General features: G+C 58.5%; 1 protein-coding gene across 17 annotated transcripts; it reads left to right on the top strand.

Moving 5' to 3' along the window:
- Positions 1-20,342: 20,342 nt before the first annotated feature.
- JAKMIP3 (Janus kinase and microtubule interacting protein 3) lies at positions 20,343-64,726 on the top strand (the record flags this gene model as incomplete). Of its 17 annotated transcripts, XM_082853970.1 has the most annotated exons (22): positions 20,343-20,477; positions 34,535-35,032; positions 40,558-40,773; positions 42,226-42,345; positions 42,877-43,023; positions 43,256-43,387; positions 44,583-44,618; positions 45,437-45,496; positions 46,612-46,740; positions 47,770-47,898; positions 48,815-48,898; positions 50,397-50,459; positions 52,310-52,408; positions 53,191-53,289; positions 53,377-53,436; positions 56,308-56,373; positions 57,140-57,208; positions 57,296-57,373; positions 60,466-60,669; positions 62,084-62,149; positions 63,884-63,925; positions 64,568-64,726. In XM_082853970.1, the coding sequence occupies 22 exons, from the start codon at positions 20,343-20,345 to the stop codon at positions 64,724-64,726; spliced, it is 2,691 nt and encodes an 896-aa protein (XP_082710096.1). The 17 variants fall into 17 exon arrangements, with proteins under 17 accessions (XP_082710096.1, XP_082710111.1, XP_082710110.1 ...); XM_082853985.1 differs by lacking the exon at positions 64,568-64,726 and having other exon boundaries at positions 42,235-42,345; positions 53,377-53,430; positions 63,853-63,903; XM_082853984.1 differs by lacking the exon at positions 64,568-64,726 and having other exon boundaries at positions 42,232-42,345; positions 47,770-47,892; positions 63,853-63,903.
- Between the last annotated feature and the right edge of the window lie 4,655 nt (positions 64,727-69,381).

The following is a 69,381-nucleotide window of genomic DNA, read 5'->3' as shown; positions in this document are numbered from 1 at the left end:
TTCCAAAAGAACCGTACCAGTTAACCTGCCTCATCAGTGATACCAAAACCTCCACTTAGCATATTATCTATGGCTTTGAAACTTCTTTTTTTAATGGTTAAATAGGGTAAGTTTTGACATGTATACGCCTGCCAAGCCGTCTCCACAGTCAAGATGGTGAACATGACCATCACAGCTGAAGTTTTCTTTCGTCTTTGCATCCCTTCCTTCCTATTCCCCCTGACAACGCACCATGTCGCCAGGCAACCACTGATCTGTTTCTGTCATTATAGGCTAGTTTATAATTTCTAGAATTGCATTTAAATGCAATTATATATAGTATGTTTCTATTTAGATCTGACCTTTTCCACTCCGCATAATTGTTTAGAGATTTATTGTTGCATGTATCAATAGTTTATTATTATTATTTTTTTTGCTGAGCAGTATTCCATTGTATGGATGTACCCTAGTTTGGCGCCTGGATTTTGGGTTGCTTCCACATTTTTCTATTACAAAGGAAGCTACTAGGAGCATTCCTGTGCAAATCTCTGTACAGACACATGCTTCCAGTCCCCTTGGGCAGACACCCAGGCTGGATGATATTGTAGGTATGTGTTTAACTTTTTAAGAAACTACCAAAGTGTTTTCCAAAGTGGTTGAACCATTTGCATTCCCACCAGCATGTCTGAGAGGTCCCAGTCTCCCTCACCCTCGCCAACGCTTGGTGTGGGCAGGCTCCTTGTTTTAGCCATTCCAATAGGTGTGCAGTGGTCTTCTCTCTGTCTCTCTTTTTCTCCTGATCAGTCTTTGCAGAGATTGGTCAGTATTATCATTTTCAAAAACCCTTTCATTAATTTTTTCTCTTGTGTATCTGTCTTCAAATTTATTGATTCCTACTAACATCCTTATTATTTCTATTCTGCTTACTTTGCATTTACTTTATTGTAATTTTTCTGTGTTTTTAAAATGGAAGTTTACACTAGGATTAGATTATGATTGGAGATAGTTATTATTTTCTAATACAAGCATTTACTGTCATAATTTTTCACTCTTACCACTTTAGTTGTGTCCAAAATGTTTTGATGTATCATGTTTTTATTTTCATTCAGTTCAAAATACTTTTCTAGTTTCTTCTTTCACCTATGGGTTATTTAGAAGTGTGTTTTTAAAATTTCCAAGTATTTCCATTTTTCCTTGGTGTCTTTGTGTTATATATTCTAGTTCAATTTCTTTGGGGCTGGAGAACCTGCTTTGAATCGTTTCAGTCATTTTAGCTTTGTTGCGATTTGTTTTATTGCCGCGTATAGAGATTGTCTGGATGGGTGCTTTGTGTGCACTTGAAAGCACTACACGTTCTGCTGTTGGTGGGTAGTGCATCCTACTGTGTGCGGAACTGCCAGACTGTTGGCCAAAGCAGCTGGACCGTTTTACATTCCCACCAACAGTACACAGGGGCTCCGATTTATCCGCCTCTTCACCAGGACTTATTATTTTCTGTTTTGTGTTGTTTGCTTCTGGGGCTTTAAAAAAATTTATTTATTTTATTTTTGACTGCACTGGGTCTTCGTTGCTGCGCGCAGGCTTTCTCTAGTTGTGGCGAGCGGGGGCTACTCTTCGTTGCGGTATGTCGGCTTCTCATTGTGGTGGCTTCTCTTGTTGTGAAGCATGGGCCCTAGGCGCTCGGGCTCAGTAGTTGTGGCTCACGGGCTCAGTAGTTGTGGCTCGTGGGCTCTAGAGCACAGGCTCTGTAGTTGTGGCACACAGGCTTAGTTGCACCGTGGCACATGGGATCTTCCTGGACCAGGGCTCGAACCCGTGTCCCCTGCATTGGCAGGCAGATTCTTAACCAACGCTCCACCAGGGAAGTCCCATGTTTTATTAATTTTGAACAGTCCTCTGTCATTTGTTTCTTTATACATTTTTTCACCTGTTCTCTGCCCCTGTTTACTCTGTGACCCCACCTGTCTATATGTTAGGCTGCTTGCTATTGCCTGACGGTTTTAGAGACTGTTTTGTTTTATTTTTTCTTTCTGTGTTTCATACTGGATACTTTCCATTGGCCTATCTTCCTGTTCACTGAGTTTTTTCCTCAGTGCTGTCAATTCCACTGATGAGCCAGTCAAAGAATCTGTCACCTCCGAAAGCATGTTTATTGTTACTTATGTGTCCATTTGAGCCTTTCTTATAGCTTCCATTTCTCTGCTGTAATTCTCCATCTTTTCATCCACGTTGTCCACCTTTTCCACTAGAGGCTTCAACATAAGAATTGGAGTTAGTTACTTAAATTTTCTGTCCGGCAGTTGCAACAACTTAGCATCTCTGGATCTAGTTCTCTTGGGTGCTTTATTTGTTGACAGTGGGTTGTTTTCCTTGCTTTTTTCTGAGTCTCATAATTTTTGATTAAATGTCAGACATTGTCTGTGGAAGAACAGTGGGGGCTGAGGGAAAAAATATCCTGCCCAGAAATGGGCGTGTCTCTTCTTGGGTTAGGGTGTGGGTTTGAGGCAACCCAGGCAGGAGCAGTGTGGGTCAGGGTGTGTTGTTTCTGTTGGTACCCTCCAGCGGTGGTGGCCTCGTGCTGTGTGCAGTGTGGTGCCCGGGGGTTGGAAGGGTTATTCTGTGTTCCCACTCCACGCTTAGCTTTTGGCGCTCTGCACACCTACACCGCAGAAGGGTCTCTTTCTGCACCCTGGCCCCTCACCCAGCACTGGACTGCTGTTGCTTGTACCCAGTGCAAGCTTGTTTGGGGGAAGGGGTTCTTCATTCTTCTGGTCCAGCCTTAGAGGAATCAAGGCCCATGTGCCTGAACTTCAGGGGGGTCTTCTCAGCCTTCCCACCCCTTCCCCCAGCCGCCGGGCTCTGCTTTGTGTCACTGCAGGATCCCGAACCCCAGGGCCTCCCTCTCCTTCCCCAGGAGCAGGTGTTTTTGGCTTCCACTCTTACCCTAGAGGCAGGGGTCTTCTCCTAGTTCCCGGGCAGAAGGGAAAGAGGGCCTTTCCTCTCCCCCTCTCCCCGTGACCCTGAGGACAAGCGGGTTTGCTGCTCTCCTCCTAGTGGCTTAAGGCTTCTGCTCTGCCTGGAAGAGGGGCCTGGGGTTGGGGAGTGTCTGGTTCCCTCGCAGCGGCAGCCACCTGCTCCCGCATCCTGCACCACGGGGTCAGGGTGCGGGGGGAGCGGAAGCCCTCCAGCCTCTGTCCTGCCCTCAGCCTTCCTCAGATCGGGGCTCCAGCAATTCCAGGCCCCCTGGAGTGCGCCGACCCGCACTCAGCCCTTGGAAACACGTTGAAGTTGGAGCTCATTTCTCCCCCCCCCCCCCCCCCCCCGATCTCTGCCGGAGGTGAAGCGGCTCAGGTGCCTCTGCTCCCTTGGGTGGGCTGCTCACCGCCTGGTTCTCTTGGGACCTGAATTTTTCTGGCCCCAAAGAAAGATACGATTTGGTAGATTATTCTCAGCATGGGAGGAACGTTCTCTCGTGATTTTCTACATCTTAAGCGGAGGAAGTTTTCTCATATGCTTTTAAAATCACTTTTCTTTCCTTTTTGCAAATTATCTCTTTTGATAGTTACCTGTTTATCTTGTGACTTAGTGTTGCCATTGAGTTTCACCATCTCCTAATATAGTAAAGACACTTTTTTGTTGTGTTCACTGCAAATATCGTTTCAGCTTGTTTTTAGCTTCTTAATTGCATCACACTGGTAATAAAGAGGTGTGAAATTTTAATGCAGTGGAATCTATTGATCTTTCCTTGTGTGAATTCCTTTTATCTTCTTTAAGGCTAGGAAATCCTCTCTCCAGAGCTTTGAGAAATGCTCCTCTCTACTCTCCCCACCAGTATTAATGACTTGGTTTCTCACCCTTAATTCTCTTAATCCATTTAGAATTTTATGTTAGGAAGTCAGTATTCCGTAGATTTATTTCCTTTCAGCTAATCTCCCGGTACTTATGAGTCATACCCTTCCCCTTGTCGTTGAATATAATCTATTATACGCTTGCATGTAACATAGGGCCTATTTCTGAACCACGAAATCTTTTTCAGTCACCTGGCTATTCATGAGATCGGGTTTTCTTCTTCTTAGTAAAGTTACATGTTTAGACTAAAGAAATTATTTTTCTGTTAGAAAAACATTTGCCACGTTTCTCCCAGGCCCATGTCAAGCTGCTCTCAGGGCAGCTCGGTCAGAAGCCTCGGAGTGTGGTGGAGAGGACTCGGTCCTCTCGCTGCTGGAACTGTGCAGCCCGCTGCCGGGCCTCTGTGGAGACTGACGTGTAACATGGCCACCGAGTTGCCGTGTGGCCCGAGCTGCCCATTGTGACCTCGGTGTCGTCCAGCCCTCCAGGCCGTCAGATTAGGTGTGCACAGTGGTGCTCAGTCCTCACGGGGACATCGGCCCGAGGGGCCGGGGATGCAGGGCAGCTGCAGGAGGACGTGGCCCGAATGCCCGCAGTCTCACCCGGCCACACCGCCTGCTCCCTCGCCGCTCACATGGTGGCCTCTGGGACGGGGCGGGGGGTGGGGGGACACTTCCTTGTGACCAGAGGACCGAGGAAGAGAGGGCGCGGGCCTGGTGCACCGGTGGTTCTGCCGAAAGTGGACACCCTTCAGCCCCTTGGGGACTAGTGTGTGTTGATTCTCTGTTGCCCCCCAAGCAGACGCCACAACCAGCCGCGGAAAGCAGCGTAAGTGTCATCTGGGTCAGAGGCCTTGGCGGGGGGGTGGGGGGGGGGTGGAGGGGGCGGCAGGCGTCAAGCCAGAGTGCAGCTGCTGGCTCCCCTGCGTCCTGGGCCGCTTCCCTGCTCACTCGGTTTGTTGGTAGAATTCACTTCCTTGTTGTCCTGGGACCCACGTCCCTGTCCTCTTGTGCCGTGTGACCTGAGGCCACTCTGAGCCCCTGGAGGCCGTGTCCGCCCTGGCTAGGGCTGCCTTCTCTACCTCAGGGCCAGCAACGTGGCCTAGTCTTCCTCAGGTCGGTGTCCTGACCTCAGCTGGGAAAGGCTCTCTGCCTTTAGGACTCATGTGCTTAGCTGCGGCCGCAGGGATGATCGGACAATCTCCTCTTCTCAGAGTCCTTAACCTTCACCACGCTGGCAGAACCCCTTCTGCCGTGGAAGGTGATGTGTTCACGGGATCCGGGATTATGACGTGGACAGTGTCGGGACGTTATCTGCCTCTCACGCTGGGTGCCCACAGCTTAACCACGACCCTCTTCCCCAAGTGAATACAGTCTGTTTTGCTGGGACGAATAGTCATGTTTCTAAGAAATCTTATATTTAAGAAACAAAAATAAGCAAATAAATAGTTTTCATGGATAAAATGTCAGGGAGCTGAAACTTTCGGGTTTACAATAACAATGTCAGTTTTCTACAAAAATCTCACTAATGACTGTACTTTGTAACTGTAAGTGTATTTTTTTTACTGATAAACAGTGTGTACTCGTTAATCAAGAGAAACAAAACCAAACCTGAATTTCTGGAGCAGATTCTAAGCAGGGGAGTTTGTGTCCGTAGCACAAGGTGCCAGGACCTTCTGGGTGTATCGCAGTTGGCTCGACAGCTGCTGGAGTGAACGAAGCAACAGCACCTCCTGAGAGCTGGGGGGGGCGTGGAACGCCCGGTCTGTGTGCAATGCTGGTTCCCAGGCAGCCTGCCCACCGCACACACCTCAGCTTCCTGTTCTCAAACTCCTGCTGTCGGAGAGAGCGCATCATTAATTGGGTGTTTTAGATGCTATTCTGAGCACGTTTCCTTTTTTTCCCCTGAAGAGCTATTTTAGGAGTAAAACGCCTCTGGTTCGGGGCAGAGCTGTCCTCTCTCTGCCTGCACTGACGCAGCGGGTCCCCCTGGGCTGCCGTCAGGACCACCCTGGCCCATTGCTCAGTGTCGTACCCACCCCCCACGCATCTACGGACACACGTACATCTTTCTCATACCTCTGACAGAGAACACTCCTTACCAACCAGCATAGCATTTCCCCTAAACTATGTTGCAGAACGCTAGTTCTGAGCCGTGTTCCGTGGACAAAGGGTTTCCTGAATTCCTCTAATGGCAGCTATAGAGTGACTGGTAGTCAACTTGTTCTACTACCAGAAAATACCTCTAAACCGTACGGGAGAGTGAGCCAGGCGTTAACCTGTGGCCAGAGCAGAACTTGGGGGCCTGAAGAGGGGAAGACACGGGGTGCCCCGGGCGACGCCCCGGCCTCTGACTGGCGCTTTCCCATGGAGGGAACGGGAGTCTGGGTGAGGGAGAGGACTCACCGTGTGGCCATCTCACTGTGACCGCGAGGCCAAGCCCGTCGTCCTGTCCACGGCCTCTGGGCATCCGCGGTGTGAGGTGCTTGTTCACATCTCTGCCCGCTTCCCCCCGGGTGGTCCGTCTGTATCTGGTTGGTTGTCAGAGCTCTTCCCGTGCTCTGGACAGTCCTCGGCGAGTGGGTGTTTAGACGTCTTCTCTGAGCCGGTGGTTTGCCTTTTCCGTCTCCTTTGTCCTTGATACAGTCCCAGCTACCCAGGTTTCCTTTATGGGCAGTGCTGTTTGCGTCCTGATGAGAAATCTGTGCGTTTCCGAGGTCATGAAGCCCCACTAGGTTTTCCCCTAGAGGATGACTGTCACCTCTCATGTTTATTTCTGCAGCCCGTGGGAAAGTGTATTTTGTCTGCAGTGTGAGGTAGGGGCTGCGTAGACCCCCTGTGGGCTCCCAGGCAGCAGAAGGGCCATCCTCCCCCGGCCATCGTGGTGTCCCTTCATCACACGGGTGACGGTACCCGTGTTGGCCCGCCCAGCCTGCCCCTTTGACCACAGCCTGTTCTTGTCCCACTGCCACCTCCCCATCTTTATTCAGACCCTCAGAAGGTCCAGTCCTGGTAGAGTGTGCATCCTCTAGGTCTGCCTCCATCTCCAGCTGCCTCAGTGGCCCTCGACCCTGCCGTTCCACACAGCATAGGACCAGCTGGGGCAGGGCACGTGGGTCAGCAAGGCCTTCTGTGCGACTCACAGCCCTGGGAGCTGGCCGCTAGCTTGTGAAGGCATCTCAGTGGTGATGAGACCCTTCCCTTCCGGGCAGGGGGACCACGTGTCTCTCAGGCAGATACACGGCAGGCCGTACCCCGGTCGTGCGCGAAACAGCATGCCTGATGTTGATTCGTCAGTAATAAGACATTTCTTTTAGAACAGATAGACCCTCAGCCAGACCTTGTTGAACTTCAGATGTAGGAAGAGTGTCTTCAGGAAGGAGGACAAAGGAGGCTGCTTTGGTCCATCATTCTGTCTGTCTGTCTGCTCACTCACTCTATCTATCCATCTCTCATCTATCTATCTATCTATCTGTCTATCTATCTATCTATCTATCACTTATTTAGATTAGCTGTTTTCCATTCATCTCAGCCACGCATGTGAGCAGAAACGACGCTGTATGTCAGCAGTCCCAGGGCTGTGTCTGTGAGTGAGGCTCTGCCCTGCCTGGGTCGTTCCAGTCCTGGTCTCAAGCCGGGACGCAGGCTCGGAGGCCGGGTCCCATCCTCAGCCCAGGCTTCCTGGGGGGTCCCGAGCTGAGCGGCAGCCCCAGACCCAGCCACTCTTCTCAGCTGGGCCCAGGCATTAACACGCTTGCGGAAACACACCGCAGATACCACACGTTGAACCCTGCGTCTCGGTTCAGTGGCTGGCAGGTTTCAGAGCCAAAGAAGCTGTACGTGAGTACAAAGATGGAAAAAATGAAAGTGTTTCATTTAAACCCTTTCTGTATTTGAGGCAACGAGTGCAGTGAGCCAGTGCGGTGAGAACCAGATGGCACTGTGCCAGTGGGAGGTGACGTCCCCCGGCCCGAGTTTCCGGGTGAGCCGGACTTGGGGGGGAAATGCGAGGTTCAGGCCGCGAGGTGCAGCGAGAGGCTCTGGGGTGCCTTCTGTCTCGCCGGCTGCCCCCCAGGCCCACCAGGCCCTCCAGGAGTGGACATCATTCACCAGTGTGCCCCCGCCCTCTCCAAGGCCAGTTCTCCCATCCGTCGTGTGCACTCCCGGTGCCAGGAGGGATTCTGCAGAGGCTTCCCGAGAACCTCCTTTGCTTCCTTGCAGCCCTGACACCCCTTGCGGGGACCTGGCCTTCCCCTCGTGTGCAGCCCATCCTGGGCTTTCAGAAACTCCTGGGACCCTTTCTGGGACTGTCCAGGATCAGCCCCCAGGGCGGTGTGAGAACGTGAGGCACCAGGCAGGCCCCGAGCGCCTGCATCCTGGGCCTTTTGTGCAGCACCTGGGAAGCACAAAGGCCCGTTGGTTTGGTTGTGCAGTGGTGGGGACAGTGGTCTTCAAGCAGCAAGATGCGCACCCACTGTGCACACTTAGAGGGCTTTCCGAGGGGGAGTGTGGGCTGCCCGCAGCTCCCTCTTCATCTCCCCCCGTCCCCCACTGGCTCTACAAAGCCAGGCAGACCCTCCCCTCCCCAGGTGGACAGCTCTTGGGCACCAAACACAGGGAGAAAGGAAAGCTTTAACTAAAGTACTGAGACCACCAGCCCCCTCCAGCTTACTCAGAGATGCGTTTCTAATACAATTTTACTTCTTACATTTAATAATCTATCAGAATTTGTAATTGTGCTATTTGAACCAGTTATACAGCCATAATAATTGCAGTGACAACTCAACCTGAAAGATAAGTTTGTATAACCTCAGTGCTGACGGTCACAGTAAAAAATCTAAATTTCCATTTATATGCATTTTCTCGTGCTGTAAAGATGTGATAGGGTGATCAATGAAAGTCCTTCAATCAAAAAAAGGTATCCCATTGGGGGCCATATATAACCTTACTCTGTGTGGTTGGTAGAATTTCAAAAAGAAGAAGAATGATGTAAAGATTCTACTAAAGAAGAGGCCGTTGGCATATTTTTTAAATCGATGACCGTAGGTTTCCAATCACTGTTCTGGTTTAGACAACTTCCATTGCTCTCTTTCAAGTTCACGAGCCCTTTCTTCTGCGATGTGTAATTCTGATGTTAACACCATCCGGCGTATTTCTCGTCTCAGACAGGGTGTTTTATCTCCGTGTTATTGACTTGGATCCTTCAGAATTTACTCCATGTCTCTTCTTCACCTGCTGCTGTTTCCTCTACCTTCTGGAGCTGTGGTTTTATCAGTACTGGCTGTTTTAACATCCTGGTCTACTATCTCACGTCTGCATTTCTTTCTATTAGTTGTTTTTTCTCCCCCCTCTCATTAGGTCCCATTTCCCTCCTTCTTTGCATGCCTGGTCATTTTTGATTGAATGCCGGACATTGTGGTTTTATATTGTCGGGGCTGAATTCTCTGTGTTCCTTTAAATATCTGAGCATTGTTCTGGGTGCAGGTGAGCCACTTGGGAAGAGTGTGTTGCTTTTGAGGCTTTTCCTTTCAGCTTTTCTGAGTCAGAAGCGGAGCAGCCTTCAGCCTCGGCTCATGTGGCTCACTCTTGAGGTCACCCTGCTGGGCTCTGTCTCCGCTGCCTCAGGACCACAAGCCTTGAGGGGAATCCACCAGGCCACGCTGTGCCATGTGTTGTGGGGACAGCAGGCCTGGACCAGGCGCTCCTTGGGGGACGTGCTCCCTCTGAACCCCAGTTTCCTCATCTGAAGAACCAGGTTTTGGCCGGTGATCCTGAGAGTCTTTCCTGGACATCTGGTGGTTACACGTCTCCATTTTTATTTTATTTTTTTAATTTAATTTTAAAAATTTATTTTATTTATTTATTATTTTTGGCTGTGTTGGGTCCTCGTTGCTGCACACAGGCTTTCTCTAGTTGCGGTGAGCGGGGGCTACTCTTCGTTGCGGTGCGCAGGCTTCTCATTGTGGTGGTTTCTCTTATTGCGGAGCACGGGCTCTAGGCGCGCGGGCTCAGTAGTTGTGGCTCGCAGGCTCTAGAGCACAAGCTCAGTAGTTGCAGCACACTGGCTCAGTAGTTGTGGCTCGTGGGCTCTAGAGCGCAGGCTCAGTAGTTGTGGCGCACGGGCTTAGTTGCTCTGCAGCATGTGGGATCTTCCCGGACCAGGGCTCAAACCCGTGTCCCCTGCACTGGCAGGAGGATTCTTAACCACTGCGCCACCAGGGAAGCCCACACGCCTCCATTTTTAAACGTGACTGGGCAGGTGATGGGTAGAAGCAAAGCTGTGTGTAAACCCGGTTCTGTTGTTTTCAAAACTCTTGCGCTGCCACCTGGAAGACGTTTACAGCGCTCAGTGGTTCACTTTATAAAGTCATAGCTGCTGCCAGTTCTTGTGTCTCAGGAGGGACATCCAGGGGTTAATGTCAGGTAAGCCTTCCTCCCTGGACCAAATTAAAGCGCCTTATACAGCACGTGTTTTCCCCCAAGAGCCGTTCACTCAAGTGCGGGGGTGATGACCCTTTCCTCAAACAGGTGGGTGGTTTCTACAGTCATTTAATGTCATGTCTGTCTTCGATCCTGAGACTTGAGCTGGAAAATTTCAAATCGTGCTTGTGATTTAAATTATAACTGAAATAGTCATAAATACAAGTCCAAGATTTCCTTCTTTGCTCACAAAGTTGTGGCAGGCCTTCTGCCTCCAGGAAGACGGAGCAGACATGCTTCTCCTGTTCCTCCTGTCAAGACAAGAAAAACTCTGCACATGGGGTCTAAAGCAAACATAAGGAGACTCTGAAAGGGGGCATGAAGGAGGCATCCGGCTAGGGTCCTCGAGACCCAAGCAGATACAGCGCAGAGGGCTCCCTGGGTTTCCCTGGCCTCGTACATTCCGGCGTTGGGAGTTGAAGAAGCCAAGTCAGACATACCAACAGGCACAGACAGAAACAGCCCCAAGAAAAGCCTGCTCTCTCTGGCCAAAGGGCCAGCAGCAGAACAGCCGAGAACAGCCTAGCAACAGACGTCTTACTGAAGAGGATGTACAGATGGCGGATGAGAACATGGAAAGACGTTACCAATAGTGGTTAGGGAAATGCCAGCTAAAACCACCGTAAGACATAAATCGTACCAATGTTTTCTTAGGTCAATCTCCCAAGGCAGTAGAAATAAAAACAAAAATAAGCAAATGGGACCTGATCAAACTTACAGACTTGTGCACAGGAAGGGAAACCATAAGCAAAAGGAAAAGACAACCTATGGAATGGGAGAAAATGTTTGCAAATGACGCGAGCGACAAGGGCTTAGTTTCCAGAATATACAAACGGCACATACAACTCAATAGCAAAAGAACAAACAACCCAATTGGAAAATGGGCAAAACACATCTCCCCATACCCGGCAAACACATGCAGTATTGCCTCACGAACTGATTGCTTCTCTGAGGTACCCACCCGTGTATCTGGGGAGAGGCTTTGAGAACACGTTGAGGAGCGGCCGTCCTTCTGTGAGACTGGGGGGAGTCCACGAAGAATCTGCATGCCATGGAGGAGGAGTTCAGGCAGAGGAAGCGGCTGCCGGATTACTGGCAAGCTGGAGAAACAGGAGAAGAAACGCCTGAAGAAGGAAATAAAAGGCTGGCTGCGATGGCCCCGGCGTCTTCAGAAAACAGCAGTAGGACCCCGAATGTAAGGGGACAGTGAAAGACCCAAAAGGAAGCAAAAGCCCCAGGAGGCGCCTCAGGAGAACGGACTGGAAGAGCCTCCGCCTCCTCCAAGCCCAGAAAAGAGCAATCTTTTCCCAAGGAGCAGCTGGTTCGTAGTGATCCTGAAGAGACAGCTGGAGTGGAGTCCCACCAAGAGGAAGAAATCTTTCCCCAAAGAGGAACCAGAGAGGGACCCTGAAGAGTCGGGACACCAGAGGGTCCCCGAGAAAAAGAGGAAATTCTCTCCCAAGGAGAAGCCCCTCAGCAGTGAACCCGAGGAGGCTGCTGCCAGCAAGAGCCGCAGCTCCAGGACAAAGAGGAAAGCTCCGGAAGCTCCTCCAGGGAGAGGAGATGGACGCTTCCCTAGTGGGGCACAGCTTGCAGGGACATTTCCCAGCCCACCCCCTGTAGCCCAATAAAAATAAAAACAACAACAACAAAATGGGCAAAAGACCTGAATAGACATTCCTCCAAAGAAGACATGCAGGTGGCCGACAGGCACATGAAAAGATGCTCAACGTCGCTAATTATTAGAGAAATGCAGATCAAAACCACAATGAGGTACCACCTCACACGGGTCAGAATGGCCGTAATTAAGAAGTCTACAAATGACAAATGCTGGAGAGGGTGTGCAGAAAAAAGGAACCCTCCCACACTGTTGGTGGGAATGTAAATTAGTGTAGCCACTATGGAAAACAGTACGGAGGTTCCTCAGAAAACTAAAAACAGAACTACCATATGATCCAGCAATCCCACTCCTGGGCATATATCTGGATAAAACTATAATTCAAAAAGATACCTGCACCCCTGTGTTCATAGCAGCACTATTCACAATAGCCAAGACATGGAAACAACCTAAATGTCCATCAACAGATGAATGGACAAAGAAGATGGGGTACATATATATATATATATACAGTGGAATACTACTCAGCCATAAAAAAGAATGAAATAATGCCATTTGTAGCAACATGGATGCAACTAGAGATTATCATACTAAGTGAAGTAAGTCAGAAAGAGAAAGACAAATACCATATGATATTACTTATATGTGGAATCTAAAATATGACACAAGTGAACCTATCTACAAAACAGAAACAGACTCACAGACATAGAAAACAGACTTGTGGTTGCCAAGGGGGAAGTGGGTGGGGGAGGGATGGATTGGGAGTTAGGGATTAGCAGATGCAAACTCTTATATATAGAATGGATAAACAGAAAAGTCCTACTATATAGCACAGGGAACTATATTCAATATCTTTGGATAAACCATAATGAAAAAGAATATAAAAAAAGAATGTGTATATATATATATATATATATATATATATATATATATGTATAACTGAGTTACTTTGCTGTACAGCAGAAACTAACACAACATTGTAAATCAACTATACCTCATTAAAAAAATAAAACCACAATGAAATGCCACCTATCGGAATGGCTAAAATCAAAAATAGCAACCCCAAGTGCTGACGAGGATGCAGACAGACCATATCCCTCACGTGCTGGGGGCAGGGGTGTCAGGTGGTGCGGCCTCTCTGGAAAGAAGTTTGCAGTTTCTCAAGTGACTAAACATTCAACTGTGTACGATCCAGCAGTTGTACTTCTAGGCATTTGTATCAGAGAAATGAAGACTTATGTTCACACAACAGTCTGCCCATGAATGTTTATGACATCCTTGTCCGTAATAACCCAAAACTGGAAGCAGCCCAGGTGTCCTTCAGTGGGTGAGTGGATAACGTGACCACACTACGAGTGCTACGTACACAGCAGTAAACACGAACGAACATGAACTCTACACACACAACTTGGATGGATCTCCAGAATTACGCTGAGTGAAAAAAGGTGATTCCAAAAGGTCACATACTATACGATTTCGTTTCTATAACCTTCTTGAAATGACAAAATTATAGAAATGGAGAGCAGATTTGTGGTTGCCAGGGGCTAAGGAGGGGATAAAGGTTGGGTTTAAAAGGCAGCAGGAGGGATCCTCGTGGAGAGAGGGTGTTCCGTAACCTGACATTTCCAAAATCAGTGTCTTGGTCATGATTCTTAGTTCCTCAAGATGCTTCCGTGGTGGGAACTGCACCGAGGGTACGTGGGATCTCTCTGTATTCGTTCACATGGCTGCACCTGAATCTACAATCATCTCGAAGTTTATTTAAGAATAAGTCGCAGCACCTCTAGGGAAGTTCAGTGTTCTAACTCATTCACGGTGAGTCAAAAGTGCAGCCTTGACTCACACACGTCTCCTTCCAACAAAGAGGGAATGCGTTGGATTCAGTCCTGTAAACCAGAAATGATGACTCACCATCAAATTGATAGAGAAAAACACGAGCGTGTTGAGGTCACGGCAAAGATCTTGCGGCTGAACCACGGGCCTTGTGAGAAGAACCGGCATCTTCTCCACTGGAGGATCTTATCGTCTGTTGTGATGGTCACCGTGGTGGGAGCACAGATGTCCCCCAGGCCCTGTAGAAGCACCCCCCCCCCCCCCCCCCCGCCGATGCATCCAGTAGGACGCATGTCAGGTGGGTCGGCCATCTCACCAGGCCATCTCACCAGCCCGCCTGGAGCCCCGTCTGGCTCTTCCTTTCCTATGGCCTGTCTTCACAGTAACCTCCTGCCAGGTGAGGGACGCTTGGGCTGAGGAGGGGACTCCTTACCCAGACGCTTCTCTCCCGGAGCTGGATTTCCTACACCTGATGATGACCAAGAACAGGGTCTCTGCCCACCACATGGACTCCTGGGCACTTCCTCCTCCTGGAGAGCCTGGACCATATTGAATAGGCTTTCTTGGGAGAGTCTCGTGCTTTTGGGGGCTTGAGAATCATTTTCTAAAATATCTCTGGGAGGTCGTGTGCCTGGTAGCAGGACAGAGTGGGCAGGGAAAGGGGACCATCCTGGTCCGTTCAGCCGTAACTTCCCGGCCAGGTGGGCCATGCCTGGTTCCTAGCGTTCTTCACAGCAGTTCCCACCAGCACCCGGAGGGAGGGTATGGGAAAGCTTCCTTTCCTTCCCTTCTTCCTTTTATCAAACACCACCACCCTATTTTCTGCAAACTGCATTTCCAGTCAGGGTTTATGCAAGATCAACACACGTTTGACTCCTTGGAGAATGTTGCAGTTAGAATGTTGCAGTTAGAAATAACAGTTATAACCCAAACCCCCAATAATTCTAGCCTCTCTTAGGAGATACACTAAAAACACCGTGCGTGTTTCTAAGGGTCGCTGTCGGTTTAGCATGAGACGAGCCCTTTCTTCACACGTCTGATTTGATTAGCAACAAAAGTCTTGCTGTTACAAGCGAAGGGCATTGCGGCAGAAGTCCACCAATCCCTGACGATTTCCGGGCTGTGTCCAGTAGGATGCATGTCATTCCTGGGAGGAAATGAAGCCAGTCAGATGCTCCTTCCTGTGAATTCGCAGAAAGCCGTCCCCAAACTGGGATGTGTCTGAAGTCGGTGCAGGAAGGGGAGTTGTTTCTGAGCGCAGCGCTGGGCACACGCCGTGTGGGGTGTGACACCCAGCCTTCCAGGTCAGAGAAGCACACCCGGAGCACCCCTCAGCTGCCCCCGGGCCTGCCGCCAGGCTCGGCCGTTTTTCTCCTCCTTGTACCCTCGGACGGGACGCCTCTGCCTAGGGGACCCGGTGGCCTGACTTGAAGGTTTGCCAGAAAAGTCCCTTTGATGGGGTGCTGTGCGCGGCCGCCTCTCTGGGCCTTTTGCTGAGCCGAGAAACCCTGTGCTGGGCAGCCGTGTCCTCCTTGGGGTCAGAGCAGGATGGCAGAGGCCTCCCTGCTGGGCGGGGGAGGAGAGGGGCTGCTGCCCCGTTTGCTCAGAGCTGTTCCGACCTCAGGACGAGAGACAGCGCGTGGGTAGGGGCTCAGGGTGCAGGAACTCGGGCGCTCGACCGAAGGCTGACGTGGCTCGGCTCCCCGGGTCGTGTCCTGCAGGCACAGGCGCTGTGGCTGGCGTGGCTGCACCGGGGCCGCTCCGGCCCCTGGTCCCCATGAGGCTTCACGCTGTAGCCTCGTGCGCGCCCCTCGGACTCCTGAGCTCTGCCTCTGGCCCCTAGGAAAGTCGATTCAGCCTCAGCCTCTTTGCCCCGATAGCGCTTCGGAGGACCGTCTCCCGTCCTTCATCTGCGGGAGGTCCCAGGATGCTCGGGTCCGCTGTTCCCAGGGTCGGCGATGGGAGGGCCAGGGGTGGAGGCCCTCCGGGCTTCCTGTCTGGGCAGCCCTCTGCCGCCGCCTGCGCCCCTGCGCCACGCCGCAGCCCCCGGACCCCGTGCTACTCCCCAGCCCCACGTCCTTGAGGCCGGGCCCTGCTGGGGGCTTCCCCGCCTGCCCCATGCTCTCCCTGTTCTGCCCAAGCAAACTCCTCTTTCTGGAGGGCTCCAGGCGTGGACCAGAGTCTTCGATCAACACTTACATCCAGCCTTGCATGACCAGTTGATTTCCCTCTCTGGGGGATGTTGATGTTTTCCAAGAAAAATGAATTTTAATGGGAAAGGGGTCTCTTCAGGGCTCCTCCGGGGCCCATGGCTGGCCTGTTCCAGGGAGTAAAATGTGTCCGCTCTGAGCCACAGACCCTCGCCAGCCCTGCCGCCAGGCTCGCAGTGAGGTGAGGGTCCTGCCTGGGGAGGAAGGCGCCTGGAACCCGCACCCCAGCCCGGTCTGAGGGCCCCACAGCCTACGCCCTGTGTGTCCACCCCGCTGCCACCGGGGCCTGGACCTGTGCCCCCTCCTCCGGCCATTGGTCCCGTGGCCTGTACTTCGGAGGTCCCTGTGGGATGTGACAGGTGCCTCTGACCCTCCCGCACCTTGGAGTTCCATGGAATTGACAAGATCAGAAGCATCAGGTACATCCTTTCTTCTCCGTAGATAAACCGCTTAACCCAGAAAGAGTCCATGTAAATACGACCAGCTTTGCAAGGTCAAAACCCCGTTATGACCCTGGCCGCTCACCCATCGCTGGGGCGTCACCCTGGCTGCTGTCTGCCTGTTGGCGGTTTCCTTCTTCCTGCACGTCGGGGGCAGCGCACCAGCCCGGAGTCTCCACGTGGAGAAACGCTGGATGGAGGCCGGCAGGACAGGTGGGGGCCAGGCATACGGACCGGCTTCCCGTGGCGACTGTTGCATGGTACAGACATGCTTGTGGACCGCGAGCTTTGTCTCCTCTCTCAACCCTCCCAACACAAAATGACTTCTTCAGAGAGATCAGAACAGACCTCTTCTGCTTGTTTGATTACCTCCTTGGAGACCCCAAGACAGAGGCGGACAGACCGCGCTGTGGATCCGATAATTTAACAACTTCTGACCAAAGCGCGGCAAACGCGGTTGGTCTGGGTCTCAAGTGGGAGCTGGGTTGGTGCAGGGAGCACGAGGGGACTTGGTGAAATCCCCCACCCCCTCTCCTGCACCCCTGGGCTTCCCACGTAGGCACACGACACTCGTATTTGGGAGGGTCTGATTCAACGGCAAAGATTTAAGGCGCCCGGCACCGCGACGCAGACTCCGATTACGGGAGCAGAGTGACCTGAGGGTGCTTAAGTGAGTATCAGGCGGGCTGCAGCCTGGTCACCGCCCCACGCATGGCTGGTCGGACATCGCCCCTCCCCTTCCCACCAGCACCGCAGCTCCCAACCATGAACTGAGCGGGCGGGAGGCCCAAGGCCTGACCCCGAGTCTGGGGGCGGTTCCACATCTGAGGTTCAGACAGCGTGGTCTGTGGCTCCACGTGGAGGGGTGGCTCCGGCCCACCCGAGACCTGGTGGTAGGGCTGGCACAGCACTGCTCCAACCCCTCCAGAGGGCAGTGACGCTTCCTGGCAGGAGTGCCCACCCGGCGGCCAGAGCATACAGGAGAGCCCGAGGCCTTCCATGCGCTGGGCCCCGAGGCCACAGAGGACTCCGTGGACGTTCGTGAGTCGCCACCCGGAGCCGTCAGAGCTGGGGCGGCGTGTGCAGGGCTGCCTGCGGCTCAGGGGTGGGGCTGCCTGGCGGGAAAGGAGAGCAGGTGCTGGGAGGGTGGGTCCTAGCGTGGGCGCCCCATCATGGGAGGTGGCCGAGAGAAAGGGGGGCAGGCAGTGGAGCCCCTGCGGATGTGTCTGCGTTTAGCGAGCTGCTCCAGTTTCCCCGAGGGAGGGACAGGCACGCCCCCCCCCATCCCCACCCTGACCGCCCAGCATCCAGTCTCCGTGCAGGCGGCCCCGCCTGCTGCGACCTGTGACCGCCATCCCTGCAGGATCCGCGCTCGGCCCTTGGCCCGTCAGCTGCTGTGAGGGCCCCACCTGGGTGGGCAGCTTGGGCTTCACGGGCGGGCCCGAGGGTCTCAGCCAGGGAGGGAGGGCCCTTGGCAGACAGCGGGGGGGCTGAGCCCTGGTGAACGCAGCCCCCGTGCGGATCCAGGCCCACGCTGGGCAGACGGTGGCCACAAGGGCCCTGTCCAGTGGGTGCCCGTGGTCCTTCTCAGACGGCTCCACCGCAGCCCCTCAGGCCTGTGCTCCCACTGGCTAATCACGGGCCTCCTCGGACGAGAGCACAGCCCTGGCACGAGCCAGCTGAAGCCCCCGGCATCCCCGAGGTGGAGGGCTTCGCAGTGCTGGCCGAGACCTCACCACTCCCAAAGCCTCCGTCTCCCCTCCGTCCGCCCTTTCTTTCTCCCGGGGTGGCAGGAAGGACATGGAAGTATGTGTTACGTACGTAGCATCCGTGAGACTATGTGCTTTGTGGGTGTGGGTGGGTGTGCGGTGAAGCCACAGGGTGCAGAGAAGCACGTAACAGGGACCAGGGGACCCTGAAGCTGCCCGGGCACACGTGGCCTCCATGTCACGGGAGCCCCGTTTCCCTCTAACGTGGGCAGCGGTGCCCATGGGGAAGTGTGGTGACCCCGTCTACCGAAGCGCCGACTCCCCAAAGGCCCAAAGCGGATGCGCTCAGTACAGATAGGATGCGGGGCAGAGGGGGAGACGCCCGTGCTGCTCCCCGGGAGTCGTCCTGAAAAGTGCCCCCGGAGGACGAGCATGGCCCGGGCAGGAGAGGCCCTGGACGCCCTGTCGCGGGTGTGGGCGAGTGGGACCCCCCACGTGCTCCCAGCGGGCTCTGGGGAGATTTACTTTGTCCACACTCATTTCCATAAATAACGAGGTCAAGACACTTACCGTATTTGTGCCTGAATGGATGTTGGAGAAAACTGTGAACTTGCCTTTAGGGAGACGCCAGGCTGGGGCTGAAGATCCATTACTGCGTCGAAAGCTCTCGGTGCTGGGAGGCCCGGGCCAGGGTGGAGGCCGCTCAGCCCCTGGGGGTCTGAGCCAGCCAGAGCTGACGCCTGCATCGAGCCCTCGGGAGGAAATAAAGGTGGACTGTGTTCTGGACCAGCCCGAGGCCGGGTGGGCGGGGCCTGGCTGGGGGCGGGGCGCGGAGGGCCCCTCTGCTGCCGTCCAGTGGGGCGCCCCACCTCCGGCGTCTCCCTCAATGTTACCCTGCCCTTGGTTACCTGTTAGACGGCTGGTGATGCTGCCTCTCTATCCAGGAACGGCCTGCAGAGTTTCATTTAAAAATAAGTAAAGAATAACAAGACCATTTTCAGAAAACATCGAGTAACTAGCAGTTGGGGAGGAGCTCAGCCAGTGAATCGCACAGGCGCTGGGAATTCACTGCGATGGCAGGACACGGGGAGGCGGGAGGGTAGGGCCGGGGGACTGGGTCCTGGCACAGTTGCCCGTGAGTCGGCGTGGAGAACAGGCTGGAGAGGGTGACGGGGGCGGGGGGGGGGGGAAGTAGGGAGGGTGGGGCTTGGTCCAGGGGAGTCGCTGTGAGACCGGGCCTGGGGACACTGCAGGGCAGCCATGGGGCCAGGTCCCTACTCACAGAAGGCTGAGGGCTGGCTGACGGCACGGCCCCCCACCCAGAGCTCCTGGCCAGTGGGTCCCAGTGGTCCCCCAGGACCTCCCAGACCAGGCCTTGAAGAGCCTCACCAGGTGGACGGGACCCGCTGTGCACCTCAGCACGGGTGTCCAAAGCACAGGATGGAGGCCTTGGGGGACACTGGGGGCACTCTTGTATCTCTCTGTGCGGATGAGGAAACTGAGGCACGGGGTGTCGCGGGGAATGAGTGCAGAGCAGGGCTCAGCTTGCCTCTGCTTTTTCATCCAGGCGAAGTTGGGGGATGCACCCAGTTCCCACACTTGCGCCGGCGCGAGGACACAGGAGGAGGGAGGGGCAGCCCCAGGCCTGGGGGCAGCAGGTTCGGGCACGGGGCGGGGCGCTGGCACCCAGGGGGGCCCAGGGCACGTGCTCACCCGCTGAGCTGGCTCGGGCACCTGGGCTGAGGGTGTCACCCCTTCCGAGGTGAAGTTTGTAGGCCCCGTGGAGGGGCCCAGGGGTCCCAGCCGCCACTCCCTTTGGTGTTTCTAACCCACTGTTCCCATCACGCTGCCACACACCCTTGTATGAAAGGCGGGCCTTAACTTTGGGTCCCCCGGTGTCTTATTCCAAAGGGGCAAAGAGCAAACATTCATTAAGCGCTGGTCACATGTGCGGCAGGGGACTTGCTCTAGCTTTGGGGGGGTCCCCGTCAGGGGTGCTGTGCAGAGCGCAGAAGGCCCCTGCGGCCCGGGGCTGTGACCTGGCGGGCAGTCAGGAGCCAGCGTGGCCCCGCCCACCCTGCCCGCGGCGCCGCCGAGCTCAGGCCTGCTCACCAGGTGTGCTTCCCCTCCAGGTGACTGAGAAAATGTAGCGGAGCCCAGCTCGGCGTGCACAGCCCAGCCCGGACGAGCGGCCCGCCCCGAGCGCCCCTCGGGCCACCCTCACCATGTCCAAGAAGGGCGCGGGCGGCCGAAGCAAGGGGGACAAGGCAGAGGTCCTCGCGGCGCTGCAGGCCGCCAACGAGGAGCTGCGGGCCAAGCTCACCGAGATCCAGATCGAGCTGCAGCAGGAGAAGAGCAAGGTGGGCCCCGCGCCCCCCCGCGACCCCCCCGCCTCGCCACGCCTTCCTGGGCCCCCCGCGACCCCCCCGCCTCGCCACGCCTTCCTGGGCACCCCGCGCCCCCCCCCCCCCCCCCCGCCTCACCACGCCTTCCTGGGCCCCCAGGGTCTGCCCGGAGCGGGGTGGAGCCAGGTCTCTGCAGATGTGCCAGCCCAGGTGGTCCCCGGGTCCCAGCGGCTCTCAAGGCAGCTCAGGAGCATAGACAGCGCCGGGGAGGGGGCTCCAGACCCACAGGGGGGTGTGCGGACACGGGCCTGACCCGTGGGAGCAGCCCTGGTCCTCAGCGTGTGGGCCGAGGGGCCTTGTCCAACCACACCGTACCTGGAACGGTGCCGCTTCCCCCTGAACTGTTCACAGTGGAATTTCACCCAAATATAACAGCCCCAAAGCAAACAGCCAGGCCCTGGGCTCAAGGCCTCCAGGTGTTGGGAGGCAGCTCTCCTAACCGACCCACTTGGAAGCGTCAGTCCCAGACCCCAGTGGGCGGCCCTGTGATGACCCCCTGCCCTGACACCCAGCCCTCGGGGGTCCTTGCAGCCTGCAGAGAAGGCTGGGCTTGTGCTGCGGCTGAGGGGGTCCTGGTCAGAGGATGCCCTCCCTTTTCAGTGCCAGGCCAGGCCCGGGGGGCCGTCTCCCCCTCCCACGCTTCCCTCCCTCTCTGTCACCTCCATCCTCTCTTCGCTTCCCACCCAGGAGCCACTAGGAAGTACATGGGCTCTTGGGAAGGAGATGCAAAGAAGAGAAAATCTGGGGAGAGGGAGGCGTGGGGAGGGGAGAACACCAGGGCGGGCTTCTCTCCCGGAGGGTTTGAAAGGTCCCTGGCTGTGGTCTGGCCGGCATAACGGCCCCGCAGCCTTGCCCTCCCGGGAGGCCCGGTCAGGGAGGGAGTCACGGGAGGCGGGGGCCAGCTGCTTCGCAACCTCCTGGTTAAATCACAAGAGGGATGGTATTTTGTGACGTGTGATGACTATATGGAATTCAGAGTTCATTGTTAGTAGATAAGTCGTTAGGACCCAGCCCCGCCCGTTCGTTTACACATCGTCTGCAGCTTAGTAACAGCAGCGCCATCTGAGCCACAGGCCTGAAATACTGCGTGCGTGGCCCGTCACAGAAAAAGTGTGCGGGCCGGTCCTGGTCACCTCCCTCCCTCCTAGGTCCCCTGCTCTGTGAAAGGGGACAGAGACAGCTCCGGGCGCAGGGCCTCCAGCATGGACACTAGAAGGCGGCTGTCACAGTGACCACGTGGCCGCTCCCGTGGCCAGGCCACCTCGCTGGGCCTGCAGGACAGTCAGAGCCTGCTGAGTGCCCGTGGTGAGGACCCAGGGAGTTGGAGAGCATCGGTGTCAGCACCTGCTCTGTGCCAGGTGGTCGCAGAGCCAGCAAGGACAGCCCAGGGGCCCCGACACGCTGCCTGGCTGGAGCACGGGGCAAAGGCACCAACATCAGTGGCCTGGGATGGAGAGTTGTCGAGTTGTCCCCGGACGCAGAGAGCATCTGTTCTGCGCCCTAGAGGCACGTGGGCGCTCCGAGCATCTTGTCCTGACCAGACTGTACGGGCTGCGAGGCCAAGCCTCGGACATCACTCTGGCCCTCCCCCTCCCCTGTTTGCAGATGAAAGAGAAGAGGGGCTGACTTGTTAGGAACCTAATGATAATGAAACTCTTTGTTTTATTGGGTAAAAATATAATAGCAATTGTCTTTTCAATGCAAAGAAACGCCGCGTGATAGAAATCACTAAATAATAGTACTCTTGCCCGAATCTCTAGATTCTGTCCACCATTTACAGCAGCATCGTACGTATTCCACGTGCAGCTTTATCAAAACCCATCCGTCCTGTGGCAGCCCAAGGGGCGTGTGCTGGCCCCTGGCTGGCCAACAGGCCGAGTCTGGCCGGGTCGGAGCTCGCAGCTCTCCCTGGTGGCAGACAGGAGTCCTGGGCCTGGCGTCAGAGGCCCTGTTATTTATACAAGGTGTACTTACTGTCTTTTGAGAAGATGATACAACCTCTTGATTCAAAACTCCAAAGGAAGAGAAGAAAAGGCCCAGCATCAGGGAGCCTCTGTTCTTCGGGTCCACACCCCAGGTCACCTCCCAGAGGGGTTCAAGTTACAGTTTCTTGAACGCACCTGTGTGACTCTTTTTAAAGCATAAATGACACATGGTTCTGAGTCCCTTTTTCTTCTTCCCTTCACCGTGTGTCTGGGAGGCTGGAGCTCCCGAGGGTTCCTTCATCCCACTCACATGGTCCGGCACACGCAGCAGCCCTGCGGAGAACACCCCTGTCTGCGTGTCCTGGACCACACGTGCAAGAGCGTGTGTGATCGCAGTGCGACAGTGACCACAGCAGGGCCCATGAGAGTGCAGAGGGCCCTTCAGGGAGGTGGACGCAGTCGGAAGCTCCAGGACTCAGATCCACGTCGAATCCACGCTGGGCTGGGTTTGCTGCCCGAGTGCGGGCTGCTCTGGCCGCACCAGCCTGTCAGCGTTCCTTCATACAGGCACCCTCGTTTCCCCGGCTAGAAAAGGACTCTGGTATCTTTTTTACCTCTGCCTGTGGTTCTTTCTAGTTAAGGCCCCTTAGGCTGTGGTTTCCAGACCTCACTGTGCATCACAGTTTCCTGTGACTCTTGTTGAAAACACAAGACCCTAAAAGACAACCTCCTAAATGGGAGAAACTATTTGCAAATGTCATGAGCAATAGGGGTTACTACCCAAAATATATAAGCAGCTCGCACAGCCCAACACCAAAACCACACAACCTGATTTTAAAGTGTGCAGAAGGGCTGAACAGATGCTTTTCTAAAGGGGAAGTGCAGGTGGCCAACAAGCACATGAAGAGATGCCCAACATCACTAATCCTAAGGGAAATCAAATCGAAGCCACGGTGAGACGTCGCCTCACGCCTGTCAGAAAGGCCATTGTCGAAAAGGACACAAATGGCAACTGTTGGTGAGGGTGTGGAGGAAAGGGAGCCCTCGCACACTGTTGGCACGAGAGCAGATTGCTGCAGCCACTGCGGACAACAGTACTGATGTTTCTCGAAAAACTAGAAATAGAGCTACGATATGACCCAGCAATTCCACTCCTGGGTATATATCTGAAGAAAAAAAAACAACCAAAAACACTAATTTGAAAAGACACCTGCACCCCAATGTTCACAGCAGCATTATTTACAATTGCCAAGATATGGAGGAAACCTAAGTGTCCGTCAACAGACGAATGAATAAAGAAGATGTGGTACATATATGCACAATGGAATATTACTCAGCCATAAAAAAGAAGGAAATCTTTCCATTTGCAGCAACATGGATAGACTTGGAAGGCATTATGCTAAGTGAAATAAGCCAGACAGAGAAAGACAAATACCATTTGACATCACTTATATGTGAAGTCTAAAAAATACAACAAACTAGTGAATATAACAAAAAAGAAGCAGACTTGCAGATGTAGAGAACCAACTAGTGGTTCAGTAGGGAGAGGGCAAAGGGGAGGGTCAGGATAGGGGTAGGAGATTAAGGAGTACAAACTAGGGCTTCCCTGGTGGCGCAGTGGTTGAGAGTCCGCCTGCCGATGCAGGAGACACGGGTTCGTGCCCCGGTCCGGGAGGATCCCACATGCTGCAGAGCGGCTGGGCCTGTGAGCCATGGCCGCTGAGCCTGCGTGTCCGGAGCCTGTGCTCTGCAACGGGAGAGGCCGCAACAGTGAGAGGCCCACGTACCGCAAAAAAAAAAAAAAAAAAAAGAAGTACAAACTATTATGTATAACATAAATAAACGGCAAGGATATATTGTACAGCACAGGGAATATAGTCAATGTTTTATAACTATAAATGGAATATAACCTTTAAAAATTGCAAATCACTGTGTTGTACACCTGTAACTTAGATAATATTGTACAGCAACCATACTTCAATTGAAAAAGGAGAAGAGGGCTTCCCTGGTGGTACAGTGGTTGAGAGTCCGCCTGCCGATGCAGGGGACACGGGTTCCTGCCCCAGTCCGGGAAGATCCCACGTGCCACGGAGTGGCTGGGCCCATGAGCCATGGCCACTGAGCCTGCGCATCCGGAGCCTGTGCTCCGCGACGGGAGAGGCCACAGCGGTGAGAGGCCCGCGTACTGCAAAAAAAAAACAAAAAAAAAAAAACAAAAAAGAAGAGAGGGAAAACCCCACAGGCCCATGGCCTCACCTTCTGCAGAACTGAGCTCTCCGAGCCCTGGCTGCTCTGAAGCCTCCACTTTGGGCTTCGCTGCCGAGAGCTACCTCCCCACAGGGTAGCTGCCAGTCCCCCTGGTCCTGCTGCCACCCCTGTTTTCTCCCCGGCCCTCCTGGCTGAGCTGGAGCTGGGCTGGAGGGAGCAGTGCCCCAGGGGCCGAGGCGGGACGTGCCATCCCAGGGAGCGCTGCCTTCCTGCAGAAAGACACACCCAGGTGGTGTAGTAGGTAACGACCCCTCATTTCTTTGCTCAGCCTCTGGGCCTGTGGCCCGCCCAGAGCAGGTGCGGGGGGCAGTGGAAAGGAGCAGCAGGGGTACGGGCAGACCAGGAACGCAGGCCCGGCCGCGAGACCTGAGGACGTTCTCTGAGCCCCCGCGTCATTACCTGCCCCCGCCCGGCCTCCCGGCTCCCACTGGTGCGTCCCAGCCAGACCTGCACGGTCCCAGCCAAACGTCATCTAAAATATTCTAGATTGTTTTTTAATTGCATTTATTTATTTATTTTTGGCCGTGTTGGCTCTTCGCTGCTGCGTGCGGGCTTCTCACTGCAGTGGCTTCTCTTGTTGCGGAGCACGGGCTCTAGGCACGCGGGCTTCAGTAGTTGTGACTCACAGGCTTCAGTAGTTGTGGCGCGTGGGCTCAGTAGTTGTGGCACACGGGCTTAGTTGTTGCACAGCATGTGGGATCTTCCTGGACCAGGGCTCGAACCCATGTGTCCCCTGCATTGGCAGGTGTATTCTTAACCACTGCGCCACCAGGGGAGTCCCAACATTCTAGATTTTAAGAAGTGTGTGTGTGTGTGTGTGTGTGCGCGCGCACGCGTGTGTACAGTTCCCTGCCTCCCGGCATTAGCACGTGCTGTCATTTTGGATTTGAAGGTGGATGAGCCAGAAGCTGGCAGACCCGCTGCCCGCCCTTATTTCCCCCGCACGGTCCTGGGTCCGAGCCTGGCCTCGCCCCACACCCACCAGGAGGCCTGGGCCTCCCTGAGACCGAGAGCCATGGCGCTGGTCCCACGGGGCAGCTGTCATGGGGATGTGGGCTCAGACAGGGGCTCAGCTCACGGGAGGTGGTCAGTGGCCCTGACGCGGCGCCCAGGGTGGGGGTCCTGGGTCTCCATCACTCCATCCCCGGTGGGCGGCGAGCTGGGAGCAGCGCCTGGTTTCCTTCCCAGCGCAGGGCGCACACGGCGTGGGAACTGCCTGCTGTGTTTCCTCTTCGGTTCTTGCCTGCGTTTCCCTCCTCTCCCTGCCGTCAGTCCAGTAAATAGAAGATGCGTCTGTGTTACCCTTGGAGTCTCTCCCGGGAGGGCGTCTCCTCCTGTAGCCGAGAGCAGGGCTGCAACAGGACCACAGGCAGCTCCCGGGGAATCTCCTCGGTTCTGTCTGCGCAGCCTAGAGACGGACGCTTTACCCCAAGCACGCGGTGGGTTGGTGGTGCGTACGCCCTGGCCAGGTGGGGAATAAGATGCGATTTCGATCTTCACGGCAAATGCTAACAACGTCCACCCTCGCCACCCTTCTGAAGTCTTCGCATGTGTTAACGTCATTGTTACCACCGCAGGACAAATTCGTGCGGCCAGCTCCGTGGACTTGGAGCCTTCCGTCCAGTTTCTAGCACATTCCAGATGCTCCTGCAGCACCCAAGGAGGAGGGCCTGGTTCTGGACCTCATGATGGAAGTGGGTGGACGGCCGGAGGGACCCTTCCCCGGCCCCCAAGGGGCTGGACAGAACAGGGGTGGAGGCTCTCGTGCCCCAGGGTGGGGGAAGGCGGCCTCAGGACCAGGCGCCAGCTGCCTCCTCTTCCGTGTTAGGGACTGAACGCCTCGTCTTGCAGGTTGCGGTTTCCAGGGTCAAGAAGGTCCCTGTGGAGCACAGAGAGACGCCAGTGTACGCGGCAGCCGCGGGCTAAGCGTTGCGGATTTCAGGCCCACGGTTAGCTCATCACCGAGGGGGACATGCAGGAATGGAGACTCGACAGCAAAGAATGAAATCATTTCAATGAAAACAGGCCTCTCCTGCTGCCAGGGCGCTGGAGATAAGTGGGACCACCTCGGATGGAGACCCTTCTGAACAGAGGGAGGAGCTTAGCAGGGAGAGGCTCCAAGGGAGAGGCCACTCGGAAGCTCCGTCCAAGTTAACTCCACGTTGTACTAAAGGGGGGGGAAGTACTGGGATCCTTGAAGTGGAAAGAAGAAAGAATCATAGCGACATGACGCCCCTGTGTCTCCGTCACAGGCTCAAGGAAGCTCCGGCTCTAGGCTGGGCACAGAGCAGCCCCTGCTGCCTGCACCCCGCGGTCCCTCCTACAAGCCGTGCCCCCAGCTTGGCCTGGAACCGTGTGTGAGGAACAGAGCAGACACACCCAAGCGTTACACCTGCTGTTACGAAACACACTAGTCCTAACTGGGAGGAGCGGACCCCGTGGGGGGAACCCTGTGCTGAAGTCCAGCCACCCCCCAGCTCCAGGTCATGGACGGCCACTCAGGAAGGACGTACTGAGCACCCTGCCCCCAGGACCACATCCAGGTGGAGGGAGACATGCAAGAAACAGGAACTGGGCAGCCGGGCAGGGTTACAGCCTCCAAGCCGACACGCTGGGCAGTGGTGTGGTCGTTCTGTTCAGCAGTCAGGGAGGGCCTCCCAGGAGAGGTGGCCTTAAACCAGCCGGGACAGGGAAAACGAGGAAGTGAAGGTGGGAACTAGGGGGGCTCCCATAATGCAACTGGCGGCCAGGAAGGGCGTCAGGAGAGGTGGCCTAGGGGTCAGGCCACGGAGGGCCATGCAGGTGGGAAGGGCCTAAAAATGTACCGTCTGGACCAGGACATTGGAGAGAGACTGAGACCCACAGGGGACCATGAACTTGGTTGACAGCTGCCTTCAGACTAGGTATGTCCTGGTCACCAGGTCAGCATATTTGTTACCGTAAGTCATGCGAAAAAAGCGTGAAGGTCATTGTCTTTCCAAAGCTAGTGAGGTGGGTGGTGTAGGTGCCAGCGTGTTGCCTGTTTCACAAAGAGGAGGGGGTACAGCGGGGAAGCCGAGGGGGAGACAGAGAGCAGCGGGAGGATTCCGCGCCAGCAGCAGGAGGCCATGTGCACGCGGGGCTGGGGCCGCCCTGGCCCTGGAGACGAGTGGGTGTGATAACACGGGAGTGATCTCCAAATCCACAAATCCCAGTTATGCCCCAAACTCCTGTGGGAGACCCCTTCCCCCCACCCCCCCACGGGAATGCTACATTCTCGCAGCAGCTCCAGGGGGCAGGCCGCAGACTTCGACTTCTCGCCTCTGTGGACAGAGCCACTTGGGACCCTGTAGACAAAAACACTGCAGAAAAGAACACACCGAAAAACATAATGAGCCAGAGGAAGAATGCCTCCCCCTCCCCTGATAACCTGGGAGACCAAGAAGCAGGACCAAGTGTTCAGGAACCTGGCCCGACATGTGGAGGACCACAGGCAACTCACAGCGCCAGGAAGCATGAGGCTCCTGGGGAGTCAGGGGTCGCCTCCATTTATTCAGAGGGAAGCTCTGTTGCGCATGAATCAGGAGTGGGACTGTGCCCTTGTCCCGTCTTTACACGCACCTGGGCCAGGGCACCTGGCCGGGGGGGGGGAGGGGCAGCACCAAGCAGACCATCCGACGTGGGCGGGGCTGCGGGTTCTGCTCCAGTGTCTGTTCCTGAAATGGACCCCGATTGTAGAGCAGTTGTTGGAGGTTGGCAGGAGATAATGTTTCTAGAAGTAAGACCACAGAGGAAAACATCCTTTTTTTTTTTTTTGGATTTTTAATTTTTATTTATTTATTTTTTTATATAGCAGGTTCTTATTAGTCATCCATTTTATACTTATTAGTGTATACACGTCAATCCCTATCTCCCAATTCATCCCACCACCACCACCCCCTGCTACTCTCCCCCCTTGGCGTCCATACGTTTGTTCTCTACATCTGTGTCTCTACTTCTGCCCTGCAAACCGGTTCATCTGTACCATTTTTCTAGGTTCCACATATATGCGTTAGTGCAATGACTTACTGCAATCTGTATGACAGTCTCTAGATCCATCCACATCTCTACAAATGACCCAATTTCCTTCCTTTTTGACCCAATTTCATTCCTTTTTATGGCTGAGTAATATTCCATTGTGTATATGTGCCACATCTTCCTTATTCATTCGTCTGTCGATGGGCGTTTAGGTTGCTTCCATGTCCTGGCTATTGCAAATAGAGCTGCAATGAACCTTGGGGTGCATGTGTCTCTTTGAATTATGGTTTTCTCTGGGTATATGCCCAGTAGTGGGATTGCTGGGTCATATGGTAGTTCTGTTTTTAGTTTTTTAAGGAGGGAAAACATCCTTGCTGGTAGAAAAGTGATGTGTCTAAAAATCGCTCGTGAGCAATGAATTAGGACCCCTCCCAGGGCACCGTTTTATCCATTCAACTTAAACTCCTGTAGGCCCCTGAGCTGTCTCCAGGGCCCCGCACGTTTGTTAACTGGCCTTTGAGAGCTCCAGATGTTTGCGGCGTTACAAGTGGTGGCCGTTTCCACCCAGAGCGGGTGTTGCACGGACCGCACCAGAGCCCTGGGACCACGAGGCACGAAGCTCTAGGCCGCAGTGCCCGGCGCACCCTGCTGCCCGGCACTGAGCGTGGAGTGCAGGGCCCGCCCGCGGCCGGTCCGACGCTGCCATTAAAGAGATGCACCTTCTCTCTGCAACTTAAATCAGCAACAGCGCAATCTCAGCTCTTAAACGCGATTTGATTCTGATACCTTCTCTTCTCACGAATAATATCTGACACACTTGACAAACAGCATCTCCATCCTGTTCAGCAGTTTGTCGGTAGAGGACTGTGTCCCCAGGCTCTGTCTTTCCGGCATAACGACTGCCCGTCACTCTCAGGGACGTCCTGGTCAGGACTGTGCGTGTGGCCACCCTGTCCTGTGACGCCTGCTCTGTGTCAGGTCTGTGCTGGTCACGAGCCGGGCGTGGTCCATCCTCGTGGGGCTGTGGTCTGGCCTGAGCATTGAAGCCGGTCTTGACCAAGGACGGTAGCACGGCGGTGTCCACCGGTGCTGAAACGGCCGACCTGCAAGCTGCCTGGGCCATTTCTGTCTAAGAGCAGGTCTGAGCCATTTGGCTAGTCGGCTGGGTGGGGTCCCGCCGTGCCGGCGCCCCACCCGCTGGGAAAAGGTTGCCTCGGCCCCATGTGGGACTCGCTAGTGTCCCCCCGTCTCCAGCCCCAAGGTTCTTGTTCTTGTCCAGTTTTCAGGTCTGCCCTGATGCTGTCTGGACCCCCCTCCTCTGCCCCTGAAGAGTCCCAGGCCCGCGGTGGCCTGCTGGGCCCTGGTCCAGCCCCCATCACTCCCACTTCACACGGGGCCGCAGCACCAGGGCCTCCACCACGGGCTGACCCTGGGCATCCATTAGAAGCACGTCCGGACGCCCGGCCCGTACGTACGGTCGGCTGCCGTCTGTTTTCACCTGGCAGAGGGGCTCGCAGGGCCTCACGGGACGGGGCCCGCTTGCGGGCAGACGTGAGTGGGAGGAGGGCATCCTCAGCCCTTTTACTGGATGCTGCGGAACAACTGGTCTTAACTGTCCTTCTCACATATTTCACAGCCCCAGAGAGCACACCGCTAGGGTTCCACAGCCCATGTGTGCATGTGAGTGTACATGCGTCTGCATGTGTACACACATGTATATGTGTGAGGACAGGTGTACGTATGTGCATGTGCATGGTGTGTGTGTGTGTGTGTGTGTGTGTGTGTGTGTGTGTGTGTGTTGGGGCCTCTCTGGGGTGATCGGCAGGCCTAACTGGCCTGGCGCCGAGTTCCTGGGGTTCCCGCAGCGCCCCCCCCCAGCTCTCCCCAGACTTCGTGTTAGACCCCAGGGGTGGAGCCACGACGACTCTCCTCCTTGGCTTCACCTCAGACTCACCTGGACAGGAAATGTAAAAGGAGTCCCAAGGCCCAGGCCACCCCTTGCCCCATGACAATATGTCATCATTTTGGGGTGTGAGATGCAGGCGCCCGTGTTTTTTAAAGCTTCCCTGGTGCTGCCATGCGGTCAAGGAGAGACCCACTTGCCTGAAGGGTCTTTGCCCAGAAAAAGTCTTCTCTGCGTCGGAGACGGTGGGTTAATTTCTAGGAGAGGTTCAATGAGAACTTTGGAGTTTGGAGGAGAAGCTGTTTATTCACATGCAGGTTTGTGGAGCAGACAGGGTTCCACATGGAGGAGGAATCCTGATGACAAACCCACCCTCCCTCCATCGTCCCCCCTCCCCCCTCCCCCCTCCCTCCCTCCCTCTTCCCTCCGACTCCCCTGCCCCCTCCCCTTACCAAAGTGAACTTCACTCTGAGAGGGAGAAGAGACAGGCCAGCCTGTGAACAAGGCAGCAAGGGGGAAATGTGCTGAAAGATAATGATAAAAACTGGTGCTTATTTGCAGGAGTTTATGGTCTGCAAGCAGGTTCCTGTGCTTTTCTTACTTCCAGCCTCTGAGGAGGGTACAGTGAGGCCGAGGTTATTACGGAGCTGCTGGGAGCTCCTAAAAAGTTCTGTGTCATGGAGAGCCGTTTGGGCTCAGGGATCCGGGTCATGTTGGTCAATCTTCAATTTTCAGTGCTATTTGGGGCCATGAGCCCTTTCCCCCCTCCACCCGCTGGAGCTGCACACCTGTGCACACCCTGCGTGCCCGCCATCGGCTGGTCTCCGTGGCCAGGGGAGATTGTCTGTTCGGCCCAGACACTAAGGGAAGGAATTCACCGCCCCTTAGTGGACGGAGCCTCAGAGAGGAGAGGAACAGTGAGCGCATGGCAGAGACAAGTACCAGTGCACTCTCGGGCGCCTCCTGGCGGGGCTCCCAGGAAGCCACCGGACTGGTCCTTGTGGTCAGTGCCTTTGCTCAGAACTGCAAGTGAGCAAGCCCAGCTGAGCACCAATTCCAGCCCCAGAGCGTCTCCCGGGACCCTCACCCGTGTTACTTGTTCTCCTCTCCTTCAGCTGCCAGATCCCTTCCTCTGCAGCTTCCGGTAACCACGGTGGCTGTCGTGGAGGCAGCGGTTCCAAAGGGAGCCCAGCCGCGCTGTTGGGTCTGTCAGAGCCAATTGCTCCAGCAGCATCGGGGCTGCTGCGGGGACGGGCCGGGAGGCAGGGAGGCCGGGAGGCAGGGAGGCCCGGAGGCCGGGAGGCCGGGAGGCAGGGAGGCCGGGAGGCAGGGAGGCCCAGAGGGAGGCCGGGAGGCAGGGAGGCCCGGAGGCCGGGAGGCAGGGAGGCCGGGAGGCCCGGAGGCCGGGAGGCAGGGAGGCCGGGAGGCCCGGAGGCCGGGAGGCAGGGAGGCCCGGAGGCCGGGAGGCCCGGAGGCCGGGAGGGCGGGAGGCCGGCCCCGTGTCGGCTCATTTTTCGCCAGGCCTCTCGTGCAAGTCTGATGTGGGCTGTGGCAGACACCTGCCCCACAGCAGAGTCACGGGCACTGGACCGAAGGGTAACCACAGGCGGGCGTAGTCTCCGTTTTCACTGCACACAGCTTAGCTCAGAGTCGGGGTTAAACCCCATCTAACCCTGAACTGTTCTGCTGATGTCTCTCTCTCTGCTCCAAACAAAACAAAACACAAAACACGCCTCTATGACACATGCTCCGTCATTTTTCTTTTCTCTGCTGACTCCCATCCAAGAGGGTGTCCTGAAGGTGGTGTTACGTCACCCGTCGCGGGGAGAGGAGCTGGGCTCTGGATCTCAGACGCGGGAGGTGCTTCTGGCTCCACCACGTCCAGCTTCAGGACCCACGCTGCCGACCCTCCGCACCCCCCCCGCTGTAGGGACGGCAGCACCTCGCGGCCCGAGCAGGTTCTGAAATGGCACCAGTGGGCCCCCCTAGAGAGTCACCACGCCCACACGACTGAGAAATACCCCCCGTCCAAACCTTGCTTTTCTGGGTGTCTTGAACTCAATTTAAACTGGACAAAAGGGAGAGTGACTTAAATGGAAGATGAATAAATATCTGCCTGCTCGAGGCTTTCAGCAATAGCCCAGTTCTCCAGGCAGAAACCCAAACAGCCGGGCCGGCGCTCACGGTGCCCCGTGTGCCGCTGGGGACTTGTCAGGGGCCCCGGTTATTAGAGTTTCTGCAAGCATTGCAGGGTCTGAGCCATCCTGAGGGAAGGCTCGGGACTGAACCCCACTGGACAATAGGACTGCCCGTTGGGGTGCACCAGCTGAGGGAGTCAGCGTCCCAGGTCTGCCCTAAAGGCGGAAATAACAGAGGACAAGGTGGCCACGGCCCCGGCAGGGAAGGCAGACGGCTCAGCCACAGAGAGAGAAATAAGGCACTTTCGGGAGTGACGACTGCTGTGGAGACAGTGACACAAAGTAACGGGGTCGCTGCAGTGGGCCCGGGAGCTCCTGACCCCACGAGGCTGCAGAGGCTGCCGCCCGAGACCGCGGGAGACCACTCGGGGCTGAAGCTGGGCCGGGCCGGGCAGAGCAAGCCAGGAGGGTGGCAGCAGGCGCACGTCCAGGGTCGTGGGGTCAGAGCCTACACGCCTCTGCGGGGAGAGAACAGAAAGCGCAGGGCGTGAGTCCCCACGGACCGGGGCCGCGGCCCGTGCCTCGTTCTCCCGCAAGGATGTGCCCCGTGGGTGGCACGGGGTCTTGCAGGTAGCGCCCTCTTTCCTGGGGATGGTGCTGCTTTCATTCCAAATGCACCGGCAGACGGACGGAGAAGAGGGTCACATGGGGACCAGAGTGGAGAGCTTCGTGCTTCCTGAGCTCTCTCCGTGGAGAGTGGGTGGTGGGGAAGGGCGGTAGGAGGCAGCGGAGGCCTGGGGGCCGTGGGGGGGCCAGGGAGGTGACAGACACGCGGTGCACCCTGCAGGTGGTGGTGGCAGGACTCACTGACGGGACTGGGGTGACGTGAGCCGAGGATGACAGCCCCGCTCGAGGTGCCTGGACTGAGAACACAGACCTCTGAGGCTGGTGGGGGGAAGGGAGGCGTCCCTCTGGACACACTGAGTGTGAGGGGTCTGTAGGGGGCTGCGTTGCTCAGGGTTCTGGCAGGAAGCGGAGGCACCCTTGGTGTGTCTGGGGACGGGCGGCAGGGCTGTGCACTCAGGTGTGCCACCAGCTGGGCTCCTCCTGACTGTCTGCCCCTCGCCCCCCACGTAGGCCCGGGGCAAATCCGGATCGCAGCCATTCTTTCATTCCCTAAATAGAGTTTGAGCGCCGGCTTCATGCCATATGGTGTGTGGTGGGGTCATTCAGCCAAGGTCAGAGCTTTCGGATGGAAATAAATCATTCAGTAAAAAAAACAGAGTGTCCCCCAAAATCTAGACATCAGACATCATGTAGACAGACAGTACAGCTGCCTAGATCGGTTTCTCCATTTGCCAGGAGTGTCACAGAAGGTAAGCGAGACATCCCTTTATTTGGCTGAAGGGGGAGGGGCCGAAGCCATCTGGAGGGCAGGAGCCGCACCCGCCCTGCTCCCCACGGGCTGTGCCCATTCCTCGGCAGACTCATCTGAGGTGAGGGTTTCACCCTCCCGTGCACCGCAGGTTTCCGGGGGCCCGTGTGTCTGCGGTCTTACTTTCCGGGCCAATGGGGCTTCCAGGCTTGACGCCTCTGGGTGCACGTTCCCGCTGTCCACGACAAGGGTTGACTCTGTTGTCCAGCCATGTTTTAATGAGCCACCCTCGAATAGACGGTCGCTCCCAAGTTTGCAAGAAAAACCGCCTTCCCAAAACTTGCACTTGGGTTTCAGCAAACGTGGAGTTTGGCTCACGGACAGTGGGCGTTGCACTGGTCTTGCAGGTCAGCCGGGTGGAAAGGGAGAAGAGCCAGGAGCTCAGGCAGCTGCGGGAGCACGAGCAACACAAGAGCGCCGTCCTGCTCACCGAGCTCAAGACGAAGCTGCACGAGGAAAAGATGAAGGAGCTGCAGGCCCTGCGGGAGACGCTGCTGCGGCAGCACGAGGCTGAGCTGCTGCGGGTCGCCAAGGTCAAGGACAGCGAGAACCAGCGGCTTCGGGCGCTGCTGCACGCCCTGCGTGACAGCGCCCCCGACAAGGTGCGCGCCGTGCTGCTGTCCGAGGCCAAGGAGGAGGCACGCAAGGGCTTCGAGGTGGAGAAGGTGAGGATGCAGCAGGAGATCTCCGAGCTCAAGGGGGCCAAGAAGCAGGTGGAGGAGGCGCTGACGATGGTCGCCCAGGCTGACAAGGTCAAGGCCGCGGAGATCAGGAGCGTGTACCACCTGCACCAGGAGGAGATCTCCCGCATCAAGAAGGAGTGCGAGCGGGAGATCCGCCGGCTGGTATGTGCGGGGCGCGGGGCGCGGGGCGCGGGCAGCAGGGGCAAGGGGCAGGCATGGCTTCGGCCTTGCTCTCGGGCAGGGTCCCCTGCACAGCGCACCTCACACCCCTACTGTTGGTTTGCAGACTGCAGAGAGGCCAGGCTGCTAAAAACAGCCGGGTGCGTTTCAGAACTCACCACAGTCAGCGCCCCCCAGGGCCGGGGAGGCCGCAGTCCTCTCCCCTCCACCCACCCAGCTTTCCTTCCCAGTTCCAGCGTGGCCAGAACAAGGCACCTGCAGAGGAACCCCCGTTTCCTGGAAGGGGTTTCTGAAAGGTTCCCCTTCTCACAGCCCCAGGTTAGGCTCAAGCCAGGCAGTGGCTGGCGTTTGATGGCGTGAGTCCCACACTCCATAACTGGCAGGTTCTGCGGTCGGTGAGCTCAGTGGACCCAGAGAGGCGAGACCAGAGGCCCACGGCGGATGGTCAGGGGCCCCAGGCCCTCCTGACATTCCCAGGCTGTGCACTGTCTGGGGAAGTGTCATGCTTTGCGGGTCAGGAACTTCATCGGGTGCATCCTCCTGGCTCCAGAGACCAGGTGCCCAATATATGCGTGTATATATATGTGTGTGTATATATGTCTCTGTGTGTATATTTCACACATATATACCTTTCATGTGTATATCATTGAAGACATACACGCCTGATAGCAAGAAGACCAATACTTCCCTTTTGAGACCCCCCCCCCCCCCGCCAAGAGTCCCACAGCTCCGCGTCTGTCTCACTTAGCCCAGTGGGGAGGGAATGGGCGGTGGGGTCACATTCCACCCGCCGCATCTCCCGCCCCTTCCACCAGGTGTCGCTGTTGGAAGCCGGTCCACAAGGTGCTGCCCGCCGGCATCAGGACCCAGCGCCCCCCACCCACCTCAGCTACTATTCCCAGAGCCCAACCATATTATAGAATATACAGAATAACTGTTTCCAGTTTTTATGGGATATAATTGACATACATCACTGTATAGGTTTAAAAAGTGTACAAGACGGTGGTCTGACTTACATATATGTGAGATGATTACCCCCATGAGCTTAGTTAGCTCCATCAGTTCATGGAGACACAATAAACAGAGAAGCCAGAAGAAAATTTAAAGAATGTTTTCCTTGTGATAAGACCTCTTGGGATCTGCTGTATTAACAGCTTTCCTATATGTCAGTACATATCAGTGTTCTGTTTGTGTGCAATTTAAAGCAAATAATGAAAAGCACACGTGAAGTCCAGCCGCGTGCCCAACACACAGGAGGTGCTCCCAGAGCGAGGGCCACGGTGAGCGCCGGCTCCCGCCACCTGCGAACCCAGCACCATGGCCCCAGCCTCTCTGCCAGGGCCCCTTCTCCGCTGCGGTGCTGCCCCCATGGTGACCCCTTGCTTAACTGAGGCCCAGCATCTCCTCGGCCTTCTCGTTTAGGCTCTAGCTGGTGAGAGCATCCTGGCCCCTAGACCCGGCTGTGGATTCAGGGGTAACACCCGGCCCAGCTGTGCAGACACGTCTGAAGTGACCATGACTGAGGCCAAGCGTGATGCCCCAGCCCAGAGGGACGGCGGCCTTGGCTGGGAATGGGGGCTCCGGGGCATTTTCAGGGAAGACGGGGTTGGAAAGGGAGGCAGTGGTAGCAGGGCTAGAGCAGAACTGGAGGGTGGAAGATGTGGTCCAGAGGAGGCCACACCGCAGGGGCCTGGGGGCAGGTCTGAGGAAGGGACCTGGTTTGGAGGGGAGGCGGGCTGGGGGCTGTCCAGAGGCAGGGCCTGGCCCCGAGCCACAGTGCAGGGCCAGCAGTGGTCAGGGCGCTGCGAGCCAGAGGAGGGACGTGGTCCCAGGTCCCAGGACAGCCACGGTGCAGCGAGGTTCACTGACGTGGCCCTAGGGATGACCGTGCTGATGGCCGTCGGGGGTTCCAGGGCTCCCGCACAGAGAGACCCCGTCTGCAATTACCTTGGAAGATATTTGGCAATCCCAGTTTCTTACGAACGTCAGGCAGAGTTGCTGTTTCCCCAGCCGTGGCACTGGCCCATCCCAGGGCGTGGTGACGGTTTCCCTGGGTCTGGGAGGAAGGCGCGTGGTTCTGGAAGGTCAGAGGTCCACCAGTGCTCAGGGGAGTGCTGGCCTGGGGGAGACGCAGCCTCCCCTTCCCCGTGTGCCACCCAGCCTTGGACGCCGAACCAGGTCATGTGTGACCGCAGGAGCGGCCATGCGGCAGCCGATGCCAGACAGGGTTGCAGCCGCGTGAAGGCCAGCCTGGGGGCCCTGCTGCGGCCCAGGCACAAGGCCGCGGCGCAGTGGCCGTGGGCAGCCTGACCGGGAAGCCAAGGAGCTTGCAGGGAGGTCCGCGCCTCTGTGTCCTCGTGTGGCCAGCGCCCCGAGCAAAGGGCACCCTGCCGAGTGCTGCTTGTAGCAAACCTGGGGCCTGAATTCCCTGCACCCTGGGGGACGGGAGCTCCGCCTGTAGACGGGTCTCGCTGGCAGCCCGGCCCAGGGAGGAAGGGAGGGGACCTCAACAAGGGGCGGCCACTTTGCAAAGAACATGACAACTCCCAAGTGGCCAAAAGCAGGAGGCTCCCCTGCAGCATCTTGGTCAGTCTGGCTGGTGTTCGGGGCCTGGCCCCTGCCCGCTGGCCCCAGCTCTTCTGGCCCTTGTCCTGTGGCTCCAGCCACTTTGGGGTCTTCTGGGTGCGGCTCACAGGGTCTGAAGGGGAGGCTGTAGCCATCTGTAGCCATGTCCTGGGGTGAGGCTGGCCCCGGTGAGGCGTGAGGCTGAGGGCCCCGCAGGGCCAGGCGCGGGCACAAGAAGGATGGCTGGGCCGGCCAGCGGGGAAGGGCCGGGGAGGTGTGGAGAGTTAGGACCCTGGGTGCTGGCCGGGCTGTGGCACGCCGTGAGGGCACAGAGCTCTCAAGGAGAAGCTTCCTGGAGGGTGGGGACGCGGCGGCCGGCAGGCACGCCCAGACAGAGCCAGGGAGGCCCGGAGCCGGGTGGGCCGCAGGGCAGCAGGAAGGGCTCGGGGCTCAGAGGTGCTTCTCACCACGGGGCTCGCCTCGGAGCGCCCGGGGGTTTCAGGAGGTGACTGCAGGATTGGGGCCTCCCTGCAGAGGCCCAGGCCGGTTGTTTTGAGGGGTCCCTGGATCTTATAGAAGGGAAGTCTGGAGCCCCAGGAGGCTCTGGAGCTGCCTTGTCAGCCGTGCCCAGCTGCACAGCGACCCTGGAGAGACTCGGTCCCGGGACGGGGGGGCTCCTGACCGAATTTTCACCCTGTCAGAGTGGAAGGGAAGGAGGTGGTTCGCTCTGACTTCCTCTGCGAGCTCAGGTGCGCCCCCGTCGTCCCAGCCGCGCCTGGCTGGTGACACACCCTAAGGACTGGGCTGCAGCAGGCGGGGGGCGGGGTGGGACTCTGGGCCCCAAGAACAGCTTCAGGCACGTCCATGCTGTTGTGGAATCGGGGGATGTCTGCCGATCATTAGCTAAAATACGAGCTCAGATGCTTATTAAACATTCTATAAAACTGAAGAAGTACAGGCAGCACCAATTTCCCCTTTCTCATAGAAACCTATGGTGTGCGGTGCTGCCTGCCCCCAGTTGTCTGGACAGCTCGTTGGAGCGGTTAAACCCGTGCAGAGGCTGCTGGGAGGGGGCGTGGATTCTTCACGGTGCTTCCTGCAGGTCAGGAGAGCAGCCCAGCTTCCCCGCGGCCGCCCGCCGAGGCTTCCCTGGCCATCCCGCTACCCGGGCTTGAATGTGCTCCCCGAGCTGGAAGCAGCCCCCTGAGTGAGGTGGGGGCCCCGTGCATCCGACAGAGCATGTCTCCGCTCGGCTGGGCATGCCCGTGGTGCACACGCGCCTCCTTCACGGACGGGCCTCTGTGTCTAAAGCAGCGGGACCGGGAGATGCAGGAATGCGCCCTTGACTGAGACCCTTGGCATGTCGGGCGCAACGAGGCGCTGAGTGCGAGGCCCCTGGGACCTTAGAGGAGTTTCCATCTTCAGAAATCAAATACCCCCCTCGGTGGGGTGGAAGCAGCCGCACGCATTTCCTTGGTGAGCAGATCTCGGAGCTCCACCTCGGGGTGGACCGGCTAACTTGGCCACGTTACGTGGCACGTACAGTGACTTCCCTGGGAGGTTGGCTTCCTGGTCCAAACCATCTGCTTAAATTGCTGATTTAAGTGGGAGAGTGGAGACTTGTTTTCACCTTTCCTGATGAAGGAAAAATGATGTTTCTAGAGTGTCTGTGTGACTGTAACTGTGAGACCCGAGAACGTAGCTGCTTCTTAACATGACTTTATTTTCACCGGCCTCTTAGTTTCCACTAACTGAACGGGTTGCCTCTTCCACTTTGCTGTGTGCTCCAGGCAGTGGGAGTGTAGCAATTAAGGATTTCTCTTCTTCTGTTCAGTGTGTCGCTGGCCTGTGAATTCTGTGATCTGGGCTAATTAGACATCTCTACTCTTTGTTCCAAGCTGACCTCAGCAGACGGCTGATTGATTAACTTACTCAAACCTTAAACAGCAAACAAAGCAGCAGGATAGCCTACCCTGCTCTGCTGTTTGAAATATGTTTTAAACCGAGTCTTCTTGTCAATCTGGGGCCATTTGTAATGACACCCCCAGCACCTGAGCCTGTCTGTCTAAAGAATGGGCCGCACGGGGCCCGTTCCGCCTGGCCCTCCCCCAGGGCAGTGGCCTGCGCTTTGGTCAGGGCCGCCCCTGTGGCAGCTGGGAGGGGCCCAGAGGCCAGGAGCAGCTGTGTCTGGAAGGGCTGGCAACTATCAGGAGGTTGACACTTTAGGGAGAGTGTGCAGGGCTGCAGACCCCTCACAGCCCCCAGACTCCCTGGGCACCCTGTCCTCCCGTCTGGAGCCTGCTTGTCCGGGGCCCCCCGCCCCAAGCCTTAGCTCAGAGGAAGCTGAATTAAAAATGTGGCTTTGCCTGCGAGCAGTCAGGCAGCGCCCCTGCTTTCTACCCACACCTCGGAGCCAAGGGAGGACACGCACGTTGGCCCTACACACCGTCCAGCCTTCCCAAGCCAGGCGCCCGCAGAGCAGTGGGAAAGAGGCCGAAAGGGCTTTTGGGCCCACGGCTCCTGCTTCTCTGTGTTCCCAGCCCGCCTGTTTTAACACAGACCTTGCTCATCCTACTGACGGGGTTCAGGAAACGGGGCGCCCCTGTTCTGCCTGACGTGCAACAGAAGGCAGAGGGTAGAGGTGGCGTCTGCAGACCCTGCCGGACGGACAGCGGGTCCCCGCAGGCCAGCCTGGGACAGGGGAGTCCCGCCGGGACCCCGGGGAGGCGGGGAGGGCTGTGTGGTGGAGACGTCCTCGGCTCCCCCGGCTCGGTCTGGGCGGCGGGGCGCGGCTGTCGGTCCAGGGCCACTTGCTTTGCTTCGGCTCTGCCGCTGCGGGTGCCCCTCCTCACGCTTGTGCGGGAGTCGCTCCACCTGTTTCTATGGTAACTGCAGCTCTGTGCCCTGCCTGCGTGTGTGATTGTGTTCTGTTCTCCTTGTAGATGGAGGAGATAAAATTTAAAGACAGAGCAGTCTTCGTGCTGGAGAGAGAGTTAGGGGTCCAAGCCGGGCATGCCCAGAGACTTCAGCTCCAGAAAGAGGCTCTAGATGAGCAGCTCTCCCAGGTCAAAGAGACCGATCGGCACCCGGGCAGCCCCAGGCGGGAGCTTCCTCACGCAAGCGGTGCAGGGGACGCCTCAGACCGCTCGGGAAGCCCTGTAAGCACCTCCCGTGCTTGGCCCGGCGACCAGAGTCACACACAGGCCTGCCCGTGGCTCGTGGCCCCGCGGGCAGCTCCCTGGGGAGTCCAGAGCCCAAGCCCTCCTGCCCTGGCGGCACCGACCGTGTCTGCAGCCCGCAAGCCAGAGGGACCCTCAGCTTCGCTGGCGTGGCTGAGAGAGCCCAGAGACTTCCGTCTCTTCCCTTCCTTGTGACGTAGCACAGCACAGGCCCTCCTCTGTCCCTCCCACGGGCCCTGCCCGAGGCGTCAGGCTTAGCTGCACCCGCCTCAGCTGCTGGGCCCCAGGCCGCGAAGGGTCCCTGCCCTCGCTGGTGGGAGACGCGGCTGGGCCGCTCCATCGCCGCGCGCACGTGGGCTTTGCCTCGCGGCCCAGGGCGGCCCCCCCGCTCGCCCGCCTCTGGCTGTGAGCCTCCCGCAGTGGCTTCTGCCGCTCCCGCCACCAGCCGCCCGCCGCTTTCCGCATGGCCACGCCGCTTTTGCTCATTGGGCTGCATGGCAGCGCAGGGGCTGGGACACCATCCGTTTCCTCACGGCCGCTCCTGATTCAGAGCCCTCTGAGGGGTTCCGGGAATCCGGGAGGGAGTCTAACTTCCACGGACCCTCGATGCGGTCCTTCCAGGTCTGCCCCCTCGCCTCTCCTGCACCTGCTGAATGAGGAACCGTTCCTCGGTCCTTCCGGGACACGTGTCTGTTTGCTTGGAGGACAGAACCGCGTTTGAGCCGAGCCAGCCCTAGGACAGTGACGTTTCGAGAACAGAGCACGACATTTTATAATCTTCTTATAAGTGGCTTAACTGGATCAAAACCAGCTCCTGCTCTGGCGTTCGAGAGCTTCCGTTAACTCCAGGGAAATCCCGAAGCAGAGCAAACTGTTTCCTTTGATATTTCCATCAAGTTCTAGTGGTTCCCGAAGTGGCCTTTTAGAAACTAAATTGGAGGGACCACTTTTCTTGGGAAACCCACTTCTGAAAGTCTAAGTGGAACACCTTTTCCTGGGCTCACGTTATAACACGAGGAAAATTATGCCCCGACTGCAGTGCAGGGCAGGCCCCCCTCCTGAAAGCTGCAGCCAGCAGTGGCCACGTGAAGCGTGGTGCTGGTTTCCGGGGTTTTCTCGGCGTCACGCAAACCTGCGACATCTGCATCGGCACGCCCTCGCCCCCATATCTGCACGCCCTCGCCCCCCACATCTGGATACTTCTGGACATTTCTGCTCCTACATCCTGTCCCCAGCGTACGGTTTGCTGTGCCCACGGCGCTCGAAGCAGCGGTTGTCGGCCCCCAGGAGGGTCCACACCCACCCCCAGCCATTCGGAATCACGGGCGAGCATGACGCAGAAGTGCCTTGGTTTCCGTGGTGTGTTGAGATTTGCAATGGTTTTTGGGTCTGTGTCTAGGAACGGTTATTTGCAGTTGATTTTTGTTTTAGGAACAGCAGTTGGATGAAAAGGATGCTCGGCGTTTCCAACTTAAGATTGCGGAGCTGAGCGCGATCATCCGGAAGCTCGAGGACCGCAACGCCCTGCTGTCGGAGGAGAGGAACGAGCTGGTGCGTGGCAGCGGGGCTCTGGGTTCTGCGGGCTTGTGGCTGCTGTGCAGGGGCGCTGAGGCATCCTCTTCCACAATTCCCTGTGGAAAGGAGGAATGGGGGTGACAGGGGCGGGCCTCGCGTCCAGGCTCCTTGGCTGTTTTCAGTAAAACGTTATTAACAAAATCAGGCGGGGGGCCAGATGCAGGCCTCAGGAGCTGGCTGGCCGACCCCTGCCCTGCGTCACCGAGGCACTTATCCTCAGTTCCGCGTGTGAGCGGGAACACGTGAGGACCTCGCCACTAGTCTTTATGGCCATGGAAATTCCCCAGTGACCTGTGCTGCCGGGGTGGGAGCTCCCCAAGGGGCCCCGAAGGGTCACGAGCCGGGCTGCTTCCCGCAGCTCTTCTGGGCTGAATAGAGCGCGCGCCCGAGGCTGCTGCCCTTTGTGGAACCTGAGGCTTATTCTGCTCACTTTACCGCCTGTGTTTGGAGACGCTGGTTCTCTGCACACTTGTAAAAATCGCTCTGTATATTTATTTTGTCTTTCAGTTGAAGCGTCTAAGGGAAGCTGAAAGTCAGTACAAGCCGTTGCTCGACAGAAACAGACGCCTGACTCGGAAAAACGAAGATCTGTCCCACACTTTACGTCGGATGGAGAACAAGTTAAAATTTATCACCCAGGAGAACATAGAGATGGTAAGGGGCCTCGCTCTCGTGTAACCAGCCTCTCCTACACGAGGTTTGGTAACAAGATCGAGCCTTTGGTCTCACGGGCGTTTGTGGGACCAGGAGCTCGCCGGCAAGGAGGCCGTCCACCCACAGCCCACGGGTGGCTGGTGACAGGGCTGCGGGGACGCAGCAGCCGCCCTTCACCAGTCGGGCCCCCTCAGCCCACATGTCGCGTCGTGTGGTCTGGTTGGTTTTTCAGAGACAGAGAGCTGGCATCCTAAGGAGACCCAGTTCCTTAAACGACCTGGACCAGAGCCAGGATGAAAGAGAGGTTGACTTCCTGAAGCTGCAGATCCTGGAGCAGCAACACCTCATAGACGAGCTCTCCAAGGTGACCGCTGGGCACCACCCGCCCGCCCGCCAGCCGCGCTCTGTCCCCTCCCACCCCCGCTCTGCTGCCCACAGGGCACCCTGCGCCCGGGCTGGGAGGGGCCTGCTGGAGACGCGGGACACCCTCCCGCAGGGTCGGCTCTAGGCGCCCCCCCGCCCCCGCCACTGAAGCCCTCTGCTTCCCTCCCTCCTCGGGACTGCGACCTCAAGAGCAGCAACAGGGCCTGTGTTGGCCCCAGGGCTCTCACAGCACTGGGGGTGGGATCCAAAGTCAGGGCGCTGGCAGGGTCGCGCTCCCGCAGACGGTGTCGGGGAGGACGGGTCTTTGGCCGCCGGCCACATCCCTCTGACCTCAGCTGTCTTCCTGGGGCCTTTCCCCTCTTCTCTGGACACCCACCCACCCTAATCCAGGATGGTCTCCTCTCAAGGTCCATGACATAATCACTCCGCAAAGACCCTGTTTCCAAATAAGGCCGCAGTCCCAGGCCTGGGGCTTGGGGTGTGGGGATATCTCTCCAGGGGGCCCCACCCTCCATCTACGTAGCCCTCCCCCTGTGGCCAGCCCCGGCACAGCTCTTCCAGTCCTTCCACGGACCCTCCTGCAGTTACCCTCATCAGGGCATCTTCTGCGTCTTTTTGGGACCCTGACTGACTGACTCCACGGTCAGATCAGTTCAGAACAAGCTGCTTTGGTCATTCTGTGCCCTGGGCGGGGGCAGGGGGAGGGAAGCAGAGGGGACAGCGGTGCTCTGTGTCCTGTCGCAGGCATGGCGCAGGGCCAGGGAGCGCTGGTCTGTCTTGTTTCCATGACTGAAATCACCTCCGAAGTAACTGAGATGGGTCGGGGCATCTTCCCACCCCGTGGGCAAGATGGGGTCTCACCACCCAGCCTTCCCTGACAGGGCCTGAGGTCAGAGCTCTTGTCCCTTCAGTGACCAGTGACCGTCCATCCCCCCAATAAGAATGCACGAGGGGAGGAGGACAGAGACAGCATCCTGACCAGTCACAGACGCACACTCACCCTGAGCCCCTGCAGGGTCCCGGGTGCCCCTGGGGGCACCAGCTTAGGGAGGGAGGAAGGGCCAGGGCCAATAAGACCCTCCCTCTCAGGGCAGGGGGTGGGCAAGAGCAGTGGGCTTCTGGGGGCCTGCGGGGCTCGGGGGCTCCCCCGTCTCCACGCACCTTCTCTCTTCCAGACGCTGGAGACGGCCGGCTACGTGAAGAGCATGTTAGTAAGTACCACTCAGCGTCCTCTCCTGCATCTCGTCCCGCTGCCTGGGGCCTTTGTCCCCAGAGCCCTCCTGTGCCAGTGGCTCCGCCCCACCCAGATAGGAGCATCCACCCCCTCCCTGGGTGGGTTTCATGATCACAGTGCCGCTTGCCCAGAGGCTTTGCCGTGGGACTGAGAACGCCCACCCAGCAGGGTCACGCAGGGAAACGGCCAACACCCCAGTTGGCTTTTGGCAACGCCTGATCCAGAGCTGGCTCCCCCTCCAGCCCTGGGACACTCACCCCGCCATGGGTTTCTCCACCCCCACATGGACCCCGGTCTGGGCCTGGCTGGCTTCCTCATGGCCCCATAAATGCGGCCTAGCTCCCTGGAGAGAACAGGGCCACCGGCCTCACGTGTTAGCGAGGTCTGCCTCCACCGTGTGAATGCCACCCTGTGGACATCTGCCCTGGGAGAGCGGAGAGGGGCTGGGCCCTCCATCTTTCTCGAATTTCCATTTATGTGTGTGTCACTCTAACCCCTGCCCCGCAGGGCCCCAACCCCAGACAGCGGAGGAAGCTCCAGACGTGAGCTCAGAGACACCCAAACCTGCCGTTGCTATTCCAGCCCGAGCTGGAAAGGTGGTCCATCCAAACCCTCAGAGCAAACTGCCCTGAGCAGACCTCACTGCAGTGTCTTTGTGATAAAGCAGGCGATAGACCAGCCTCAAGGTCACCCTCGGTCCATTCAGATGACGACTCGGAAATATTAACCTGTATATTTAAAACTGACAGAGCTGTTCAACTACTCAAAAAAATCTCCTCAACTGGTTTTTTGCAGGAGCGTGATAAGCTTTTAAGATATCGGAAACAAAGAAAGAAGATGGCAAAACTCCCCAAGGTAAACGCGTACATGAAACATGTACTTTAAAAAGCCACTTGACAGGAATGAGCCTCTTCCTTTAGATATGAAAAGAAAATGGTTTTCTTATTTCTAAAAATTGTTCTTATGAAATAACCAAAACAGGACCCAAAGTAAGTATTCCCCTTATATATGTATTTTTTAAAAATTTATTTATTTATTCATTTATTTTCGGCTGTGTTGGGTCTTCGTTGCTGCACGTGGGCTTTCTCTAGTTACAGCGAGTGGGGGCTACTTTTCGTTGCGGTGCGCGGGCTTCTCATTGTGGTGGCTTCTCTTGTTGCGGAGCACGGGCTATAGGCGTGTGGGCTTCAGTAGTTGTGGCACGCGGGCTTAGTAGTTGCGGCTCGCGGGCTCTAGAGCGCAGGCTCAGTAGTTGTGGCACACAGGCTTAGTTGCTCCGTGGCCTGTGGGATCTTCCCGGACCAGGGCTCGAACCCATGTCCCCTGCATTGGCAGGCGGATTCTTAACCACTGAGCCAGCAGGGAAGCCCTCTCTTTATGTTTTAAATTTAAAAACCCAACCTTGTTTCCTTTAAATTTCCAAGAGAAGATGCGAATTCACCACGGTAATGAGGAGGAGAAGGTGGCTGCGACACGCTCCCCGCCTGGGCCAGGGCCGCGGGCGGCAGCGCCTGGGTCTCTCCCAGGCAGACCGGCGCCCCTGCGCCCCTAGGGAATTTGAAGACCTGGGATAGTTTCTTTGCTGCACAATCCTTTTTGATAAACCTGAGGTTTTTATTAAAGGAGATTTGGGAGGCATTCCCAAAGGACCTAACTTGTATCCTGCGTTTACAAAATGTGTGGGGGTGGTTTTGGTTTGGCTTTGGAACAACCAACGGTGATCCCCACACAGGCTGTTAGAGACTCCTTAGGCACGAACACGGGCTTGTCTGGCCCCTAGAAAGGCCGCTAGGAGGGCCGTGTCCCACTCTGCTGTCCGCCAGCCCGGATGGTGGCCCCCTTGGCCCGAGGTTGGGCGGCCCGAGCAGTGCGGGGCGCGGCTGGTCCAGGATGGAGGCCTGAGTGCACTTGGGGGCGCCCAGGCAGCTGGTCTGGCTTTGGATTAAAACACCATCCCTTTTGGTCAGAAGCCGGTTGTCGTGGAGACCTTCTTTGGATACGACGAAGAGGCTTCCCTGGAATCTGATGGTTCTTCCATCTCTTATCAAACGGACAGGACAGACCAGACCCCGTGCACCCCAGACGACGACCTGGAGGAGGTACCCTCCCGCGGCAGCTTCTGGACAGGCCCAGCGGGCGGCGCAGAGGCAGGCAGGGTCGGGGTCAGGAGGCTGCTCCCCGGAGGTGGCCCTCACCGGCCGTAACCCTCAGTAACCCACGATTTTGTGCAGCGGGAAACAACTCCCACTGCTGGCTGCCTAGCTGTCGCTGTCCCCCTTCCTTCGCACGCACACCCCGTCCGCTTCACCCCCGTCATTGCACCAGGGCCCCCTCTGCAGAGCGGTGCGGAGAGCTCCTGCCTTCTCAGGGTGACGGGGGAGGGGGGTCTGGGCCGCCCAGCAGGGGTCAGCACCAACGCCACGGGTGCAGCCCAGTCGTGCCTCAGGGTGGGGAGGTGAGAGGACAAAGCTCTGTCTCTGAATAAACACAGCCGAGGCGTCCCACCCGCCTCGCGCCTCCTTCCAGAACACTGGCCCAGCCCTGCGTGTGTGGCACGAGGGGGAGCCAGTGGTCCGAGGCCCCGACCAGGCACAGCGGGCGCTGAGGCCGCGGGTCGCACCTCCCCTGGCAGATCCTGGCGGATGGCCCCACGACCACGAGCCCACTTAGAGACCCAGGACAGGGTAGCACAGCTGCCGCCGGTGAGGACGGGCCTGGGGGAGCTTGGGCCCGTTAGGGTTCCCGTCTGGTCCCTCCTGGACGTGGCTTGTTCTCCTCTGAAGGCCAGCAGCCCCCCGCCTTCTTCCTGGGGCAGCAAGTGACCTCCCAGCCAGGGGGAGGCAGCAGGGGTGACTGTGCAGGAAGGGAGCCTGGAAGGTGAGACCTCAGCTTTAAGCCTTCACAAGGCCCAGGTCCCTTCCCGACACGCTCCGGCAGAGCAGAGCCTCAGGGCAGCCTGGTCAGGAATGCGGGGTCCCCGGCTCAGGGCAGCCTGGCTGGCAGGTGGGCCCCAGCCGAGCCCTGGCCTCGGATCAGCCGGCCCGGCCTTTCATCCCAGGGCTCAGGGCCTGCCTCTCGGGTCCCCGGTAGAGGCCCGGCTAACGCTGTGTCTCCGTGCGCCCCTCCAGGGCCTGGCCAAGGAGGAGACGGAGCTGAGGTTCCGGCAGCTGACTATGGAGTACCAGGCCCTGCAGCGGGCCTATGCGCTGCTACAGGAGCAGGTCGGAGGGACACTGGACGCAGAGCGAGAAGTTAAGGTCTAACTGACGTCCACGCCACCACGTTCCGGCTCCCACTGGGCTGCCCCGCTTGACCCCCGCCTTGGCAGGGACCCTCGCACCTTCCAGGCCCGGCCCTTCTCTCCCGCCGTCACGGTCGGGCCTGGTGACGCTCACCCAGGCGACCCACACGCGGTTGTTTGGGAAGCAGCTCTGGCGGCCGCTCAGCGGCGGGTGGGCCCGGGCCAGGGCGGGGTCCGAGTGGAGTGGAGGCACCCTCACACCCTGTGTCCCGATGGCCCAAACGCTCTCATCCGTTTGCCCTGGAAGCTGTTCTCAGGGCAGCCGGGGCACCCATCACGATAAAGTGCCCTGCGGCCTGGGCCCTGTGAGAGCAGATTAACTCGAGGGAAGGGGGCTCAGACCCCCTAGAAGCCAGCTGGTGCTGGGTGGTGGGCTTTCACGCAGCAGGGCGCCGCCGGGGGCTGGTCTTCTAAAGGAGGTCGGTCTCTGGGGAAGAAAGTGAAAGTGAAGTGTGGAAAAGGAGGCGAGCCCAGGGCGGGCGGAGCGCGGGGAGGGGAGGGAAGGTGCCCGGGGGCTGTGCCTGGTACCTCGCTCAGCAGCCCCTCTGCGTGTGTCCTGGTCATTATTGTCCAACGACTAAAGCAGACCCTTGCAGCCCGCACCCAGCAGCTCAATCCTCCTTCATCCTGTAAACGAGGATTCTCCCTAATAATCCCTTCAAATGAATCTATAGATCATCCGCCGCCATCTCAGCGAGGTCGCGTGCTTCAGCTAAGCCTCCACGTCTCCCCTTTACTCCAGAGCGGTCCTTGCCAAGGGGCTGCTCTCCACTGGTCGAACCAAAAGGCAGACAGTCCCCTTAAAGTCCCGTCCAAGTGGGCGCGTCTGGCTTTTAGAGAAAATTTGATGTGTGTCTCCTCCCATCCTACAGACCCGTGAGCAGCTACAGGTGGACGTGCAGAGGGCGCAGACGCGGGTCGAAGACCTGGAGAAGGCCCTGGCAGAGCAGGGGCAGGCGAGCACGGGGCCTGGGTCCCCGGGAGGCTGGGGTGGTGGCCTGGTCCCCGGGCTGCAGTGCCCCGGCGATGAGGGCGGCGGTCTGTGGGTGTGTCTGTCGGCGAGGACTATTCATCTGCACGCTGAAGGTTGGCGCCACAGCTCCCTTTACTGCGTATGCATCACACCTCAGTAAAAGATTTAAAAGCGGAAAGAATGCGTACATAAAGGGATTCCACAGCAAGCCTCAAACAAGGCCGGGGTCATCCTGGCCGCCCCTACACGCCTCTCTGGGCTTCATCAGAGATCCTGTCCGTCTCTTAGCTCAAGGCCTGCATTTCAGGTCCCAGGGCTTTGTCGGTCACTCCCCTCAGCCCCCTTCAGCACTGGGCTCTTCAAATCCCAGGGGAGGGCCTCCGTCCCACGGGGCCTGAGCCTCCCCCTGCCCTGCTGCATGCTGCAGCCCCAGGTGGACCTCCAGGATGGGCTGGAGGACGTCCAGGGGGGCTGGGAGGGGCTGGGGGGAGACGCCAAGCGCCGTGCAGACCCACGGAGGGCCTGACGTGTTAACTGCTGGGGGCACGGCCGGACAGACGGACAGGGCAAGGACGTGAGCCGCTGCCCGGCCAAATTGCCACATCCTCGCCTGAGCGCGTGAGGCCCCGAGTCCAGTGCTGAGGCACCTGAGTCACACAGGGCCGGCCCACATCCCCACCCCTCGGGCCCTGAGCCCCCCGGCTGCGCTCGGCCTGAGCGAGCTGCACCCCGGAGCTGCGCGCACAGCGCCACGACCCAGACCCGGAGGCGTCATTCCTGGACGCCGTCTGATGCCGCCGCCGAGCGTCTTGCGCCCAAGAAGCACAGTAGCCGAGGGGCTGGGAAGAGAGAAGAGGAGGAGGAAGCCGGTCCTTTCGCTGTGGAAACGAGTCCTTCAAACTTGAAAAGAGCTTCACAGAGGACTCTGCTGAGAAGAAATTTGGGCCCGAGTTCAGTGTCTGGACACCTCACTTTGTGACCAAATGCCGGTGGTGGAGGTTCCTCCAGGGCATGGAGCTGGAACCGGGGGTCGAGGACACCAGGCCTCCCCCAAGGCCTGACCCAGGGCAGCCCAGAGGGCGTCCACACGGGCCCCACCAGAGCTCAGAGCCTGCCTCGGGCCCCGAGTCCCCAGGTGTGAAGTGGGAGGGACCCCCACCCTGGCACCTGCCCTCTCCCCGCCGGCCCGAGCCCCCTGGCTCCCGCTGGCTGTGTGTCTAGGTCCCCCAGACGTGCGACGTCCACATGGGCGCCTGGCCTGGGCTTGCACGAGCCTGGGTGCCGTCCACTTCTATCCGGGACCCTCCAAGGAAACGGGTGAAACCCTGGGTTTTCATCAGCTGTGGGGCAGAAGCTACCACTCCCTGGTTACTTCGACAGCTGGGTGTTGAGTCTTTTCGTCACATCCCCTGTCTGCTGAATTGTGATTTCAATCGTGGTTCCACCGTGCGGTGTATTTATTTCTCCACTTTGATTCCAAGGACACGAAGTGGATTGAAGAGAAGCAAATGCTGTATCGGAGAAATCAAGAGCTCGTGGAAAAGGTGCGCCCCCGCCAGGCCGCGTCTGGGAGTCTGACTGCTTCCCGAAAAGAGCAGGAATTCCCTTGCGCTCGGGTTTGCGGGGTCCCCGCGGTGCTGGGCGGTGGGGAGACGGCAGAGGTTCCCCAGCGGAGCCCCAGCTGGGCCTTCTGTGCTTCTCACTCCCGTGGGGCTGCCCCCCCGACCCACCCCTCCTGGGACAGGCGGCCTGGAAGGAGGCACCTGGGGTCCCGCCAGCCCCATGTCTATAGCGGCTTCTCGATTCTTGCTTTCTTGCCTGATGGGTTCTGTGGTTGGTGACGGTTAGAAAGCCTTTGTGGGCAGTTCATGGCCATCCCCAGAGGAATGGGCCCAGGACGGCTGGAGCCAGTCACGTGGAATGAAGTGGGAGGGGGCAGTGGCTGCATGTCCAGAGGCAGGAGGGCCAGTGGGGCCTCACAGCTCGCTCTGGTGGCCCCCTCGTCACCCTGTCCTGGTGAGGGTGCTCTTGGTGACCCGTCCCCACCAGCAGCTGGCCTTGTCCACAGGCAGAGGGCGGGCGGGGGCAGCACCTTCTATGGCAGGCACAGCCCTTCTAGAAAAGAGCCAGGCCGGCCACAGCTCGCGAGCCTGAGGGCACCGAACCAGGCCCATGGGCAGAGGCCGGTCCTGCCCCACCCGAAGCCATCAGGCCCACATGGGGCAGTGCTTTGGGTGCCATTCATACCTTAAATGCTGAGCGACACCTACCTGCTTGTCGTGGACCCTCTGCACACGTCTTAAATCAGCACAGTTGTTTCCGTGATGCTCTCAGGCTCACATAAACACTCTCGTGCACCTACATGCTTGTGTGTACACAGAACAGCCGCATACTTAAATGCGCACGCACACATGTGAACGCTCGTGCGCACATATAAATGTTCACGTGCTCACGTAGTAGCTTGTGTGCACGCAGACACACATATGCACCTTTAAACACTCGTGTGCACATCAACACCTGCATGTACACTTGAACACAGGCACACTCAAATGTTCACGAGCACACACACACTTAGACACTCATGTGCACTTGTCACCTGTACACGTAACACCCACGTGCACACATAACCCCTCATTCGCACACTTGAACACTCATATGTGCACTTAAAACCTGTGCGTTTGTCTGGCATGGTGCCCACAGGGTCACACTCCTGGCCCGTGGGTGCATCCCAGCCGCCCCAGCCGTGCAGAGTGACACACAGGGCAGTGCGAAGCCCCAGCCGCCGAGGGCACTGGTGCTCCTGGGTCCACCTGGACCCATTCCGAGCCGCAGAGCAGGCCCCTCGGCCCCCAAGTTCAACGCGGGGGGACGGACCGAGTTGACGGTGCCCATGGTGGACACGAGACCACGGAGGACATGTGCCACGGGCTGCACTGTGCTTACCCCTTGGGAGGTGTGGGCCTCACACACGTCAGTTCTGGAGGGGGGCCAGGCAGCCACGGCACACAGCCCCGCCTTCGGACAGCAGTGTTCCTGAGGCTCTGGGCCCGCCTGGGCTCCAAGGGCCGCTGTCCTGGCCGCGGTGAGGGGCGGGCAGCATGGCAACAGCTTACGCCTCTGCCCGCGGTGGCCCTTCTCTTCCCATCTCTGCTCAGATGGCCCCCCGCCCAGTGCACCTGCCCTGTGTCCCCCGCCCACCCGCTGCCGGTTCAGCCCAGGAGGGGACTCACCTGGTCTCACCAGGGCGGCCCCCCGCGGACTGAGGCCGGAGTGAGGGCTCTGGGCCGAGGACCTGGGCCAGGCGGCCGTCCCCGTGACGCCAGCAGCCGTTGGGGGAGGCTGAGAGCTGGCCTCACGTGCGACTCCAGGGCCTCACACGTCTTTTGTTTTACAGATTAAACACATGGAGACAGAAGAGGCCCGGTTAAAGCATGAGGTCCAGGATGCGAAGGACCAGAACGAGCTGCTGGAGTTCCGGATCCTGGAGCTAGAGGTGCGGGGGCGGGGTGGGGTCAGAGCGCGGTCGCCCGAGCTGGTGCCATCGAGGGCTGCGAGTCCAGCCCTGTCGCTCGGGAGACGGACGCGAAACGAAGCAGAGGTGCCCGCACGCAGCTCTGGAGCCCCCCTCGCTCCGGCCCCTCGCGGCCCTGGCTGGCGGGCGTGGCCACCCTCTCCTGCGATGCCACCGCCCAGCTTCGCTTGGGGCGTCTGTGCACCGGCATTTCCGCCTGTCTGGTTTCCCGGCGTCCACGTACGCCTGCAGTGTGCGGAGGGGGCGCCCACGAGTCCAGAGGGAGCCGCCCCTCAGGGTCCTCCCGTCCGCCTCCCGGGGGCAGGAGGGCGGTGTGGCCACTCCGCGTGTGTCGCCCCGTGGCCCCGGGGTTCGTGCCTGTGGTCCTGCGTGAGGACGGTGGCGGCCCCTCCAGCCACTGTCCTCTGTCCTCAGGGTCACTGAGGTCAGGCCCGTGCGGGACACCGCTCCCGGTCCCCTGGGACTCAGATCAGCTCGTCGGCCCCTCAGCAGGCGGGGGCCGCTCCCAAGGGCCTCCCCGTGGGTGGCTGGGAGGTCCCTGCCCCCATCAGTGTCCACACAGGGCCGTGTCCTGGGCAGGAGGAGGGATTGGCCTCTGCTGTGGCAGCCGGGGCTTCGTCTTCACAGAGACCACGCTGACCGTGTTGGGTGGACTTGGTGTCTTCACCGTGTCCCCGGGAGGCCCAGCACTGCCCTCCAGGAGGGAGGGGATGCCCGTGCCCAGACTTCCGCTCTCTGTCTAGGAGAGGGAGAGGAAGTCGCCGGCCATCAACTTCCACCACACCCACTTCGTGGACGGGAAGAGCCCCCTGCAGGCGTACTGCGAGGCCGAAGGCGTGATGGTAACACCCCGCCCCTGCCCGCACACCCCTCAGCCCCGCGGCTGCCTGGCCGGTGCTCCCTCCCAGCAGCCTCTCCCCCTCCTCTAGGACATCCTGGTCTCGGAGCTGATGAAGAAGCTGGACCTCCTGGGGGACAACGCCGTAAGTGTAGGTCGCTCTCCTGACTTGTGCATGCCTCCCCGTGCCCAGCGCCCTGCACGGTCCAGGGGCCCCTGTGAGTCCCGCTGTGGCCCTACCGCAGCCCACACCCTCCCACTGCCAGAGCTGCCTGGGACGGGCCCTCTGGCGTTTAGGAGAAATGTCGTTCTTTCTGACACTGTTCCCACACGGGAGTTCGGGGCCTCTGCTCTCACACTTGACTCTTCCAGCAGAGGTGCTTCTGGCCCCGTGTTCTCAGTTTCTGGAATCGCTCTCAGTCTCTAAGCTCTTCCACATTCTTGGTGGGGATGGGGGCTGTGGGTCCTTAGCGTGCCTTAGACACCTCAGACGCAGGGCTTCCCATTTACTTAGTTTGGGAGGAGGGGCAGAGCCTATATAAATAATCCCCGAATCTCACTTAGGGCAGAGTTCCAATTTCTACAGCAAACTCCTCAAAAGAATACTAATTGCTGAATGGGCAGAGTGACTGCATCCCTTCACGCCACCCTCCATCCTCCATCCTCTGTCCATCCATTCTCCATTCACCCTCCATCCATCATCCTGTACTTGTTGAGCCCCTGCCCAACGCGGGGGGGATCAACTGTGCTGGAAGAGGGCCCCAATCCACACCCCAGGACGTTTCCGCCACAAGGTATCCTGACAAGTGTACAGTCTACAGCTGGTCCTAAAGCACCTTGGGCTTCACATCCTGGTAACTGCTCTCAAGAAAGATCAAGGCACTAAGTCAAATTGGTGCACTCCATGCAGTAGATGGAGGAGAAAAACACATGCAAACACACACACACACACACACACACACACACACACACACACACGCTTCTCACAACGCATACCAAAACCCGGGCGCTCATGCACATCCCTGGGGCCAGTCCTTCCCAGCAGCTTCAAGGTGTTCAGGGCCCTGTATTGACGGGAATCCCTCCTCTCCCCACCTGCCCTTGACTTGGGAAGCAGTGAGGGCGGGGAGCAGGGGGGAAGCAGCTCCCAGCAGGGAGGCTCTCCTGGCTGCACTGCCCACCCCCGACGCTGCCACTAGTCAGACCCCTGGCTCCCCCTCGGCCGCAGGTGGCAGAGGTGCTGGTCCGCAGCAGGGATGGCGTTGTCACGATGTGCTCCGGGCTTCAGCCTGAGTATCAGCCCCCATCATGGGCCCTGGGAACCTTTCAGTTCACAGCTGGAGAGACCGAAGCCCCAGAGGGCACCCCACCCAGGTCACGGAGCTGCGGTACTGGCCAGCTAGGACGAGCCCAGGTCTGCCTAGTTCTGTTCGGGGCCCCTCCCAGCCCGAGAGCACCAGTGCACGTGACGGCCCTGGAGCCGTCACATGGCCTCGGAGGCGGGGGCAGAGGACACACTGCCGGTCTTACGTGCAGGTGACCTCTAGAGGCCCTTGACAGTTTCTGAAGGACCATGGGGGCGACCCTTAGGTCTGTCGTGTGCACATGGACACACTTCAGGCAGATGACAGGGATAGCCTGGCCCCTCCCCTTCTCAGCCAGGGCACGCTGAAGCTGTGGCCACTGTCTCCAGGCTGCTTTCCAGAAGGCTGCAGCCTCCCAGCTCGGTTTCCCCAGGAGTCAGGGTCCTTGGAGGGAGCAGAGGGGCCGGCAGGGGGCAGAATGGACCCCTGTCCTCCCTGGTGGGCCATCTGCTCACTGCTGCTGCACCTGGGCCACAGCGGGGACAGGTCACCCAGGGAAGGCTGCGAGGGTGGAGGAGACAGCACATTGCCAAGGCCATGGTCACCTCCAGGAGGGAGTTAGCTGGAGCCCAGCCAGGCTGCCCACCAAGCGGGACATCGCGGGCCCTTCAGCCTGGCCTGACCACAGCGAGGCAGCTTCCCTCAGTTATGCGGAGGCCCCCCGCAGCCCCCCACACACCCCATCCCGCCCATCAGGCCCAGCCCTGCCTCGGGAGGAGGGCGGGGACAGCCTGGCAGTGTCCCCGGAAGCCAGAGGGACGAGAGGCGCCTGGCCCCGGCATCACACCGAGTCGGGCTGCAGCGTGCCTGAGGACGGAGCCTGCCGCTGTCCCAGCAGCTGGCCGCCGACCCCCACCTGTGCCTCCTGCTGCCAGGGTGGGGGGTGGTGAGAGACCCCTGCCCCTGGGGAGCTCACGCTGCGGAGGGAGCAGGCGGGAGGGCTTTCGGAGCGGGTGGCCCTGAATCAGGGAGGTTCTGGGGTGGGGGGGCCGCCCTCAGCTCAGCGACCCTAGGGGGCTCCTCCCTGCCTGTCTCTGCTCCCCTGACCCCTGTTGGCTGTCCCACGGTGGGCCCAACAGTGGGGACACAGCCCAGCTGCCTCCACCCTGGTGCTGATGCAGGCGGCACATCCTCTGAGGATGCCCCCTGGCCCCAAAGCCAGAGCCACCCTGCCCAGAAGGACCACCCAGGCGGGCCCTTTGGGGCGAGGCATGAATAAAACATGCAGAAAAAAGGCAAAACGGCAGGGATGGGGACCACTTCATAGCCATGAGTGTTTGATCTTTGCTTCACGTTCGTAAGTGGTGCTGTAATAATTCAGGCCGCCTGTGCGGAGAGCTGGCTTTAAATAAAAACCCAACAGACCCGGGAAACCTGGCTGCTCGTCCCGCCACCCACTGTCCCGCTCTGCCTCGCTGGCCACCTTAGACGTGGTCACCAGCAGTGAGACGACCAGAGGGGGCAAGACGGAGAGTCACCCCAGAGCTGGCAGGACCAAGGGGAAAGAGGATCAAAGACTCCCGGGAGGGCCTTTTAGTGAAAGTGACATTTAGCTGTGACCCCAGCTCCCCTGCGCCCGTCCCATCAGCGCCACCGAGCGCCCGGCCACCCAGAAGGCGCTTCCCCTGACCATGCGTGAATTCTGCTTTTGGGTGCAGAATCTGACCAACGAGGAGCAAGTGGTCGTCATACAAGCCAGGACAGTCCTGACCTTGGCCGAAAAGGTAACAGTGACTGCGGACGCTGTCGGGACGGGGCCAGGCTTCCCGAAGCCTCCCTTTCTGGCTCAGCGCACAGAAGACGCTCACCCTGGGAGGAGGGCTACCGGGAGGTGGGATTGGGGTCCACGGATCCCGTTTGCCTTGGGGGTCTGGCACACGCACAGGTCAGCCAGCACCGCCACGCGTGTCTGCAAGTGGTAGATTCAGCCAGACCTCTCCCCAAGGCCACTCTGCCTCCGCCTCCCCCCAGAGGCCGGGAGGTATGGTGGGTCTGTAAATCGGCAGCATCTGTCTCACCTGCCGGGACCCTCCTCCGGGGTCGCCCAGCCCACCCGGGCTCCCCACCCTCCAGCCTCTCTGCTCCCACGGGCCGCCAGCCTGCGCCCGGTCCCGCCCCCGCAGCCAGAACCCGCGGGCCTGCTGGCAGCGCCCCCTCCCAGCGGCCCCCAGCAGGGCGGGCAGGGGTGTCCAGCAAATGGGAGCTCAGGGGCCAGCACCCCGGGAGAACGGGCCGCCTAACGTCCCTCCTCTCCCGGCGCTGGGGGGCAGACTCCCCGGACACGAGGCGGGGCTGCGCGGGGGCACCCGGGCCTGGCCCGCACGCCGGGCACACGGAGCCCATGACGCCAGCCCGGCCCTGACTCCCACGAGGGCTGAGCTCCCCTCCCGGAGGAAGGCTGGGGAGGGCGGGGAGGGCCAGGCCCCCAGGCTGTCTCCCGGGCTCGGCGAGCTGGGCTGCGACGCCTGAGTGCCTTCCGTTTGTGTCCAGTGGCTCCAGCAGATTGAAGAGACGGAGTCGGCCCTGCAGCAGAGGATGGTGGACCTGGAGAGCGAGAAGGTTGGTGTGCACCTGGCCACGCGGGCCCGCGGCCCGCGCTCCAGGTCGGCTGCGCCAGGCCCAGACACGGGTCCGCTTGCGTTTCAGGAGCTGTTCAGTAAACAGAAGGGCTACCTGGACGAGGAGCTGGACTACAGAAAGCAGTGCTTGGACCAAGCTCACAAGGTAAGAGAAGTACAGCTGCCGGAACCCCCAGGGGCGGCGGATTTGGGGTAGAAACGGGGAAGGTTGTTCCCACGGCCAGCATGGTGTCTCGGGGGCCACGTGGCCTCGGACCTGCCTGGGAAGATCCTGCGCCCATTGTGACCAGCGTGGGGTCACTCTTCGCATTTCTCCTGCCGGACACCCCTCGCCAGGCGAGCTCCGAGGACGCCTTACTGCTCCGTCGGCACCCCTTGGCCCCAGGAGTGCAGGCACACGAGCAGAAGTCAAGTGGGTATTTGAAATGAGCTGAGAAATAGAATTCATTGAAACAATGCATTTACAAATGAGGTGAACACAGCTGAATGTCAGTCAGTCCATCATCCCGCCCGGGACCCCCGCTTCTGTCCATCTGCACCAACCAGTGCACACGTGCCCTTTGTGCGTGCCTGCCCCATGGGAAACCATTTCCCCCCTGAGAAGCCTGAAGGGACGTCCCCGTGTGCGGTTAACCCCGACATCAGTACCGAAAAGATGGGTCCTGGAGATGACGTCAGGGAGACGGCTTTGTGACACACGGACGCACGAACACACACGCACCCACACGCCGCAGGAAATGTCGCCCCGGGACTGTGGGGGGGGGCTCCCGCACACAGGGCCGAGGGATGCTGTCAGGGCCCCCAGTGATGCTGGGTCCGCTCCTGGTCTGATGACTGTCAGGGCTGCTCCCGCGTGATACTGTTTGGGGGCCCCCTTCCTCCAATTCCGGCAGGAAGGCCGCACGTTTTGCTCTCCCTCCCTGGTTTTCTTGACTCCATAGTTAGGCCTGCACTTCCTGCTGGATAATTAGCCATTTTATCTGCCATTCACAAAGCCCTGTGCAGGAGGGAGGCACCTACCGCCTTGGGATGACCTGGCGGGGGGGACACAGGCCTGTGGGAACCTGCTGGGTTTCACACCCTCCCTGCTCTGTGAGCACAGGAGCCACAGCTGGGTTTCGAAGGGGAAGGGTGGTCCCCGCGTGGCTGAGGGCCGTCTAGGGCAGCTGGGAGCAGAGGCCTGGCCATTCACAGATGAGGACGCGCGCTGGGGCGAGGCTGTGCACACAGAGCTGGCATCCGGTGGCCCGTCGCTCAAGGTCATGCATGCAGGGAAGGTCAGAACATCTCCATCTCCTGCCAGTCTTGGGGTGAAGCTATCGTGATGCTAATTCTAAGCCCCACACTCAGCTGCCTTTATTTTTTTAATTTTTTTTCTGTGTGTGGTACGCGGGCCTCTCACTGTTGTGGCCTCTCCCGCTGCGGAGCACGGGCTCCGGACGCGCAGGCTCAGCGGCCATGGCTCACGGGCCCAGCCGCTCCGCGGCACGTGGGATCTTCCCAGACCGGGGCACGAACCCATGTCCCCTGCATCGGCAGGCGGACTCTCAACCGCTGCGCCACCAGGGAAGCCCTCAGCTGCCTTTATTTTAAAGCTGGAGCGTATCTTAAACACACTAAGCTCTTTTGCTCTAGGAAGTGGCAGCCGATGTGCTGTGTGAGCTGGCAGTGACAGCTGGGGACAGTTTATTTTGTAGCCATCAGGAACAATAACACATAAGCGAGGAACAAAGGTCCCCCCCCATTTCCTAAAATGTCTACTCAGACAAAAGGACTTTCCAGAGTCATTTGCCTGAGGAAGGAGAAACATTCATTTCTGAAGAGGTTACATCTTTGATGGGAAGATGGGAAGAATACAGCTTTTTCAAAGATCGTGTCTGTGAAACTTCCTGAGGAGCAAGCTTTGAAGGTGCTCCGGATCGAAGTGCTAAGCCACTAGGGACTTATAGCAAGGTCTGTGTTTCGGCGGCTGGGTGGCAGCAAAGGGGTGACACAGCATGCGTATCTGGGGACCAGCGGAATGGCCGGCTCTCCACGTCGGAGCCCTGGCGGGGCAACGCGAGGGCCCTGGGCTGGAGCCCCCTGGAGTCTGAACCCCGCTCCCCGCCAGCAGGGCCCTGTGCAGGTCATCCAGCCCGGCAGTCATCAGCCTGCCTCAGTGCCCTGACCCGCGAGCCAGGCCTAACGAGCACCTGCTTCCTGGAAGGGGCGGGACTGAAGGGCTTCATGGAGGTGAAGTCCTAAGCCGGTACAGGCACCCACGGGCGTGGGCACCCTTAGGGCTATCATTTGGGACAGAGGCGGGGAGGGGCTGGGAGGCGGGCAGAGGCCGGACACGTGGGGCCTCATGTGCAGGCAGCAGGGAGGGAGGCAGACAGACAGACAGACAGGGAGAGAGAAGGGGAGGAGGGGTGGGGCAGGCGTGTGTCTCACAGTCTGGAGGCCAGAAGCCTGACGCCAGGTGCTGGCGGGGCCACATCCGTGAAGCTCCAGGGGGGGCCCTCCTGCCTCTTCCAGCTCCTGGGGGCCCAGGTGTTCCCGGGCTTGTGGCTGAGTCACCCCAATCTCTGCCCTGTGGTCACATGGCTTCCCCGCATCTTCCGTGACTGTCTCCGAGTTGCCCTCTTCTTCCAAGGCCACGAGTCAGTGGACTGAGGCCCCCGATCCAGTCTGACCTCACCTGCGCTGGGTGGCATCTGCCTGTTTCCACATGATCCACATTCACAGGTGCTGGGGGTTAGGGCTTGATGTTTCTTTGCGGACACGAGTCACCCCACAGGCAGCACTGGGGACCGCAGAGCTGATGGCCTGGCCCCTCGGCACTACTGCAGACAAGCCCTGTGAGCACCGCCCTCCTTCCTTCTTAGCGACTCGGAAGCCCAGGGTTTGGCGAAGGTTGTGAGCAAAGGAAGAAGCCTTTGTCGTTCTTTCCTCAAGGGACACCCGCCCGGCCCACTGCCCCTCTGGCCCTCATCCGACTCTGGCCTCAAACTCTGCTGACCTCGATGTCCCTAATGTTTCACTGCACGTTAAACATCGCGTGGAAGGGAATGCTCTTGAAATAATCACTCCCGGACTGCTTCCAGCCTCCAGAACATCATTTAACTGGTCCAGGCGGAAGCAGTCCCCTCTGTGGGCTGGCCTGGCGGTGGCATGACCCCAGGGCGGGATGCCCCAGTCCCCCAGGCCGTGCCCGGGGGAGGAGGCAAGGACTGACGTGTCCCCTCCCGCCCCCAGCACATCCTGGAGCTGGAAGCCATGCTGTATGACGTCCTGCAGCAGGAAGCTGGTGCCAAAGTGGCAGAAATGCTGCCGGAGGAGGAGCACGAGAAGCTCAGGGTGGCGGTGGAGCAGTGGAAGCGCCAGGTCATGAGCGAGCTGCGCGAGCGGGACGCCCAGATCCTGCGGGAGCGCATGGAGCTGCTGCAGCTGGCGCAGCAGGTGCGCAGCAGGGGCGCCGCGGGCGCAGGACCTCCGGGCGGAACGGGGCTTCCCATGCCTGGCCCTCTGATGGCCACACCTCCTCCGATGACAGTACCCTCCCGTGGCTGCGCCCCCCAAAGGTCATGCCCCCAGTGGCCACGCCCCAAAGGTCATACCCTCCTGTGGCCACGCCCAAAGGTCATGCCCTCCCCGTGGCCACGCCCCCATATCCCTGCCCTCCAATGATCGTGCCCCCAAGGCCAGGGCCTTCCACTGGCCGTGCCCCCCGATGGCCATGCTCTCCAGTGGCCGTGCCCATGGGGGACCCTCCTGCCGGACTGCCTGTCCCTCCAGACCAGCCTCCTGGGCCATCCCACCCAGGCCTCTGGGTGGCACAGCCCCCCTCCTGGGTCCCCCCCACTCTGGGTCTCTTCCGTGGTTCCTCCCTCCGTGGCAAGATCCCAGTGAAGCTGTCATCTGGGGAGCAGCGGCTCATGGGCTAGGGACTTGGGGACCTTCTCTTGGCCTACAGGCACTTGGGGCCCTCAGGCCAATCTGGCCAGTTCGTTTCTAACTGGGGGTGAGGGATCCTGGCAGACTAGACAGGCTTGGTGTGTAAGACATGCCTCAGCTCCACTGTGTGTGCTGGCGTGGCCTTTGTGGCTGTGTTCCGTGTTCAGATACGCTAGTGAATCCAGGTTTACTGTGAACGTCAGAGGGCTAATGTCTGACCAGAGCCTTGGTCAGCTCCCAGGACTCTCACTGCCAGATCTGGGGTGGTCAGTGTGAGGACTGCCGCCTGCAGCCCCTCACTCCCATCAGACGGGCTCTGATCAGAGCTCAGCTGCGTCCAGGCTCCAGGCCAGGCATCCAGGTCCGGCGTGGGCACACACATGTCCATCTGCCCGGCAGTGTGCACCAAAGTGAAGACTAGAGTTTCCAAACCTGAGGTCGGCCTTGCCAGGAGGGTCCTCCCCGTGACTGACTTTGTGACCCTCTGGCTGCTCCTCTCACTGCCGTGACGGCGTTTTGGAAGGACTGTGAATTGGGCCCTTACCATCTCCTTGGGCTTCTAGCTCCATGGTTTATGACCTGGAGATGTAGGAGGTGGGCGGGTGTCATTCCCGTCACAGGGGGCGTGGCCGAGGGGAGAGCTGTCCTCCTGTCTCTTGCTGCTGCAAAGAGCAGACCGAGGGAGGCTGTGTCCGTAACGGAACCTGAGGCAGGCACACTGGCTCTCCTCCCGAAGCCGGGGCTCCTAAAAGCCGGCGAGGGGGGCGGGCAGCCCGAGCCCCCTCGCCGGGGCCAGCATGGCAGCTGCCCTGTGGCGACTGGCCACCAAGAACATGCGCGAAAATCCTGGAAGGCTTTTGCCCACTTGGTTTCCCAAATACTCTGATTATTGAGGATTTTCCTGCTTTTAACATTGCAGAGAGTTAAAGAACTAGAAGAGCGAATAGAAGCTCAGAAGAGACAAATAAAGGAACTGGAGGAAAAGGTAAGGCAAATACGAATCTGGGGGTTGCTCTGTTGTCGGAGCTCACGCACCAAGACAGACAGGCATCTCAGGCTGCCGTGTCGCGCCAGGTCTGAGGCTGGGGCATTTTTGGACAGAAAGAGGCTTCAGGGACGTGTCTGCTCGGGACAAGGAGCCGGAGCCCAGGGTCTGGGAATAACCCCGTCCGTGACAACCCAGCCGTGCCACCCCGAGGGCCGTGCCTCTCACGGCCTCAGTTTCCCCGGCCGTCGGGGTGCCTGCAGACCGGCGACCAGCGGTCCCTTTAGTGTGATTCCTTGACTGTGGCTCCCAAGTTTGGAAACGGCAGGTGCTGGGGTGCAGTGGGTTGGGGGCCGTGTGGCTTGGGGTCGGGGAGGACTGTCCAGCTCTTCTCCCGACGGCTGGCTCTGCAACTTCCAAATCAGGGTACACAGAGCACCCTCAGAGAGAAGCCTGCAGCGTGTGCTTAATTCTAGGACAGCTGAGCTCTTTTGGTCTGTGATTTAGGACGTTTCGATGGCTTCTAGCAGGCAGACCGCTTGTTCGCGTCTTGTGACCGGTCTTGCCTGTGGGGTGGGTCTCACCAAAGGCCGGCTCCCCTCTGAGCCTCTCTGGCTTGTCCCTGCCAGAGAGAACGGGAGGCTGGGGTCTGGACAGGACCCGCCACCCGCAACAGGCCACACGTCCTCAGCCCTGCCTGGGCAGAGCCAGCAGAGGCTCTGTGCTCGCGGGGCACAGGGACCCTCCCCACGGCAGCCCCTGCAGCTGGACCTCCCCCTGCCCCGCCCACCCCTCCTGCAGATGAACCCGGCCCCTTCCCTGGGCACTTTACTGCCATCTGCTGAGCGGTCTTGGTAGTAACTTGCAAATCCAGAGCTGGTGACAGGCCCCTAGAACCGTGCGGGGCACGACCTGCAAAGCAGAGAGGCAGCCAGGGAGCAATTATGTGCCTGCCCATGGGCGCCAGACCGTGGGCGACACACACCTGGCTCGCCTGGGGAGGCCGGCGGGACGCGCAACCTCGAGGCGATGCAGTCTCTCCCCCCAAATGAACCTCTCTTTCCTTTTGCATCTTAAAGTGAGAGCATCTGTTTTTATTAAATACTAGAATTTAACAAATTGGATGTTTATTCTCTTAATCTAGCTGAAGCAGCTCTGCTTTTCCAAGCAGCTGTACCACCATCAGATTTTCTCTTGTGTCTAAATTGGCCGGACACCTCCCCCGACCCAAAACGAGGCTCCAAGTGTGAAATCTCTTCAGCAAGTTGGCTGCACTTTATCATTTATGATGGGAGCGTGGTGTTTGCCTGTTGGCACTTGGCTTGTCTTTCCGTAAGACTCCCGTCACCATTATAGCCACTTAGCGCCCTCGCCGTCAGCCCTGGTGACAGGTCCAGATGGCCGGTCCCCGCCGCTCCCCCAGAGGCGAAGTGACCAGCAGAGCCTCCCTCCTGACTGTCACCCGCAGCCTGGCCCGTGGCCGGTGCAAGGTCCCTGGGGAGGGGACAGCACCGTCACTTCAGGCGCCTGGCAGCGCAACCCTTAAACCACCGGACACCAGTGCGCCAGGATCTGCTCCTGAGCCCCAGCTGGCATCTCCACGTCGCTGTGTCTGTGATCACGTTATTTCTTGCCAAAAGCCCTACAAACTCTTTTTTCTCTTTCTTTCCTTCCATGTCTCCACCCTCCCCTTTCCTTTTTAGTTCCTATTTTTGTTCTTGTTTTTCTCCTTAGCTTTCATTCTGTGGTCATAGCTCTCCTGGGCACCCTGGCGTGGTGAGTATTTCGTCTGCATCATAAGGACCAGCACGGCCCCCGCCGCTGTTCCGTAAGCAGGAGGTGCTTCCGGAAGGGGACAGCCAGGGGTCCCCCAGGTCCTAGAGGGGAGGGGCCTGCCATCGTCAGAGGGGAAGGGGCGCTTGCCTTCCTCGAGCAGGAAGGAACGCAAAGGACCCCCTCCCACGGAACCTCCCCGGGGAGAGATGCGCACACAAAACCACTCCCTGCTCTCTGCTCCGGGCAACTCGGCAGGGAGCAGTGCCGGTGGTTTTGTGTCTTTTCGTCTTTTCCGTTTATCAAGTGCAAGCTTGGGTGACACTGGAGATTCAGCCAGAGATGCCCACTTTCCCCGACAAGCTGGGCTCACTCACGACGTCACAGTCGTGCTGAGCTGTGGCATCGTGCCCGCGGCTTTCAGGCCGAGGCCGCATGTGAAAGCTTGACCACCGCTTCCTTCCCAAACAAGATGAGAGGACAAGTAGGGCGTGGCCTCACCATCCCGTCTCCGTCTGTGGCCCCCGCCCTCAGAGGACCTCCCCTCGGGAGCAGGGCCACCCTTCCTCATAGCCCCATCCCTCCAGCCCTTCCCTCTCGCCCTGCAGCCTCCCTGACCTGTGTCCTGCGTCTCTTTTCTTCCAGCCCTCTGAGGAGCCAGACCCCTTCCCTGCAGTTGGACCAGAGAGCAGCAGGTGCCCCGGTGGCAGAGGGAGACGCCGCACCTCATTCCTGAAGACTCAAGGGGACCTGGGCTCTGCGTACCCCCTCCCGTCGAGGAAGAGGGAGAAAGGGGGTCTTTGAGCACCTCTGCGGGGGACTGTCCATTTTGATGAGCCAGAATCAGAACTGGTTCTCTGACTGGGGCTCCTCTGAAGAGACCTTGTCTTGGCTGTGGACCCTGGGGTCCTTCCTCGGGACGCGGCCTCCCCATCCTAGTTACAGGGACGCGCGAGTCCCCTGCTGCACAGGTGTGAAGAGCTGCTTCTGTGCAGGAGCCCCAAACTCCCACCTCCCTTTGTTCCCTTGATGACCAAAAGGTGTCTCAAAGGAAGATTCCCAGAAACAGCGCAGACACACCGCAAAATGACGCAATGAAGCTGCCACCACGGTGGCGACCTTCGTTCAGGGAAATGGGGACGGTTCATGGAGCATCTCAAGGACCGTTGCCCCGTGTCTTCCAGGACGGACGGGCTGTGAAGACGCCGTGACTCACTGGCTGGGGTCCTGAGCACTTACTGAGCGACACATCCTGCCACCCTGCCTTGTTGATGACGCTGTCACTCGCGGGAACAGAACTGTGGCTGCCATGGTGCCGCCAGCTTCCCGCCCTGAGCTGCGCAGAGGGACTGACCAAAGGGATGACTGGGGAGCCTGGTAGTGGGAGCTGGGACCAGAGCAATGGACCGACTGGGAAGGGGCGTGAGCTTGTCGGAGACGCAGGGGCCAGAGGACACCTCGGGCTGTGCAGCACCGTGGAGCCCCTCAGGCTGCCGGCGACGCCAAAGCTGCCCCGTGCAGAGCTCCAGCCTGCACGCTCAACGGGCAGTGCCCAGCGAGGATGACAGTGCCCCGGGGTTCTGCGGACGTGAGAAGGGGGCCCGATGCCCAGGTGGCCAGCAGGTGAGGCCCAGCCGTCATCCCTGGGGCGTGGCGTCTTCCTTCCCGCCCTTGTGGGCCCTGTGGGCGCCAGCACACCTCCTTCTGGTCTGTGGGATCCCACCTCCTCTGCGGCGAGGTTGGCCCCGTTTGAGACGTAGGTTCAGTTTGCTGGGACGTGGGCCCTGCAGCAGGAGCCCTGGTGTCTGTACAGGTGGGCGGGGGCAGGGTGAGGGCGGCTCACCTCCTGCCATGGCCTCTGGATCGGAGTCTGCTCCCTGGGGGCATCTGGCCTGGGCTTCTCCCTGGTCTGAGGTGCTGAACCCATTACAGGTCTTCTCCGCCCAGACCCAGGACACCCCCCGCCAAGGCTAGCTGAGGCCTCCGGGGGTGCCCAGTGGTGGGTCCCAGGGCACACCCCTGAGCCACGAGGCAGCCTCTCTCAGCTGGCAGAGAAGAACCCCTCAAGGGCACTCGGCCACTTCTGCAGACTCGGGCCCTGGCCCCGCACCCCAGCTCTGCTGGCCTGCCCCGCCCGCCCCGTCTTGCGGCTCCCACAAACTCCAAAACGAGAGCGTGTCCCCCTTGTCTTGTGGGGCCATCCCTCCCACTGACCCTGACCCCCAGCTCAGTGGGCCTCCCTGTGTCCCCAGGTTGTCACCTCCTCTCCCTGCCCCAGGGCTCGGAGGCATCCCTGGGGCGGCCGGGTGGGTCATCCCCACGGCAGGGACGGAGGATCTGGACGGGGCTTCATGCTCCGCTAGGGAGCCTTCCTCTCCAGGCAGAATCTCCCCGGCAAGTGTGTTTCTGTGGGACGTGGTGAGGCTCTGGTGGGGATGCAGTTCTGTATCCGAGTCTGCAGGGTGTGATGTGGGGTGCCGTGTCCCCCCCATCACAGAGCCACCTGAACCTCTAAGAGTGGGGCTGCAGGGGCCCCAGGAGATGCACCACTGGGCAGAGAAGGGAGTGAGGCAGAGCAGATGCAGAGCCAGAGGCCAGAGCGAGACCACCACCCGCTCGCTCAAAGGGGCCTCGGGACACTTGGCTCTTTCACGTGGCACGTCTGGGCACGTGTTCCTCTAAAGGGGCTCATCTCTGGAAACCGCGTGCGGTTAGCCTGGTGCAGGGCCCAGGCACGGCAGTATCTGCTCCCGTGTCCCCAGGGGTGCAGGGCGTAGCCTCAGGCTAGAAAGATCACTCTGGAGGCTGGTTCTGGAGTGGAGGCCGGTCCCCGCCTGGTCCCCGGCCCAGTTCCACACGTGGGCCCTCAAATCCGAGCACGCCTGGTCCCCAGAGTTCGGGGTCCCTGGAGTTCGGGGTCTCCTCTTAGAACTTGCGCTGAGGTCCTTGGGCTGCGCCGTATCGTGTGGAGGAAAGTACAAAACGCCAGTACTGCGTGTCCGATTGCTTGGTAAGGACGATCCACTGTCACGGCCTGACCTCAAAGGTCACTTGTAGCCGGTGAAGGACAGTGAACGACGCGCATGGGCACGGCAATACCTGAATCAAAACGCACTGCTCACAGTCCCCGAGGGTCCGCACGGGACGCGGGTCACCTCTGCCCCATCGGCGTCATCCCCGCAGCCTTCCCCCTGCTGAGCCAGCCTGGCCCTGGGGCCTGCCTTGCCATGTGCCCCCACCGGGGGCCGCGCCCCAGAGCTGTGAGCAGGTCTCACCTGTGGAGGAGCCAGAGCCAGATAAGGATGGCTGAGAGCGTGAGAACAGGTCCAGAGGCGGGGGCGCCGGGCAGGCACGACCTCCCTGGGGGCCCGGGGACCTCCAGGACCTGAACGCTGATGGGGGCCCCCTTGGACAGAGCCATTTCGTGGGTCTGGAGACCCAGAGGTGGCTCAGACCGACTCCCGGGCGCTCGTGTTGGGGTAGCCTGGGTGGGGGGCAGTGGGTGTCACAGTTCGGGGACGGAACTGCTGCGCGTCTCGGCTCGGGACACTGCACAGCAGCCCTGGAGCCAGGTCAGGCGTACGTTTGGTGCAGTACGTGCAACACGAGAAGTTAACAGCTTCCTGAGCAAAAGCACCTCCTTTCTCCCATCAGCTTTTCTTTTCCTAAGATTTTTTTTTGACGTGGACCATGTTTAAAGTCTTTATTGAATTTGTCACAATATTGCTTCCGTTTTATGTTTTGCTTTTTTGGCGAGAGGCATGTGGGATCTTAGCTCCCCGAACAGGGGTCGAACCTGCACCCCCTGCACTGGAAGGCAAAGTCTTAACCACTGGACCACCAGGAAGACCCCATCAGCTTTTTAAGAATCTTTTATTATAAAACAGTTACAGATTTAAAGGAAAGTTGCAAAAATATTAGAGTATAAAGTTCCTGTACACCCTTCACCCAGCTTCCCCAGGTGTTCACATCTCATGGAATCACAACACACTTTCCAAGGTTAGCTGGCCACCCACTCAGTTCAGACAAGCGTTTCTGCTCCAGGACCCCATACTCTGTTGAGTCGTTCTCCTGGTCCCTCCCAGTGGGCGACAGTTTTCTTAGCTTCCGCGTCGTCCTTGACCTTGACGCGTCATCCTTGACCTTGACACCCTGCTAGGAGCTGGTGGATTACTTCGTGGGTCGTCCTCCAGTTTGATTTGTCTGATGTGTTTGAATGATTGGACTGAGGTTATGCATTCTTGGCGAGACTGAGCCCAGGTGACCCCCTCTGAGTGTGTTCGATCAGGGCGGCACGACGTCCATACACTGTATCCCTCTGATGTGAACCTTGATCAAGGTTCTGCCAGGTTATCCACCGAAAAGGTATCATTTATAACTAGAAATGGCTGGGGAGAGACACTGTGAGACTCAGCAAGGACCCTGGTCCTCTTTAACCTTGTGCCCAGTGACTTTAGCAGACGCGAGTGGGTCTTTCCTGCCACAGTGGTTACTGCCTGTGCTCGTGCTTTTCTATCCCTACGTTCCTTCTATTTTATTAGAATTTTTCTCTGGAGAAGGCCGGTCCCCCTTCTCTCATTTTTTCTTTGTCCAATTATTCATAGCAGTATCGGCTCGCGGGTATTACTTTATTCTGTGGGTGACAATCCAACACCACCTTTAACTATTTTCTTGCTCAGATTGTCCCAACCGAAGCCACTGAGCTTTCCAACAGGTTGATGCCTCTGCCCTTCGAGTTCCCGTCTGTGTCTTGAGCCTTTCTCACTCTGTCTCCTCCGGATGCTCAGGCTCATCTGTATTTTCCCTGCCCCAAGCCTGAAAGCAGCGACTCCTCCAAGGAGCTCTGGTTCCTTCTGTTGGAGGGTGGCGTTTAGGAACCGACATCTCTGGGCTGGGTGTGTTTGCTACTCCCGGGGTGATAGTATTTCTAGGCCCTCTAGGGCAGAGCTTGGAAGCAGACATCTGTGTGCTAAGGCATGCATACCCCCACTTCTATCTGTTATCTACCATCTGTCATCTATCTACCATCTATCTATGTATTTATATAGCTGTTATCTGTCATCTAGCCATTATTTATCTATCATCTATTTATGTATCATCTATGTATATATCATCTGTCATTTATCATCTACCCATCATTTATCTATCATCTATCTGTCATCCATCATCTGTCTGTCTACCCATCATCTGTGGGTCTGTTATAAAACCACCAGTTCATACGGCCAACCATTCAAGACTCGTTCCTGCCCCCCCCTTTCCTTATCTGTATCTGCTTTCTTTGGAGATGTGGCTGTCTCCATATAAGCTGTGTTACTTATTTGCCCCACCCTAGTATCCGCACAAGGACGTTTCAGAATCGCTAACCCACACCCCCGTGAGGGGCAAGCTTAGCAGCGAGGAGGCATGTGAGTGCAGAGCCCCTTTTATCTTTAGCCTTGTAGTCTCCAGACAAAATACTG

This window comes from Leucopleurus acutus (genome assembly GCF_964270905.1).
Source record: "Leucopleurus acutus genome assembly, chromosome: 14".
Classification (NCBI taxonomy): domain Eukaryota; kingdom Metazoa; phylum Chordata; class Mammalia; order Artiodactyla; family Delphinidae; genus Leucopleurus; species Leucopleurus acutus.
Note: the sequence above shows the minus strand (reverse complement) of the source record. Positions and strands in the feature narration are given on the sequence as shown.